Here is a 57,118-nt window from a genome sequence, read left to right as displayed (position 1 = left end):
ATAAGATTTTATATATTGTCCTTTTCCACTCAGAAAACAATTTCGTATAATTTGAAAATTACGAGGAACTGCCTGATTCGTCTGCAATATTTACCATAAGTAGTTCACGTTATTTTAAGACATTTCCGATTCTCTAAATTGTTGAAAATTATTTTCAAACAATAAAACTAATTTCTTTGCCAGCATTGGTTAAAAATGGAGTCAATGTATTAACTGAACTTCGTAATAGGTAAGACCTTAAGACTTTGCAAAATGTAAAACATTGGTTTTAATTCAAATCAGATTGGACTACAGCAACAACATTCTAATTTATTCTTGAGCAACATGCAAGGGGTTTTATTTTTCGAATGACTAACTGTTTCCAACTGTTCAAAAATCCAACATTTTTTAAATTGCTGTACAAAAATGTGGCACATAACGACCCAAAAATAATTTTGTTTTCCAAGCTGAGAAAGCCTTTTAACAAATAGCATCAAGCATCAATGAAATTGTTTCAAAGTCACCTTTATATTCTGAACAATCGTCCATTTTCATGAAGCTCGTGCCTAACATGAGCTTAACACGTACTTGGTTTTCACTATTAACGATTCAGCACGAGGTAGTCTAAACACTGGTCAAGCAAACATATTTAATGGAGCTGAAGGAATGACTGACACTAACTCAGCACGCACAAATTAAAAAAAAAACGACAACAATATCTTATTATGTCCCTGTTTCCGTGGGGAACATTTCAAAACCAAGTGTAGATCAATTGTTTATATAGGAATTTGTTGAGCTCACAAAATAAGGTATTTTCTCACGGACATTCATATCCTTTCTTCCAAACAAAACAACAACAAAATCCTAAATCTAATATTACATAGAACAGATGCCTTTGTTATCAGCCAGTGTAAACGTTTAATTTTTCTTCGAGCATTCCCACGCATAGGAGAAAAACTCATAGGATAGACATACGCTCAACTCAAACCAGACCTGACTATTGTCTACTAGAGCTGGTATTTTTTCAAAGACCTGATTCTTCTTTTACCGTACGATTTTGGCAGAGAGTATAAAAGCCGGAGACTCTCAAGAATTCAACATCATACTCTTTTGAGCATTCAAACACCACAAAAAATTCAAAATGTGCGTAGAAATAAAACAAACTCAACAATACAATAAAATGGATATCACCGTCACTTCCAACAAGAAATCTTACAGCGTGAAGAAGCTGTTGAAACAAATCTTCAAACAACACAAATCCACAAAATTTGCTGCTGACTCTATGGAATCTCTTGATTCATTGGAAAATAATCGCAATGCAAGTGTAGAATCGAATTGTGCATCCATGGAATCCTTTGAAAATGGCATCAACGAAAAACTCTCAGCCAAATTATGCTCTGAAAAAGAGGAACTCGACTACCCTGCAACCAGTTCAGTACCAGTTCAGTACCAGTTCAGTTCATTCGCACCGAACAGGGTACTTTTTTCTGGACTACCAACAGTGTATTTGAACAGTTATCCTGCCAGCAAGATCGGTGGGCCCAAGCCTAGGAAACTTATTGATATTAGCAATCAATGTTTTCCATTAGAAACCAATTTAAAAGCTTTAAAACAAACTGTGATATTTTATATTTTAAACTAAGAACAAAACTATTTTACCAAAAACTAGCAGACTCGCAAACGTTGTTTTGCCTTATCAGAATTGCATCAATATTGGGTTGGTAAAAATTAACGAATTAATGGAAAATATATTTCAGAAACTATTTACAGTCGACTCCGCTTTTCTTAAATTATTGAAATGTGGAACGGTGTTTTTGAGTTCCTTTCGAAGTTTGGACGGGCAAACTTAACGTTCTTCGACGTCAAATTTATATGTAGTTGACACACACGTTCCATATGTCGGTAATAATCAATAATTGCTGAAAAATATCTGTAATGGTGGGCTTTGCAAACTACTCTGTAATTATCTTTCATATTCATGACTTTCAGTAATGCGGAGTGATTTCAAAGTTATCCGATATTTTTAGTTATGCGAAGTTTCACTTATCCTGAGTAAATTGTGGGTGATTAACCTAAAATGAAATGGTGCAGGAAATCTATTTCACTTATCCGATATTTTTTAGTTAAGCGACTTACAGTAAAGCGGAGTCGACTGTACCGAACAATGTACGTCAAATTTCCACAGTTAAAAAAATGCATAATATTTTCCTAACGACGGTAAACCTTTATTTACTGATACTCCAGTATATTAAGTAATATTTTTAAATATTAATTAATATTTTTATATTTATCAATTGATCAAACTTATTCCACCAAACATTTTTCAGGAGAAGGTCAAGTTTTGATCTAACTTTTATCTCAAAATTTAGTATTGATGGCGTAATTACTTTTCCTATTTTGATCACATACGATTAATAAGTCCTTTGAATCATAAAAATTGGTGCAGACGTTCTTGAGTTATAAAAGGTGTATGTAAAACAACACTTGATACTCCAATCTCCGACTTTTTATGTTTTTCTCAACTCTTCCCACTGCAATTTGAAACAACCGTACGAAAATGTGATTCTAATTAAAAATAAATTGAGGAACAATAAAGGCACATATAAATTAGAAACATAGAGCATCTAATGCGCAATCGTCTCCATGTAGAATTCGAATTTATATATATACTTCCCGAATATAAGAAAATTTTCAATAATACCTTCCATAGGTAGCTAAATTGTAGAGGTATTTGTAATCTTATGGAGCCAATTTTTCATGGACATAACAACGTATGTATATGTATTGACATTTTATAACAAATAAGGCTGGTTTAGTTTCCTATTTAGAAGACGTTCAAGTTTCAGACAATGATTCAGATATCGTGTGGATATATGTCATGTGTTGGTTTTATAACGTAGGCAAATTGGCTCACCATTACTTGGCGTTTTAAACCTCTTTATCTTCGGTCTATATTTTGGCATAGTCCGATTTTAGGTATTTTGAAAGTAGTAACAAATACCCTATAAATTGTCTTTAATTCGGCATTTCATGTAGGGTAAAGAACTTCTCTGTAAATTTTCGGTATAGTACCACTTTATTGTCTACCATTGAAAATCGGTCCAGCCGTTCCTTAAAGATAAGTTTTTTTTCTCGAAATTTGCATTCATAAAAACCTTCCCATTTCAATTACAGATAACTGAGAAAAATTGGATTCAAATCGGTCTCATCATATCATATTACATAATTTTTGTAAATAGATTAAGGTTAATTTTACTTACTAACTTATTAATTATACTTTTTTCGTCTGACTCCCACGCGCTTTTCACGAAAACATGTTATGTATGAATCGGTGTAGGAATACTTAACGTCGGCACACGTCGATTAAGCACCCAACCTCTAATCGGGCAAAATACAAAGAAACTAATATCTCGCCATCTGTCGGACGAACTTAAAATTAAACAGAAACACTCATCACGCCCATAGAGCATATATATATATATATAGTTTGGTCAAAATCGGTGCAGTAGTTCCTGAGTGACGGTGAAAAAAAAAACACAAAAATACTAAATATTGCGCCATCTTTCGGATGAACTTCAAACTACACAGAAACACTCCTCACGACCCATAGAGCATGTATATACAATTTGGTCCTAATCGGTGCAGTAGTTTTTGAGTTTAGCGATCACGAACATACACGTAATTTTATATATATAAGAGATAAGAGATATATAATATAGAAAATGTATAAACAAAAAACATTCACTTCTTTATTTATTGGGGTACCATAGATATTGGGAGAAGATAGAACGTAATTTACTATTTTGTAATTAATGGGGGTTTATTGTGTAAAACGGCATGTGCATTAGAACTTTTTACCGGGTTAACATACTTTAGGAGGATTTATTTGGCATATATTCAAAGGAATTGACAATTGAAACCCACTGGGTTAACGAAATCCAGTTAAATGTAAACGTACTATTACACAAAAGTAGAAATTACGCAAGTTAAAACGTATTCAAGTTCACCCAGGCCGAACCAATGCTGCTACTCAATGATAATAGAAAATAAAAAATTATGGCCGATTTTGTTGAAAAAACTTCTCAAAATACCGACATTTGGGAGGTACCGTTATATAAGTAATTTATTTTGTAAGTGGTTTAAGTCCATTTGTTTTCTTATATTGAGATATTTAAAGGATTGGGTTTGATTAGTTTCTAAAATATTGTTAAGTGGTATTAATCAAGATGTAAGTGACAATCAGTCTGTTTTTTTACTTCAAAAAATATTAAAAAAACAAAAAAAAACGTACAAACAAATAAGAGATGAATTATAAAATGGGGCATTTTGTCGGGATAATAGGGGAGAGGGGACACATTTGAACGTGGGGCACCTTTGAACATGCCCAGTAAACTCCAGTAAAAAACGGAGATTTTAACTTTTGGCTTCGATTTCTCAAAATGTCAAATGGGCTAAAGAGACTACGAAATTAACTGTATTTTTCACCATATTAATTTTTGTTTTTATGAAGTTTTGAACACTTTGACTTCGTCCATTAAAACAGTAATAAAATATTTATATAAAGCTTAAAGTATGTAATATGTATATTCATTATAAAGGTAACATACAGTTGCGAAAATTAAAATAGCACCAGCAAGTAACGTATTCACTTTGTTAAAAAAAATACCTTTAAATATTGCAATTTTTTGGAAAATTGCTGATTAGGGTATTAACTACTATGTTTATTTTTTAAAACAATTAATTTTGGTCGTGAAAAAAATAACAGCTGATTTGAAATTATGCTTTTTGTGGCAAAATTAACGGAATGGATCAAAATAAAAAATAGCACCACACATGTTTCTTTTTTGTTTTGGTTATGATATTCCATGATAGCGGTAAACAATTTTACAGCAAACATGATCTATTGTTTTTCTGTATTGTGTTAATCAGTTTATGCAAGCAAATTATAGTAAAAGACACTTCGTTTAAAAAAAATGGGTCGTGGAAAACATTGCAGTGCTGAAAAACGAGAATTGATTCGTAAATTGATATCAGAAGGCAAATCTTGGGTCGTTTACTTGAGTGTTCAAATAAAATGATAAGAAATACCATACAATTTAAAGAAAAACCAGAAACACGCGGTCGAAAAAGAGTTATTTCATATTTGCTTACCAAGCGGTTAGTCCGCCAAGCCAAGAAAGAACCATTTAAGCCAGCAACGGAGCTGAAAAAGGAGTTAAATATACCTGCAACAGTGCAAACAGTTCGCCATTACCTTCAAATAAATGGTTTAAAATCCTGCAGCCCCAGGAAAGTTCCAGTTTTAAGTGCTAAGCATGTTGCCAAGCGTATTACTTTTGCCAAAGAACACTCAAATTGGCCATTGGAAAAATGGAGGAACATTTTATGGACAGATGAAAGTAAGATCGTGCTGAATGGGGGAAAAGGTTCTCGAGCATATGTCAGACGACCACCGAATGCAGAATATGATCCAAAATATACGATCAAAACGGTTAAACATGGCGGTTAAAGTGTAATGATATGGGCATGCTTTTCGTATTACGGGGTAGGGTCTATACATAATATTAAAACTATAATGGATCAACATGTTTATGTTGATATATTGGAAAAAATAATGTTACCGTATGCAGACTACGAAATACCATTGTCATGGGTCTTCCAACAAGACAATGACCCCAAACATACAAGAAAGAAAGCCAAGAAATGGTTTGAGGACAATCATGTACACGTTATGCAGTGGCCAGCGCAGTCGCCAGACCTTAACCCAATCGAGAATTTATGGACTGACATAAAAGGGGAAGTAGCAGCTGCAGCAGCCGTGATTGCCAATAAAGGACATGCTTAATATACTTGAAATTACATCAAGTCATTGTGAGAAACACAAAACAATTGATCTCATATCGTTTTCTTATTTTTAACTGGACATTTACGTTTTGGTGCTATTATTTCTTTCGCTTGAAATTTGAATTTTCTTTTATTTTTGTTTAATAAATAAAAAGGGTGAATTAAAATGAGTATATATTTTTTATTTTTATAGATTATATACATTTTATCTTTTTAATATACATTTCAATGTTCGTCAAACTTAAAAAAAAATTGGATACACCTCTCTATGTGTTGCTTGTAATAGTGGTGCTATTTTATTTTTCGCAGTTAAAATTTATAAGAAGCCAAAAATTATAAAATAAAAAATGTTATGGGGCTTGAAAGAAAAAAGTGTTTAAAGGTACCCCCCTCTCCCCTACAATAGTATATTTAGGGGATTTGCTTGATGTTTTTGTAATAAAATTAGTTGTTGTCAAGGTCTATATATTAAGGTCATCCAGTAAGGCCACCTGATATCTACATTTGTTGTCAAAACATATTGAATTCAAAAAAATAACCATATGATATTTGACAAAGGCATCGATAACATTTTCAATTTGTTTAAGAATTGCAAAATAAATGGAATTTTTCCAAGAAATTTTCGCTACAACAAAAACTTTTGACAGAAAATGTAGATGACCTGATTTTGTGGGCTATGGTTGTTGTAATTCATGTATACACCATATTAAAACACTTCGTGTTTTTTTTTTTTTTTTGAGTTACTCTCGTGTACTGATAGATTAAAGTTGATTCGATTATCGACATTAAGGATTAAACAGACTGAGCTGACAGTCAGACCTTAAAGATTTTTAAAGTCTTAATATGTGATGTACCATCGGATTTCTTTACCTTAGCAATAATCTACCTATTAGAGCTTCCTCTCTACGTTTGGGGAGATGGCGCTCTTTGTATATATTTCATGTAAATGAAATTTTTTGACTTAAGTTTTGTTCAGATATGTTCAACAACAACATGCCTCTATTTGTACCCGATTGATGTGATATGTGCAGATATCTTAAATCCCTTACCTAACTCAATTTTTTCACGCAAGAGAATGGGACAATGAGAGCATATATTTTATACCCAGCTAGTAAATATATATTTCTTGAATTACATACCTCTCATTTGCTGCATGCCAGGCATAACTAAAAAACGATATGTTATACCTAATTAATATGTTGAGACCTAATAATAGACGAAATATATAAAAAGAAAAATTTTCAAAATTTTAAATTTTTTTCAAGTTATGTGCTTTTAAATATATAGTTGTTTACAGTACCAATTTGTAAAAAGCGATTTAAATCGATTTTTATTTGAATTATACGAATTTTGCCATCAGAATTATTTTTGATTCTTGTAAAAAGGAGCCCAAAGTATATTTGAAAGCGATATTCCATTTGGTTTTCTTGATATTGGACTTTTATTTTTCAAAAGAAGGTACTTTCTGTCCCGAATCTAAGGATGTAGCGACGTCAATTTTTTTCATATCCTAGTTAGGATAGTTGCATTAAATTTGTGAACGGGGCCCAAAGGTGCAATATGCAGGTATGAATTGTGCGCTTAAATATTAAATATTTGAGGGGAAATTCGCAAGCGCATGTCTAAATTTTCACCTGACAATCGATGGTGCAAGGGAATAGAGATACACAATGTGCCCATGGTTTGTGCCCATGTTAAATTATAAAATTTGAGTTTTAAATCTCTCTATCCCTCTCAGGTTTCTATACATATTTAATCGGCCTCTATACAGACCAATTGGTATTTATAAAGATCAGTGATCTGAATAGAGACCAATTTATCTTAATAAACCCAAATGTAAGTGTAAGTGTCTTTATAAATCCAATTGAAAGTGCATGGACTATAATATAGAATTCTATCACAGCAAAAAAGTGCAAAATATTAATAAATTCTTATTGGGTAACAAATCTTTCTACCAAAAATTATCCGTCATAGTCCAATTTTTGGAATCGCAAACAGAAACAGGTTACATTTGACCTTTCAAGTGTACACACGTGCGTGGAGTTTAAGCGGATAAAAATATCAAAAATATCAAATAGTATATTTGCGTAGCAGGTAGTAAGATTACTACGATGTGCGACAACGCAAGCAAAGGAGGAGAAGAAATGGACGCGAGCACCAACAACGTATCGCTGCTTACGGACGACGGCGCTACCTCGGATGGCTATCAGACGGTTGATAGCCGCAAAGGACGCAAGAGGAAGAAGAAAAACTGCTGTGACTGCGAGGATGTCACATACCTTAAACTAAAATACGACGCTGCTCTGTCACATAAAACAGAGCAAGTAGATAAATTGACGGCCCAGATGGAAAATCTGATAAAACATATGGAGGAGCTAAGACGTCAGATAAATAGGCTGACGGAGGAAAAATCTGCACTCGAAAAGCAGTGCAACATGGAGATCGAGGTAGTCCAGGAGGTACCACAAGGAAACAAAAATAATGACAGTTTTCCTCCCTTAGGCACAAAAGGGATTAAGAAAAACGCACCTGCATTTGTTTTGGAAAAACCAAAACAAACAACACCTGCAGCCATAAAAGTGTCCGCGGTCATAAAAACACCTGCGGCCATAAAAGTACCTGCGGTCGTAAACACACCTGCGACCATAAAAAAGGGTTCGGAGAAACCCAAAACAACACCTGCAGCAATAAAACCAGTTGCTGCACAAACAAGTCGTAAACCGACTGTGCATAACAAGTCTGCAGGTACGCACCTACCTGCAATTACACTGTTTGACGTCACCCAAAAGGAAATTGGGAACATGCTGAACATGCATGTACGAAGCGGGGACTTCGTCATCAAGATGATGAGGCCTGGCGTCCTTTCCCTTCGCCTTAAGGGACTGGAAAACTTCACCAAAGTCAAAGATATGCTGCGTGAGCGAAACTATAAGTTTCACACCCATACACCGAAACAACTGCTACCATATTCATTGCTAATCAGCAAACTTGGCAATGAATATGAACCTACGGAAGTTAAACAATTTTTGGAGGGCTTGGATTTTGAAATCCAGGTCCTAAAAATTGTAAATATATCCACGGATAAGTGGATACTAAAGGTCAGCCGTACAACTGACATTCAAAAACTGTACCACCTCAAACGGATATTCGACAACGAGGTCAGTATCCAGAAGGACCGTGGAAGGGAATACATCCAATGTTTTAAGTGCCAGAGGCTTGGGCATGTAGCTGCAAACTGCGGCAGGAATTTGCGTTGTGCTTGGTGCACAAACGATCACGCGCCTGGTATGTGCCTAATACCAGCAAAAGGAGCCGAACCCAACCCGGAAATCGACCCGGAAACAATCCCGCCACTGAAGTGTGCCCTATGCGGGAAAGAAGGACACCCCGCTAGTTCACCAGAATGCCCCAAGAAGAAGGCTGAGAAACGCCGTATCAAGGAGCAACGGCAACAGAAATTAGCCGCGGACAAGGCTAAATCGGAACAGATAGCTGGCCTACGTGCCGGCATATCATATGCAGCAGCATTGGGACCCCGCCCGAGGAGCAACACCAGACCAAACCCAACGCCAAAGGTTACAAAAACCAGCGGCACAACAGGTGAGGTCGATGTTGAAAAGGACTGCAAGTCATCCTTTGGCATGGGTGTAGGAGACCTGCTAAAAATATTGGACAGCTACAAAAGCGAGTTCAAGAGACGCGAGTCTACTGAAGGCAGAGCAGACGCCATATTAAACCTGCTCATGCGTATTAAGGAATATTAATGTTAAAATGTATATTCCTTAATATAAACTCCGTCGTTTCTAGGGAGAAACGACACTATCTTCATATATTTATGAAGCAGCACCAGCCAGACATCCTACTACTGGCTGAACACAAGCTGGCGGAGAGGCATCGTTTCATCATCGATGGATATAAGTTCTACAAGCAGTGCAGACAAGGTCGCACTGGCGGTGGTACCGGTATATTAATCAGAAGTTCAATAAAATCGGAAGAGATTTTTGTGAACACTGGCCAAATTGAATCCTGTGGAGCAAGGATATGGATGCGCGATGGCTCAAGTATTGTAATACTGGCAATGTACCAACGACCTCAAGAAGCGCTGAACCCAGCGGATCTCGACCAGGTGGGTCACATGAGCACCACCGAAGAAATTATAATTGGATGTGATCTGAACGCCAAACACACCAACTGGGGAGGAAACGTAACCGACACGAGGGGTCGGTCTCTACAATCTTTCCTCGATAACTCTCCTAGCCTTGACGTCTGCCCGACAGATGTAGCAACAAGGCCAGGCATAATGGGAGGATCATTTATCGATTTCTTCTTGCGAACACCAGGAATTGTCCTTGACAACCTCGGTTTGTTAGCAACACATGAATTCGAATCCGACCATCGAGCAGTTGAGATGTGCCTGCGAACAGGTGGAACCCAAGTAGAAGAACCAGAAGTTTTCTACAACTTCAAAGGAATAAGGATCCGCAGATACCAACACCAAATCAAGGAAGCGTTGGTTCAACACACCCTTCCCACGGACAGAAATGTCACAAAAGCGGAAGTGGACGACTGTGTAAACGGGCTCAGCTCTGTCTTCAGAAGAGCTATAGAGGAAAATGTACCAAGGCAAACTACAAGAAGAAGTTTCCTTGGAGATCTACCGCCAAACGTAATGAGGTTCATCGCCGAACGGAAAAGGCTCCGGGACACCCTAAGGAGAAGTCCAGATCCTGATCGTCATCCCATTCTTAAGGCAGACATCAGGAATCTCAGTGTGATAATAAGGCAACTTATTAACATACATGAGAAAAATCGTTTCACTGGCTATCTTGAAAACATCGAAGTCAACTCTAAGACTTACGGGAAGGTAAAGAGAGCTGCTGGACTCTCCTACAGGCAACCCATCAAAGGGATCCAAGATGACAACGGAGTAATCGTCGCAGACAACTCCCAGAAAGCCGAGATTTTAGCCGACCATATGGATGGTATCCACCAATCCGATGTTGCAGTGGATAACTCTTTCCGCAGTCATGTCAGCACTGCGGTGGAAGATTTGTATAACGATGCACCACTCGTTAATTTCTGCAGCGAATTCAAGGCGGATGCATCTGCAATCAACGATGGACCTAGATGGGAAGAAAAAGGACTCATAGACCCAGACATGGTCGGGTCTGCAATAGCACGCCGTGCTCCGAAGAAGTCGTGTGGGATGGACAAAATCCCAGACATTGCTGTGAAGAAAGCAGGAGAAGCCATATTAATTTTCCTGACGGTACTATTTAATCACTGCCTCAACATTGGCTATTTTCCAATAGCATGGAAGGAGGCACTTGTTGTACCAATCCCGAAGCCTGGTGCAGATGCGTCTTTGCGCGGAAGCTACAGACCAATTTCCCTACTATCGCCCTTTGGGAAATTACTGGAGCATTTTATTCTGCGACGCATCAACCGGGTTATTGAGGAAAGGAAAATCCTTAGAGATTGCCAGTTTGGATTTCGAGCAAAACATTCGACAACCCACGCACTGGCAGCATTCTCTACATATGTCACCGAAGGCTTCAAACTGAAGGAAGGGACCATTGCAATTGGTCTGGACTTTGCCAAAGCTTTTGATACAGTTTGGCAACACGGCATTCTTTATAAGATGCAATCGCTCGGATTCGATCCTCAAACTTGTCGTATGGTGGCAAGTTTTCTGAGGGATCGAGTATTCCGTGTGAGAGTGGAAGATAAGATGTCGGAACAGCGAACGGTCAAAGCAGGGGTACCACAGGGATCACTGCTAGGACCAGTTCTATACAACCTGTTCGTATGCGACATACCGGAGCCGCCTGAAAGAGGACTGCTATTGACGTACGCCGATGATGTGCTACTTGCGCTACGAGGCCGTTTTGGAAGCACTGTGGAAAGGAGATTGAATGTGTACATGGAAACACTTCACAACTACTTCAACAAATGGGGACTCAAACTCAATGTTGGAAAGTGTGTAACTGTGGTTTTCAAGGGCAAACCCAAGTCCACTGCAAAGAGCTTCAGAAAATACATTCCAACTATAAAGGTTGGTAATGAATTCATTGGAGTGTCAGACAGGATGAAATATCTGGGAATCATCCTGCACGAAAGGTTCGACTTCTGTCGCCATGTGGATTATGTGCTTTCAAAGGCCAAAAAGATGAACTTTGCCTATCAAAGACTCTTTCGAATGAGAGGAGGCCTTTCTTCGGAGGTAAAGTTGCTAATATACAAGCAAGTGATTCGTCCCATCATCACCTACTCCTTTGCAGCGTGGGCAGATATATCGTCTGCCCAGATGGAAAGGATTAGAATATGGGAGAGAAATATATTGGCATCATGCGTAGGAATGAGACCAACACTAGATAACAATGGGATATATAGACGTCCGGCTAATAGGAACATCTACAATGCAATCGACTTCAACCGAATCGATGTCTGCATGATGAATTATGCCCTCAACTTCTTGGAAAGGAGTCAGCTTGTGGAAAATGGAATAGTGGAGCGATACCTGGAGTGCAACGAGGAACTCCACTCCATACTTAGAAGGAAACACCTCCCTCCTGCAGCTTTGCTGAAGCTGCGAAACGGAGGAATCCTCTACGACGAAGAAGGTCGTCTGATGTACTATCATCGGAGGTACCATAGATTTGACGCCGATATTGAGCCTGTATATAGCACAGCTCAATAAAAAGAAATTGTACATAAATTTATTTTTAGTTTTAAGATAGTTTTAAGTTAATTTAAGGTTGGCCTATTTTTTAAATTTTTAAGGCACGTAAAGTTTGAAGAGTATGTATAAGTACTAGTTTGTTTAAAAGACTCGCCTAGCATTCCAAATGCGGCGCTAGATATAAAATAGTTCGTAGTCTCCTTCATTGTAAGCCATATGGCATAGGAGAAATAGATTTTAAGTTTAATTTTATACTGTAGCCATTAAGTATACTGTACCATGAAATAATTATCTAAATAAATGGCAATTATCAAAGTCAAAGTCATTTAAAACAAACTGTGATATTTTATTATTTAAATTAAGAACAAATATATTTTAAAAAACAAATATATACATATTTTAAAAAACAACAAACTAGCACTTGTTTCTTTATGCATTGGGGAGTTTTAGAACTACAACAGATGTCTATATGAAGATTTTATTTATCCCTTTATTTTTTCACGTTTTAAAGTAATACGCCGATGTGTGGTTCAACTAAGTTTTTGGAAAACATGAACAACAATGTCAATTATGTTCATAGTTTTCACATACGTCTCATACACTGCGTTGCACAGCTATAGACGCACCTTTGGTATGGTATGTTAGTTGACAAATAAAATAGACCCATAAAGTTATTGTTAACAATAAAACGACCAAAAACACATATTATTCAACAAAAATAATTAATTTACTCCTTATGATTCCGCCTAATTCTGCACTTTGAAATTACTGGTGTTACACATCTATAGATGCACTTTTACAAAATTAGATAACTTTATTTTTAAAAACTTAACTTAAATAAAATAATTTTTACAAATAATGGGTAGGGACTCCCTTATTATGAATAAGTTCAAAAATTTTATTCATCACAGTACTGTTCAAAATTTTTCGCAAGTCTTCATCGATTTACCGCCATTCATCGATAATCACTTCTTGGAGGTAAAATACAATTTGGTATTGGCGGGGTTCTGTTGGCAACGCTGCCATGAACAGCTGAACGTTTTTGTGCTCGTCGGAATTTATAGAATAATTGAAATAATAATGTAAATAAAAATAACAAGGAGTTAAGAAGTTATTTGTTACTATCGTTGTGGTACTCTTCCCAGTTAATCGTAATGTTATTAGACCATATTCGTGTATGCTGATATTATCCTTCTGGTTGTCATATGTGCCATAGCTGCTGGTTTTTTGCCGCCATTTGTGAAGCTTGTATTAAATATTTTTGTGGATATATTATTGTTGTGAATATCATTATGCCACAAAACAATAATTCTTATAAATGTGGTTTGTGCAATTTAAATTGCACAACAACACAGTATAGAGTGTGTTGCAGAAAGTGCTCCCTATACTTCCTTGTCATCAAATGTTTGAAACTTGACCCGTCTGGTCTCAAGAAAAAAATTGTACAATTTGTATGCCCAAGATGTAGCATTAATAATGCTGAATGCAGTGATGAAAGTCTTACTGGTGAGTCAACTGTTGATGCAGAAAATATGGACAGCAGTTTTGTTAAATTTGGCGAGTCTCTTAAAAAGCAGATAGAATTGCAAAAGCATGAACTCGATGAGCAATGGCGAAAGACTGCTGAAATCTTTGAAAAAACGATTAATGAGTGGGTGGAGAAGTTAAGAATGGAGTTTAAGGAACACATTGAATCTGTAAGAGAAGACATCAATAAATGTAACACTGTTGTTTCCAATCTTAAAACTGATATGCATAATGAAAAGGAGGAATTGACTCAGATTAGAAACGACATTATGTCACGTTCTGGCAGCACTTTTAATCGTGAGGGTGATATCCTTAATCAGCTGAAGGAAATAAACCGGGAAAATAATGTTTTAAGGAGGCGTCTTAATCGTTCCAATATTATCATTAATGGTATTCCAAGAGGAATTGTGGATATAAGCGAGTCAGTGATTAAAATTGGTCATTTGTGTGGAGTTACTTTACAGCCAGTTGACTTACAACATTGTTGTTATTTTGCCAATGGAAGATCCATCCTTGTAAAATTCAATTCCGTCCGTGTAAGGGACCTAATTATGGCGAATTATCATCGCAGACCGCCTATTCTACTCCAAAGCGTTTTTGGTGGCAACGGCGAGTGGAGAATATTTCTTAATGACCATCTTCCCCAGAAGCTTCAAAACTTGTTTATGAATGCCGAAAGATGCGAGACAATGGAACAATTCAGAAATATACTCTAATAAATGATGATATTCCAAAGGTTAAAATTGTATACAGTGAGAGTCAAAAGAAAGTGTACACGAATGTTTATTATGTTCCACGTATTATATAAACCATATCAAGTAATATTGTATACAACAAATTATGTTTTTTGAAAATGGTATTTACCCCTCTCTTATTTTCTAAAAGAAAAGTTAACAAAATCCCACAAATAGAAAAATTGCATAGCAAAAACAAAAAATAGTCCATATGTGACGCGTCAAAAGAAAGTGTACAATGCAAACTTAATATATAAATTCATATATTAATATATATATTAGTATTTTGTTTGCTTCCCATTTGCTTGAATTACAGCCTGTAATCTTCTCGGCATCGAACTGACTAAATTTTCGGTTACTTCGCGTGAAATTTTTTGCCATTCCTCCAATATAGCCGATTTGAGCGAGTCCTTGCTACGAATTTCTTTCTTTCTTATTTCGCGATCGAGATGTTCCCACAAATGTTCGATTGGGTTGAGGTCCGGAGATTGGGGAGGGTGATCCAATTGCTTAGGAGTGTGATAAAGCAGCCATTCCTTAACTATTTTTGAAGTATGCTTTGGATCATTGTCTTGTTGAAAGATCCAACCTCGATCCAAGCGCAACTTTTCAACACTAGGCTTTTAAAATGTTAAGGTATTCCATTTTATTCATTGTGGTTTCTATGAAAACCAAGTTACCAACTCCACCAGCTGCCATGCATCCCCAGACCATCACTGAACCTCCGCCGTGCTTTACAGTGGATACTAAATTCTGTTCCGCAAATTCACTGTTTTTGGTCCTCCAAATTTTAGCAGGTTTCTTTTGCCAAAAATTTCAAATTTGCTTTCGTCGCTAAATATTATATTATTCCAGAAAGAAATATCTTTATTTTTATATTTATTAGCAAAATCGAGTCGACGTTTTTGGTTGGTTTTGTGATATTAAGGGTTTTCTTCTTGGAACCCTTCCATGAATCCCGTTAGCGTGTAGTGCTCTACGTATTGTACTGGCACTAACAGTAGTTCCAGACGATTCTGAAATTTCTTTGGATATTTTAACGGCACTTTCTACAGGGTTTTTCTTTACATTTCGTACAATCGATCGTATTTGAACCTCATTCAGTTTTTTTGGCCTGCCACATTTAGGACGATTTTCCAATTTGTGGAACTTTTTGTACTTATCAATTATTTTTTTCACCGTATTGTGGCACCTGCCGATAGTTAAACCAATTTCACGCAGTGTTTTTCCCTCATTGTGAAATTTTATGATAAGCTCACGTGTATCGAGTGAAGTTTGTTTACCCATTATGGAAAATTTTTTAGAATGTCTTCAAACTTCAATTGTTGCTGACCAATTCACTACTAAATCATTGACAGTATTAGAACCAATAAAAGAAAAACAAGCAGAAAGGAAAAAAGAAAAAATAACGGTAAAATCTAACTGTGTCCAATCTCTCAAGTATTGGAATAACATGTTGTACACTTTCTTTTGACGCGTCACATATGGACTATTTTTTGTTTTCGCTATGCAATTTTTCTATTTGTAAAATTTTGTTAATTTTTCTTTTAGAAAATAAGAGAGGGGTAAATACCATTTTCAAAAAATATAATTTGTTGTATAAAATATTACATGATAGGGTTTATATGAAACAGGGAACATAATAATCATTCGTGTACACTTTCTTTTGACTCTCACTGTATGCTAATGGTGAATCTCAGATCTTATGCCTTCAGCAATGTTTGCAGATATTTCGGGATCATGATAATAATAATAACACTTGATTAGGTTCATGGAATTTGAATTTTTTTACCTGCAGTTTCTTTAATTTTGTTCTTTATATAATTTGGTATATTATTTCTTTGTTATTTCAAGATACTTTTTTTCATATTAATGAACAATTTAGGTGATAATATTGCTTGTTTGCACTCCCAACTCAATAATGTAAGTGGTACATTGAATATTGGTCATTTTAATTGCCAGAGTCTATGCATTAATCCCAGATCGGTAAAATTTTCTGAAATTAAAAATATTATAAATGGCAGCAAACTTGATATTGTTGGTATAAGTGAAACGTGGCAAAAACCGCATATTTCAACGAAGTGTGTTGACATTGTGGGTTACAACTGTATACGAAATGATCGTCCTGTGCAAAGAGGAGAAGTTGCAATTTATTTGGCAAAGTCGTTGAAATACAAAGTGGTACATAGTGGTAATAACTACGGCGTTTGTGAGTGTGTCTTTATTGATATCTCTTGGGAATGAGCATATTCTTGTTGGAGTGACATATTTACCTCATGGGGACTTTGAAGCCTTTGAGGAAGAATTGTCGGAATTGTTGCTTCGTTATGAGAATGTTGTAATAATGGGGGATTACAACAATAACTTATTTAATATTCCAACAGCTTCTGCTATCAGATCGGCATGTCTGCGACTGAATTTGTCCGTTTATCATAATACGTTACCAACTCATTATGATTTAGCACATCAATCTTCGCCCCTCATCGATTTCTTTTTATTGTCTGTCCCTGAAAACGTGGTTTTTTCGAACCAATATGTTTGTCCGTCTATTTCCAAACACGTCCTTTTTATATCTGGTCTAGTTTATATTCATACAGTTTGTCCATTAAAGAAACGGAAAGTTCGACAAAGGATTGAGGATTGGTTTCAATCGCCAACTATACAATATCACATTTCGTTGAGAGATTTAGCTTACAGAGATTATCTGGCAAATAAGTCTGACAGCAAATGGAAAATTTTTTTGCAAGGCAAGAAACAAAGCAAAATCAATTATGAGAAAAGAAAAGAGACAAGCTCATGCCAAATATCTTTAAAACGATTTTTCTGCAAAAACGTTGTGGAATCGAATAAGAAATAATGGACTATTAGTGAGCACTCCTAATAGTTGTGAGGATTTGAACATAGGTGTTGACGAATTGAATTTAAATTTTGTAAGCAATCAATTGGATACAACCACCTCTTTGCCACACTTCCCTTAAATTACGAGGGACAGTTTAACTTTAGGTCTATTGATATGGATGATCTGAAAGAGGCTTTTTCCTGCATTAAATCTAATGCACCGGGTATAGATGGATTTCCTTTGAAATTTCTTAAATTGGTTTTACCTTATTTAGGTAATTTTTTTCTTCATTTAGTTAATTCAATCATTATGACTTCCGTTTTTCCTTACCAATGGAAAACTAGTAAAATATTTCCTATTAAGAAAAAATCTAACATTGTCTCGATTGAAAACTTAAGACCTATTTCCATTCTTCCCATTTTATCTAAAGTGGTTGAACATGTATTGAAACGTCAGTTGCTGGTGTATATAAACTCAAACCAGTTGTTAAGTGATACTCAGTGTGGTTTTCGTGAGAATATAAGTACTGCTGATTTGTTGGTGGGAGTAACGGATACTATTAGGAGGAATTTTAATGATCACAAACTCTCAGTCCTACTCTCTATGGATCTAGAGAAAGCGTTTGACAGGGTGGACCACTTTATTTTAATTAACAAACTTAGAACTGTATATGGCTTTCAATCCTCTGCTTGTCGTCTTATTTCCTCCTACTTATTGGATAGGAAACGGTTAAAAGTGGGGTTCCTCAGGGGTCTGTGATTGGACCATTGCTTTTCTTATTATTTATTAATGATATTACTTTCCACATAGAAAATTATTGCTCAGTATATCTTTTCGCAGACGATATACAGCTTCTTTTTACTGGGGATACTTCAGACAGGGCTGCTTTGCAATTCAAACACACTCACACCATGTCATTAGTTAGTAGTTGGATGAGATATAACAAACTCAGCGTAAATGTTAGTAAAACCAAGGCATTATTGTTCTCTTTATATGCTACTGTATTGGATTTAAAGTATAATGAAATTCCTATACATTGAGGTTTTGGAGATTCTAGGAGTACTTATAGACAATAAATTAAATTTTGCAAGACATATTGGTAGAGTAGTCTCTCGAGTGAACATGGCACTAAGAAGGCTTTACAATTGTGACCTTTTTGTACCTCACCATTTTAAGGTGAAAATGGCCCATGCTATTGTAATGCCGAACATCCTCTACTGTCTTGAGGTATACTCTGGTGCTAACATGCATAATATGGAGCGAGTTCAAAAGGCTTTTAATAGCGTCGTCAGATATGTTTATGGTATTAACCGTTACTATCACATTTCTTCGTTCGTTCTCCGTTTTATAGGATCTTCATTTACTAATTTTGTTAATATCCGATGTCTTTCCTTATTCTATAAAATATGCAAATCTCAATGTCCCTCTTTTTTGGCGAGTTCCTTTAATTTTTCAAGATCCACTAGAAACACCAATCTAACGATTCGAAGATTAGACGTTCACATGGAGAGATCATTTCTTGTTAGAGTGTCACGTTTATTCAATACACTACCTTTAATTGGTTTAATGTAACCATTTCATCATACCGAAATAAGCTTCTTGTCTTATTTCAAGGAGCAGCAGAATAATATTCTATGCTATCTTTATCTACCTTAAAAAATACTTATATTTAGAGGCAGTAATTGCCGCTGATATTATAGTTGGGAGCGTTTTTAGTTTTTAATTTTTTTTCTTTGACCTCGCAAGCGAGGTATTAATAGGAGTAGTTCTTCCCTTGTGAAGTGTCATAAGTGTATTTTTTCCTAATTAGATATTATTTACTTTTAAGTTCTAATAATTTAAATGTTAATTTACAAATTATTATTCGAAGCATATTGTAATAATTTATTGGATTTAATAATATAATAAATTTAATAATAATAATAAACAAACGATTTTATTTCGCACGCTGTAACAGTGCGTGACATGGAATTCGTGATATATTAATAGGTTTATATTTTGACATAACGACATCTCGACGACGACATAGTACGCCAACCCAATTTACTGACTTACTTTACTTTGCTATTATCGCAATTTACTGTGCTATAATCGCAAATTTATTCAATTATGGTCTTTTTAATATTTAGTACCTTTCAACTAAAAAGTCTCTTCAACTCTTGAATTTATAATAATTTTTAATTGACTTTCTGAAGGAACTTTTACATGCCGTTTCCCTCATATACACTGGTGGCCAAAACTAAATCAACTGAAATTGCAAACTGGATAAATTACCTGTTATTTATTTTATTTATTTATTATTATTATTTTTAATAATGTTATAGTGGAAGTTTTTCCAGAAATAAATAGGTAATTTATTCAATTTAAAAAAACAAAAAATATAAACGCAAAATTTATTTTTGAAATAAAAAATATTCTATGGGAAACTAAATTGACGCAATTTGTTCATGGTAAAAACTAAATCAACTTTTTACATGTTTCGTATAAAATGTTGCTATTAACTAAAAACTATTACGGAAGCACACCCAATCAATCAATAAAATGCTCTTTTTTATTTAATTCATTTCGTAATATAAGGTCATTTTTGACCTGAGTTCAAACATTTAAAGTTAATTATTAATATAATTATTTCATTAATTTAAATATATATATTTAGAAATTATATTGCAATATGTCCACGTTAGCAATAAATGTGCTTAAATTAGCACTGAACTTAATTTACACAAACAAACGTTAAAAACACTTGCTACAATAATGCAAAATGTCGTATAAGTTTCAGTCGAAAAACATTATTTGTATGAGAAAATATTCTTAGTTCGTAATGTATATATATAAAGGATGATCACAATGGACATAGTCTCCGAGTGGACGGTTGTTACAACATCCGTACATCCCTAACCTAACCTAGTTCGTAATGTAGTGCATTCCAACAGCGTGCTATTCGAACCAGAAACGATCTTGCGTAAAAAATTTTGTAGATTCTAGGAATAACTATCTGAGGGTTTCTGGTTGAATGTGAAAATCTAAAGCATCTACTTAAAGCTTCAGGCTTACCATTTTTGATAATGTTATAAAAACAAATCTGGTTTCGGTAGGAAATAAATTCATTAAACGAGCATCCAATAAAACGTTTAACATACTGGGAAATGTTGTCTCTTCTTCGGACATTATAAATAAAACGTACAACAGAATTCACAATTCTGCGCAAACGAACAAGGTGAACACCACTAGTTCCGGACACCACCTCCAGGCCATACAAAATTGTGGACATAAGCAGTCCATGTGGCAACCGTTGTCTGATAAAAAGAGGAATATACATATTTGATGCATATATTCTCCGTAGTGTAGACCAAATCTTTCCAGATACAATATCAAGATGGGACTTAAAGGATAGTTCATTATCAATTTCCACACCCAAACATCTGTGGTGAGTAACAAATTCTTATGAGTCATTCTGCAAGGTGTGTGTTCCTGAAATTTTGATCCTTGGGTTATGTATGCTTGAAATTCTTTTGATTATGCTATTTCTCGTACTCCAAAGATTTTTCTATGGGGTAAAGGTCTGATGATTGTACTGGTCGTTATAAAACCCTGATTTTTGACTCCCGCAACCAATCCTTGGCGTGTTTGGTTGTAATTGTCAAGCTGAAACACCCAAACAAGAGGTATATTTAGTGTAGCGTTTTCCAACACATTTGTATAGAAAATTCGATTCATTACTTCATTAATCTCGTAAATATATCGAACTCCATGGCCCTCCTCCATGCTTACCAGTACGCTTGCAATACTGTGGCATGAAATTTTAATTTTTGGACTTTCTCGCAGTAATTTTGTTCATGTCTGAAGGTTTAATATTTAACTGTAATTCATATTTCTGTACTGAGTCGAATTTCAATTAATATGAGCCTTTGCGAAAGGCAATCTGGCTTTCCGAAATTAAAGAACTTTCTTGATAGTTTCCGGGCATGTAGGCCTGCTACCATAGATCGTCCACGCTCTGAGTTTATATCCAACAATAACCGTCTCACAAATTCCGTGGATCTCTTAAATATGTTTTTTTTTTTTTTTTGCAAAATAGTCAGGCTGAATCCCAGTTTGTTGTTTTATAAAAAAACAACTATTTATTAGTGGGGAATGTATGGCATTGTTTGCCGTGGTATTTTTTACCAAAAATAGAAAACCAGACATGTGTTATTGTAATAAAATCCATTTAAAAATGGTCTTTAAGAATCAAAAAAGTGTAGAAATATATGCAATAACGAAACTACTTCTAATTAAAACCCTGAACGTTTTGAAATATATGATAAGATATTTAGTTTTTAGTATCGATTGCTCTTAATTTTATATATTTAAAATATTACAATTTAATTAAGGCTTTTTAAGTGTGTTATAGCTGTAATATATTCCAAATATTTTACAAAGTTATTCCTTTGGACGACTGTGGTTGATGAGGTCACGTTCTAAAGAAATTTGTTTCTTACACTTGACCCCAACGACGGGGATTTGTGTTGTTTGAAGATTTGTTTTAAAATTGTAAGATTTCTGTGAACAATCTTTTATACTCTGTTACGCGGAACGCGGGTATAATCTTGGAAATTTTAAATTTCAAACATTTCCTAACAAAATGCGCATTTTCTTTGAAATTTTAGATTTAATATGTTATTGTTGTTTCCTTATGATACAATTATATTTTCGGACAGACAAATTCCTTTGTAAATATAAAAATGTAACTTGGTTTCGAAAGGTTTCCCAAGCATGTAGAGTGACCAATGGTTTTTTATATTCTTTTTTTTCTATGTGGATAGTTTATTTTAACCGCTGATGTTGATTCTTACGATGTGAACTACCATTTTTTTATATATTGTCTAAATATATTCCAGGTCAATCATTATATGGACCAGTAAGTTAAAAAAAAGGTGTGAATTGCATGTGGTAACTTTTTATTTATTTTAATCTTGAGTATCTGTGAAAGCAAAAATATATGGGTTCATGTTTTGGATAGCACTAGCATTTAAGGGTACCACCCCATTTGCGGAATATCGATAGTCCCAGCTTGATTATCCAACCTAAGTTACTGTAATTCGGCATACCAATTTTTAAGCATGGAAATGATTTATTATGGGCCCATGTTTCGATATATTTATAGTGGTCTACATTACCTGACTTCGATTTTTTACTTAAAATTAATTTTTGGCTTGAAAAATATGTAAAAATTAAAACTCACCTTTTGTAATTACAGCAAAACGTATATTTTTAAACCCTCAGCCTTATGGCTAATGACAGTATAACACATTAATACGGCAAGAATGTGCCTCATCCAAATATTGGTTTTAGACCCCATTTTTCTTTGGACAAAATTCGTTTCAGACAATTTGAAGTCGATTTACAAATGTCCGTCCGTCTGGCCGGCTTTTGCGCACAATAAATCTCGAAGGGAGTGACGATTTCATTCAAACTTTGCACATCGTAATATTTCTTCCAAACATGGTACAAGTTCTGGCATCTCCCCCACAAATGGTCAAAATTGTGCTAAAAATTAATTATATTCACCCCTATTCTGTATGTCGTCGTCGACACGAATCGACGTCGAAGAGAGTCGTCTTTTGCAAATTGGTATTCCCTATGTCGTTGTCGACATTTATCGATAACTATTGAAAGATTTTTGGTATTCCGTAACAATGTGTGACGACGACGATGTCGAAGATTTCTTCGTCATAGTTTTTGTTAACGACTGAAGCGTTTGAACATTTTTTTTTTAAATTAAAAAAAACAACATGACCGGACAAGAACAGCATACATCATTCTAGAATCTATTCAATACTTAATGCAAAATAACGTGTAAATAAAGAAAAATATATGGATCTATATATAAATCTAAACCGATTTTGACCAATGTCAATAGGACTCGTCTATGTGGAAATAAAATTTCATCCCAATTGGATGGATTTTTTCCAAATTTCATCCCGTTCGGATCATAATGGTGGCATGTAACTTGTTTAAGATAATACATGAATGGAGGGACATGCTTAAATCGACTGAAAAATAATTCTATGTACATACTATATACTAAAAAGTAACTATGGGTCTATCTCGTTTCTTTTTGGTCGTTGCAAACACATTTACCAAGACATAATGCCCTGTGCCACAGTGCGGTGAAGGATACAAACACATTTTTGCCCAAAAATATGCAACAAAATTTTTGTTTTTATTGATATTATCGATTAGTCGACATCGTCGCATGAGTGTTACAGAATACCAAATCAGTGTCGAAGTGATGTCGATGTCGATGCGAAGTGATGTCGAAAGAAAAACGTCGTCGACAACGACGACGACATACGGAATAGGGGTGATTATCATTCGAACGGACTACCCGATTGGAATCAAACTTTGTACAACGTATTATCTTTACCAAGCCTAGATCAAGTCCGATCACTTTGCAATATTTAAAAATCCAATATTAGGCGAATGGAATTTCCGATTTGAGCCAATCTAGGCACGATCTACGAGTATTATCATACCCATATCCGAATATGGGACTAATTGCTCTGGTACCTCCCCTACAAATGCGCACTGTTTTATAAACTTGTAATTTAATTTGAAGCGAATTGAATAACTGTTTTAATATTAAATCCGAAACCTATTTGATAAATACATTAACCTAATATACAGAGAATAGTGAATCCTGTGTGTAATTCCAAAGACCTCCGCAAACCATAGGCTGTGGGTATGTATATATCTGTCGGCAACACCGACTGACACTTTATTACTTGTTGTTGTAGAAAAAAGGACCAAATAAATTATTTATATTTGAGAAAAACGATGTGTTCGATCCTTTTGCTAAAAATTGTAAAAATCACACTTTTATAATCAGAACTTAAGAAAATATTATCATATCATCATATCATATAATCATATTTGATGTTTTCACTAATTAGGAAAACATACATCAAAGCGACCTTGTTATATTTCAAGCATTTTGGAAAATATGGTGTTCGTCCACATTATTTTAAAATTTGTAAGTATATATTAATGTAAATATCTTTGAATCCAAAAATATGATTTTTTGATCGTGTATTGGCAATAGAAGTAAAAAAAATAATTTATCAGATAAGCTAATTTTTATTTATGTTTGTATTATTAAGAAGAATTAATATTGCAAAAATTATTGAATAAGGAAAACTTAAAGTAATAATAAAATATTTGTAATATTTTGCTCTAGAATAGGTAAATTGAGAAAACCAATTATATCATGATGTTTGGTATACACTGTGACTTATTTGTAAATAACTATTTGTTTTATAAATATGAACAAATTTATATTTCCTTAACTACCCCCAAATCCATTAACATCATTGGAATTTTGGAATATGGGTCATCAGGAAGATCAACAACAAATTCATCATTTCCTTGCCGGAATATTTGATTTACAATTTTCACATTTATAGTTTGATTTAATAAAATAACTACAACTGCCTCCAGAGCTTTATTTAATCTTTGGTTTGGGTACCCATCAGTACAAACAAAATATTGTTCTGCTGTATGTACCAAATTAATACCAGCCAAACGGAAAAGCTTTGCTTGAGGAGGAGCTTTCTTCTGTTGTAAATTACATGTGGCAATATATGCGGCTGATATAACTTCGGTATTGCCAAAGTCAATGTACTGAACTTTATAAAGGTCTTCTTCTTCTTCATCTGATCTCGTGATTTGGATAATTTTCGCTCGATACCAATGACTGTCTTTGGTGTATCGTGCCAAAATAATGTCATTTATTTGTAATTGTTCCGTCTTATTTCTCTGATCTGGTGTTATTTCCAAGTCATTCCAGAAGAAAACGTCGTTATTTTCATTCGAAGTATCGTCAACGACACCATAAAATTGCACTGGACTCAAGACGTGTGTTATAGTCACTTTCATAACGTCTTTATTTTCCAAACTATTGAGTTTTTCCGACGGACTTTTGATTTCACCATAAACAACAGATCTAGGCCATGACATGGTGCCCATTTCATCAGCCTCATCTGCATAATCCTCAAACAACTGAGAATCAAGAAAGGGATTACTACCACACTTATTCTTCTTGGGTGTTGAATATTCTTTGGAAATGTTACTATTTTTGTCCCCCTTTTCTTTGTCTTCAATGTCTTTATCAGTTATTAAAATTACTTGCAGTGTAGTTGAATCGTGAGACACTACTTTTAGGTTTGCCATTTTGTATTCCGCAGCAATTAATGCTTTCTTGCACTTTACATGATCATTTATAATCAAATCTTCCGTCGATTCCGATATTCCTCTTAGAATACATCGTATTGCCAAAGGTGGAATATTTGCAAATTTATGCGGGATGGCAAATAACTGATATTCATCAGTTAATGTAATAACTTCTCCAAAATCTATCAGTAAAACGGAATCAAGATCTTTGCGAAACTCCGACGGCAAGCGCACAGCTCGCCACACACATTTCTTGTTAATCTCCGCACATTTGATTTTTTGTGATACAAGAAATAATTTATTTGCGTCATAAAGACTGTAAATAGGCTCCAAATTGTCACTGCAACTTATTTCAAATAAAGTCTTGCAGTCCTTCAACTCGCAAACGTAAAAAATTAAATCATTGCGTTCCTTGACATGGGTAACAGATGCCGAGAAAATATACCCTCTTTCGAAATGCCCAATATTCTTTTTGGGTAAAAATGATTCCAAATATTCATGAATATCTAAAAATGTACGAGGATCTCCTGTTTGAATTATCTTATTTTCCGGCAAAACTCCAACAAAATCTTGTTTTGCCTTATTACGCTCCGGAGATGATTCTATAGCTTTTTGTCCTGAAATAACAAAGGTCGTATCGGCATCATCCTCCGCCACATGGTTCCGCCCCAGTTTTGACCATTGAAGAAAGTCTTGGATTAATCGGGTTTTCGTGCAACAGCCAATTTGGGTTGCCTCGAAATCTCCTAAGAGTGCTGATTCCGGTAATTCGTTAAATTCGAAATGGATATTAAATTTGCGTGCCAAATTGAGGACCGTGGTTAATTGCGCCATATATCTATCGAAGGCTATATATGTGAACATATTGCCCTTGATGTCTGTGCCGCTGTTTACTCCATTGCTGAGTAACTTTTGTGTATGCTCACTGGTTGCCAGGAATCGTTCCATATTTGCCAGCAATTTCTGTAGTTCTTTTTCGCACATATCGTGCATAATGCTCATTTGTTCGGCACCCGCCTGGCTCATTTTAAGAAATCCAGTAATATGTTTATGCTTTATTAATCTATGATCCGAAAATTTTATTCCACTTGAATTAAATTCAGAGGTACCGTTATTTTACGCACGCATAGGGATATGTACGTCGATTTTAGCCAGAATGAAAAATGACCGACCTAATCTAAAAACGTTTCAAATGTTGTGAATAGGGCAGACGGAAGAGAATTGGTCTGTTCCCGTACTGCAATTTTCTACGAATAAAAATAGTAAATCCTTGTACGCCGGGAACAAAGCAAAGGACAGATATATAGACGCTAGTTAGAATCAAAGGGAAAAAGGCAAATTGCATTATGTAGATAACAAAATTTACACACGTGTTCAGTGGCAATAAGTAGGGGAGAGGGGGCACCTTTGAACACTTTTTTCTTTCAAGCCTTATAAATTTTTTTATTTTTTGGTTCGTTATAAATTTTAACTAATAGGTACATATGTAACCTTTAAAATGAATATACATATGACATACATTAAGATTGATAAATATATTTTATTATTGTTTTATTGGACGAAGTCAATAAAGTTTTCAAAACATACAAAGTCCATTTGAAATTTTGAGAAATCGAAACCAAAAGTTAAAAACTCCGTTTTTTGCTGGAGTTTTTGGGCATGTTCAAAGGTGCCCCACCTGTGGCATTTGAAGGAAATTTATAAAATTTTTTTTTGTAGGAAATATATATGAAAAAAAATACATTAGTTATGTTTGAAATTATTGTTGGGATGCCAAAAAAAAAAAAAACGATCACCGAATTCTCTCTGCGCCCTTAAACCTAAAACTTAAAAGTTTACAATAGCACTGCGAAAATATGGTCACCCATGTACATTTTGTCGACAACTCAAAAAGATAGTAAAAGTGGTTTACGCAGATAAAGAACAAGATTGTCATATACAAAAATGTGGTTACGGGTCGGAAAAATGTTAAACCGAGATTTAAAGAGCGCTGTTCAAAGGTGCTCAACGTTCAAAGGTGCCCCTCTCCCCAACAACATTTTTAATATCTTGAAGATCCCAGCCTCTATAATCTATAAATATAATTTGTAACATATATAGTTATATCTTAAAAATAATATTAATTACAAAATTTAGATATTTATTTACGTCCCAATTTAGATTACGCGAGTTTACTTGCGGCAAGCCTTTGTTTGCGGGAGAGAGGGGCAAGGGGAACAGAAATGGAAAAACTTGCTCGTACCGAAAATTTTAAAATAAATAAAATTTTATGGAACTTATTTTTCAAACAATTTGAAATTGATAGATGAGTTTCAAATTAAAAAGGGTTGCCATTATTAAGACTACCTTCTGTAATTATGCCATGAGGTCAGATATTACAAATGAGGGCATAGACGAAATGACTTAATGACGCTAATTAGAATCAAATGGAAAGAAAAGCATATTGCATTATGTATATAAAAAAATGTACATCCTTCTGCATATATTAAAAAGACAATTTTTTTTTAATTTTCATCATTTTCGAATTTCCTAAAAATTTTTGGTTATTCAGAGAATGATTCGAATTTAACAAAATATAAAAGTCTGTGTTTGAAAGGGGAACTAAAAATACATTTACATATACGATTTTAAATCGACTCGATTAACGAAATCCAGAAATACACCCTAGGTGTTTACACATCCCTTTAATAATGATCTAAATGTCAATCAGCTGATGTTTGTTAGTATACATACAAAATTATTAATTTGCGCCAAAAATATTTGTTTGCAATTTGAAAATAGAAAGAAAAATTACAAAAATGGAGATGTTTTTGCAATACTGTGATCATTTGGAAAGTAAAAAAATTAACTAAAATCACAAAAATTCTATAAATAATTTTTATTTTCTTTTGATCTTTCATTTTTGTGTTTGGCAACCGTTAAATTTAAAAACAAACAACATATGAAAACAATTGCAAATTTTGGTACATTGTGAGAGAGTTGTATTTTTTTCGTACGAAAACCGCGTTGCATCTTAGTAGTATCATGATTTCGATCATGATTTAAAATAAACCCTGCCGCACAATGATTTAATTTTGTATGGTAAATCATGGTAAATTCAGCCTGATTAAGAAAATATACCCTGATTCAGTCTTTAATCATGATTAGATGTTATATGTAAATCCGCTTTAAGTAACTACTTCATAATTAATGGCCGAATCATGGTACAATTAGCAATTTACAAATTACATTTTTTTTCATATTGTGGGTTGTTATGCCAAAGTCATTCACAAAATGTGTGACTCTGTATGTAATGTTTCGAAAAATATATTCTAAAAACCGTTTGTTTAAAAATGAATTTTACAACATTAGTAAGAAGAAATTTTTGTATTGTAAATGAGTATATAACTCCAAAAAAAATCTGATTTTCATTATTCGTTTTTTCGTAAATGTTAAAAATTATTTGTTCCAAAATCATTTTTTAGAAGAGGTGAGTAAAAAAATTCTCGAAAAATGTTATGTATTTTTGATTTAATGGTGAGAAATTTATTGTGCTTGCCCGATGAATGACAAAATTAGGGCAAGGGTGTCATTCAAAAGTGCTAGTGTGTACACCACATAAAAATACATTTATTTATCGAAATAAAAAAAATATATTTTATTATCCCATCGGCATGGTATAAGAATAGAATGTAACAGCAAGTGTTGTTGTACAACAAACGATACAACAACCACATGGAAATTTGTTTTTGTAAGTAATACTAGTGTCAACGTCATTTGACTGAAAAATGTAAACAAACATACAAATTATCAAAAAAAAAAAACTTATTTATTTGAAAAATGTAATATTTTCGAATTTTTCAAATAAAATTGAAAAACATGAATGAAAATCTATCAAATTTATATTTCTCTCGCTCACACATCTTTCCTCTAATTGAGCCATTGCAACTTATATGAGTTTCACATATGAAAATGCTGGGAATTGTGAGTTATTCAAAGAAGAAAGATTTGCTTCCTCAAACTTTCCCAGCAGGCAGATTGAGTAATTTGAGTACCGGAGGGCATTAATAAAGAACAATTTCGAATTTTATGCTACCCAATTTTCCTGTTGGGTAATTTTTAAAAAAATAATTTGTCAAATTCATATTGACACTAGTATAACGTTGGAATCAAATCAGCTGGGATTTGCTGTTACCTTTTATAATTGTACCATGTCCAATCGGTCACAAAAAAACTTATCGATTAGCCAATTTGACGATTTATAGATCCCTACATTCACCCCATCTTCACCACACCAAAGTTTTTTTCAGTCGTTCTCGTTCTAGTCAAAGAAAATCTAAAACTATTAATAATCTGGAGGAAATTGTTAATTAAAAAAGTGCGGATAACCAAATTAACACAAACAACTTGTGAATGAATGTGTGAAGTGGAGCTGCAATAACCTAATAACACACAGAGCAACAACAACAGCACAAGTGGAACAAATTCTTAAATAAAGATGACACTGAAAAAGGAATTACGTCTACTGGCTAAACCCTATTATTGGGTAAACATAATAATATCGCTATCATATTTAATATCCAAAAAGACAATACCCATCTGTTCAAGGATTTTCCGACATCGAGATGAAGAGATGTGCGAATTGGATAGCCGAGAAACGGAAATTCTTTTCTTTCTGCTCATCATCATAATGATTCGATCGAGGAAAACGGGCAGTGTGACAATGGTCAATTACTTGTCCTCGTCGTTTTTGTACACCAAAGTAGCAAATGGCATTTTGTGGGCCTACAGTGATTTCCGCTATGGCCTTGGGTTCTTATTGATATGTGTGTTGGTTGGCATGCTGTTGCCAGAACCCACATACAAGGGACCCGAACACATTACCTACTTCCGTACAGCCCAAGCTTTCGAGGATGAGTTGGCTCGCGATAAACGCATCAACTGGCTTATTTGTTTCTACACCGTATGGAATCCAAGCTGTGTCAATTTTGCCCCAGTGTTTGCTGAATTATCGGCTGAATATAATCTGGATAACTTGAAATTCGGTAAAATCGATATTGGACGTTTCCCCGAAACTGCACAAAAGTATCACATATCCGACAGCAGCTTCTCCCGTCAATTGCCAACAGTTATTCTCTTCCAAAATGGCAAGGAGGTGGAGAGACGTCCTATGGCCGATGTCAAGGGCAAATTACAGAAGTTCTTCTTTTCATCGGACAATGTTCGAGCTGCTTTCGGTCTAAATAATCTGTATAAACAGTGTGTGGAGAATCCACTCAAACCTTCCAAGCAACAACAACAAATCTCTGCCAATGCTAAAAAGACTAACTAGATACAACTAGGACAACAAAAAACATACAACATAAATATGAAAATCAGAATATCTGAGTGTGAACAGCGATTTAACACGTCAATACTGTCGTCATAAAATTATTACTGTTGTTGTATACTTGATAAGAAGTTTTTAACAGATTTCTGATTTCAAGTGTAGTATCTAAAAAGAGATACCACCACAAACCCATACCACGATCACCACCATTATAGTCACTTGTTAAGTTAATATATTATTTGTATTAACACTATCGAATAGAACGTGCTTTTCTTTCCGTGTCATTGAGTTGTGTTTTGTTTTTGATTTTGTTTATTTTTAATTTATTTGTATTATGTATTTGTACAAATGGATATTTTTTTAGTAATTTATTTTCAAAAAAATATGCTATTAATAAGAAAAAGAATATGGCTTGCATTTTTAAATTGATGATTTTCTAATGAGATAGCATTTATTTTTTTATAAATATGAATTTATTTATATCATCATTCATTGTTTTTGTTTCTCCACTCTAATCAATAATAAGAATTTAGTCAATTTGTATTTAAAGCAATTTGTTCCTCCGCTGCTGCATTTGTCATTTTTATCTTGCTTTGAATACATTTTTTAGTTTCATTCATAATGTTATTAGGCGCAAATTACTATTTTAATAAAGACAAGAGTTAATAAATTTTATTAAAAAAATAGGAGTTTTTATGTATTTCAGGGGGGAAAAATAGAAAACATTATGGCGAAAATGCCTTTCTGGGATCTTATTGTAGTCGCAAAGGGGTTTCATAGCCTAAAGGCATTTTCCACCCCCAGACAGTGAGTTCCATTTTGTCGCATAGTGTAATTGGAAAACTATTCCGGACTTTAATTATCCGTGCATTTTCTCACTGAACAATTTTTTTATATGTGTATGAAAAATATTTCCAAAATAGTTATTCTGTGACTATTTTGAATTGATATCTAGCTGGTCTCCCTAAAGGCCTTATTTTTAGGCCTTGGTTTGAAGCAAAAATTTAATATATAATTTTATGTATCTTTTGAGATGAGCTACATGATCGAATATGCAATATATAATTATGCGTATATAATTTATTCTGTTAAATTGAATAAAGCAGCATAACACTTAAATGGATCCGGTGCTAGAAAATAGAAGCGTTTTGTCGAACCATTTTTTATGATTTTTAAAGATGAACAGTTCTAGAAACAGATCCAGTTCATACCACGTAATTAATAACGTTGCATTAAATTTAATTAAAAATATGCATACACGTTTATTCGGGATCCCGAATTGTTTCTGCTATACTGAGATCTATTTATGATAAATATTTCAGACAAATTCAAAGCTTCTTCATAATCTCCAATGTATACCATTTTTATCAGTAAACATATGTGGTCTGTTCCCGTACTGCAAGAATCTACTAGATTTTACTATTTTCTTCGATAACATAAAGGAAAATTTGTTATTGGTCTGTTCCCGTACTGCAAGAATCTACTAATGTTTACTATTTTTTCCGATATCATAAAGGAAAATCTGTTATAGTAATAAAAAAATTGTACACTCTTGCTGGTTTTGGAATAGACCAATCGTTTGTTTGAACATAGACCTACGATTATTGATTTTTATTCTTTAAGAACTCTATCTGCGCTATTATGAGGGCAATTTGTAGAATATTTTCATGTGATATTTAATTTACGGTTAAGAAAATAGAAACGAAAAAGACTCATAATAGAAGAAACATACGTTTAAAAATTTTGTTTGGATTTGACAGAAAGCTTGACAAACAAAGACATGATGATTTTATTTCATGCATTGATCATGAACATGATCTATGGCTAATCAGCCCTTCCCCAAAAAGAATTGTCCATCCCCTAAAATATTGATGCTCAATGTTATAAATATGTTTTTAACACAAAACGAAACCAATTTTTCAGTAAGACAACGTTTAATAAATATAATTACAAGCTTTTTTAACCTCAATGTTCTGGTTTTTACAAATCGGAATCTGGCAACCCTAACTGAGGTGGTAGGTTATAGCACGTTTACATTGTACCGGATTTCGTTAACCCAGTGGGTTAAAATTGTCAATTCCATTGTATATATGTCAAATAAATCCTCATAGAGGATGTTAACCTCGCATAAAGTTGTAATGTAAATGCCGTTTAACCCGGTAAAAAGGCTCAATTGTAAATGTCGTTTTACATTCTATTTCTGAAATCATTTGATGCAAATGGTTAATGAATTCATACATGGATCATACAAAATATTATAATAATTAGTAAGGCTAAAACATGTCACAAAACTACAATTTATTTTTTTCTCGGTTTGGTCCGCGCCATCTAGTGCTAACTAGTAAATTATCGATAAATCGATAAAATAACTGCAGCCAACTTCACATCGTGCTGTCAAATTTGCCATCTCAACTTCCTTTGCTCGCGTGCGTTCTTTCCTTTTACATCAATATGGCTGATCAGGTAAGACGCGAAGATAATGTTACGTTTTTTAAGTTTTAAACTATTAAATCGTGGAAAAAATGTGAAAAATACCATGCGAATGAAAAGAACAAAAGAAGAGCTTTAAAATTAGCCAAGATTTGTGATAGAAACCCTATGGAAAACATGAAAAAATGTGAAAAATAAGTTCACTTGTGTGTGTACACGAACGACGACAGCTACCGACCAGCAAACCATGCGGAAGAAATCTGAAATTGAGAAAATTAAAATATCAATGTATGAATTATGATATCGGGACTATGAAAAATATAAGTGAAATTAAAAATGTTTTCTTTATTTAACAAAGTGTTTATATGAATTTCCAAACCATTGAATAAGGAAACATTTAAAGATAACCTTACTTTTTATAATGAAGTTTTAATTCACATTTTTCTGTTGTGTTGGTATAGCAAACAGAACGTGCCTACCGTAAACAGTTCACGGTTCCTGTGATCCGTCGTAAACCGAATAACTTTAAGAAGAAGCCACGTTTCTTTCGTAGCATTGGTCTGGGGTACCGTACTCCAGCTGAGGTGAGAATGCCGAGCAAACTTTACTAATTTCTTGTTTTTTGTTTGTTCTCTTTGCACGTTTTCCCCCAAAACTCTATCCAATCTCCCGTTTGTTGAACACAAAAATACACATCAAACACAACACCCACAAAACACTATGAATGGCCTGGCCTGCTGTTTTGAAAAATAAAAAAATGAATGTGAATGCCAAATTTGAAAATACCTGTGTACACCTGCCCCCGCCCTCCCTCATAATAACAACAACACGATTTCCAATACTTAACATGGAATGAATGAGTAGCAAACCGAGAAAGCCTTCCAAAAACAAGACGGCATTAACCTAAACAGAAAGGTTAAGCCCGGCATCGCCAAGAAGAAGACTTTGCGCCGTTACCGTGATATCGGTTTGGGTTTCAAGACTCCCCGTGATGTAAGTAAACTGTGTGTTTTATTTTTCCTTTTGGATACAGATGTTTGCATTGTTGAATTTAACATTTGAATTTAAATGCTTCTGTTGAAAACCCAAGATCCTATTATTAATTCTTTTGTTTTTGTTCATTTGTTTAGGCTATTGATGGCAACTACATTGACAAGAAATGTCCCTTCACTGGCGATGTAAGAATCCGTGGTCGCATCTTAACCGGTGCTGTACGTAAAACCAAGATGCAACGTACCATTGTCATCCGTCGTGATTACTTGCACTTTGTCCGCAAATACAGCCGTTTTGAAAAACGTCACAGAAACATGAGCGTTCATTGCTCTCCCGCTTTCAGGTTAGTTGTTGTTTATATGATACATATTTTCTATTTCAAAATGATGATAAAATCATGACGGTCTTCATAAACATAATTGCTGAAAAGACTTGATAATTAAACCTAAATCAACTGACAGTAACACCATACCATTTTTATACTCAATGTTTGGAAATATAATTACTAATTGCTTCTTTATTGTTTTTGTTTTACATTTACAGAGATGTTGAGATCGGCGATATTGTTACCATTGGTGAATGTCGTCCCTTGTCCAAGACTGTCCGTTTCAACGTATTGAAGGTCTCCAAGGGTCAAGGCTCCAAGAAGAATTTCAAGAAATTCTAAATTTCTCCAAAGTAGTTTCACATTATTTAGTTTGATGTTCAAACTAAGCTTTGCTTTTACACAAGGATAAAAAATAAAAAAATATTCGTAAATTCAACACCTACTATTTCTTGTTTATTGATGATTGTATTTATAATTTCAACGTGGGATGCTTATCGAACCTCAATGAAAAAGGTAATTATCAATATAATATCGATTGTATTTATTTTATTATCTGATGATAAAATCATGACGGTCTTCATAAACATAATTGCTGAAAAGACTTGATAATTAAACCTAAATCTACTGACAATAAGTTTTAACATAGTTTTTTTATGGATTTCTTTGGAAGTGTTCTTTTCTAATTATTTGCATTTTCTTTTTCTTTCAGATTATTTCAACATTTTTTATCGAGGTTTACAATTGTGAAAGTGGTTATTAGGATTTAGTGGGAATAATATTAAAATTATGAGCGTGGAACTGGACTTAATTAAATTTCTTTCCGCAAAAATATTTTATTATATAGTCGGAAAAGTGCATATTTTACAATTTTCATGCTATTGAAATCGAAGTTCTTATAGGTTTCTATTTTAAAAATGTAGAAAGTTACAGTAAATATCGGATAATCATATTATTCCAATTTTGAATTGGAAAATAATTGCCCTAATTGTAATTCAGAAAATACTACCACATTAATACTTGATAGATTTTGTTTTATATATGTTGTGATTCTTTATGCATTTATAAGATGAAATGGTATAATATAGCTGTCAAACATTATTTGATAGTGATTTTTTCTAGTTTTAGTGGATTTATTTCATTTTCAGCTTAGGAATAAATAATGGCCTCGAAAATACATCTGAGTCTGAAGAAACCTCGAAAAATGGAATATATATACAAAAGGTAATTATTATTTATTTAATGTGCGGACATTATATTTTCATTATGATGATAAAATCATGACGGTCTTCATAAACACAATTGCTGAAAAGACTTGATAACTAAACCTTAATCTACTGACAGAGTTTTCATTAAGACAAAATTTCAGTTTCAAACTTTTCGTATACTCATAACATGTTTTTTTTTCTTGTATTTAAGGTTTTCTAGTTGTGTAAATGTTGGATATTGAATGGAATACTAAGGACGGTGAATTTTATAAACTTTGCGGAAATATTAAAAACAAATGTATTAATCATGATCAATATTTACACAATAAATTAATATGATCCATTAATTACCTTGCTTTTTTTTGGGGCAATTATAATGTAGTAACTACATTAGGACGGAGGATATATTACTACACACTTGAGGCAATGCATTTTGATACGATTATGTCTCATGGAAATACCAGTTTTACATTCCATTTTTTTTTTTTTTTTTGAATAAATGCGTTGCAGACAGACAGCAGAGTTGGTTTGAAATGCGGCATAGTCGTCTGTACTTGATTGCTGTGCTCGATAGTTTAATGTTAAAAATTAGTTCATTATTATATTATAACGGATCATGCCTTTGGTTACCATCAATCGTGTCGTTTTTATATGACAAATCGGTATATGAATACCGTAACAATTTCGTTAGAATTTCCGTTGACAGCGAAGATCAATAAAATTAAAAATTGTTTACGTTATGTTAGAATACGAACTAATTTAAGAATTTGGTTCAATACAATATAAAAAATAGTAAACATATCATTTGTTGTAATTTTGTAACAATGGGCCGAGTCTCAGGTCGTTTCGGATCGTAGATCCATCTGTCATCGTCATCGGAGGACATCCTAGAGCTGAGTAAAGATTATCTGAATGGGTCTACGGGTTGCTGATACCACCACATATTGGAAATTACACAAATCTTTTAAATTCCTTGAAACTGGGGTTTGCAAACTTATAACTCGCGAAATATGAACATATTGCATATAATTTAAATTGATTTCTTTAATATGAAGTGTTCTTGTGAAAATCTTAGAGTATTGGTAATGGGTGGTAATGTAAAAAATGGGTGAAAATGTGTTGAAGCCAACCAGTTTTTTGTATTCTTTCCTGATTTGTGCCTAAACTACACAACGCACGCACATGTGATCAGTGACTAAGTAGAAGAATACCCCTTGGACAATATGGTTCTAATGTATGATTTTTTGATATTATCACTGCATCCACCTAAAACGGAGGCTGACATTTTGAAGCCGGATTTTCGATGTTTTTGAATTTTTCTTATAATCAGGACGCGCAACCAGATAATGTTTTTTTTACGTACTGAATGTACACCTTTTTCAAATGTTATTCCAAACATTTCAATTGCAATTCGAGAATTTTATTTGTAATTCAATTTGCAATTCATAACATTTCAGTTGTAATTCGAGTATTTAATCGGCAATTCACAACAATTCATCTGTAATTTTAAAATTTTCATATGTAATTCAAAAAATTCCATTTGAATTTTTAAGAATTTCATTTGTAATTTGTATATTTTTATTAGAAATTCAATGAATTCAATTTTACTTGTAAATCATAATATTTCAGTTGTAATTCGTAAAAATTCATTTCAAATTCTTAACATTTTATTTCAAATTCGAATAAAATAAATAAATTGAACAATAAGTGGGGTTGATTTTTTTATGTAGTGAAAAATAGTATTAAAAAACAAACTAACATATATATATATATATACATATATACATGACAAATTCATAAAAGATATATATATGCGGGTTTTAAAAGAATGAATAAAAATCAACATTAAGGTCTGTCAATAATCTATATAAATTAAATTTAAATACATACATTAAAGTTCATGATGCAAAAAAGTATAAAGTATATAAAAATATAAAGTATATTACATTAATATGTACATACATTATTACCCACCTTAATGTGTTACACATATTTTGGGTGTTTCTCATAACATTTTTCCAATTTAAAATGAAATGTTATTAATTTTAAATCAAATATTACGAATTTCAATTGAATTTATTTGAAAGTTGGATGGAATTTTATGAATTTCAAATGGAATTTTAGTAATTTCCAATGGAATTTTACGAATTTCAAATGGAATTCTGTGAATTTCAAATGGAATTCTGCGAATTTCGAAAGGTGTTCTATGAATTACAAATGAAATTCTCGAATTACAACTGAAATGTTATGAATTGCAAATGGAATTCTCGAATTGCAAATTGTATGTTATGAATAACAAATGGAATTCTCGAATTACATTTGAAATGTTTTGAATAACATGTGAAAAAGGTGTAGACAAAAACTGTATTCCCTTAACCATACTAAAGAATCAAAAATTAAAAAAAATATTTTGTGGGAATTCAAAAATTAATTTATTTTATTTTCAGACATTTTCATGCTTTTATTTGTCTTTTGCGACTATTAAACCGTATTTCAATGTGATATGACTAGTAAGCAAAGAAAACAAATGTGTTTAACCATTTGTGAAGAAATTCGCGAATTACAAGAAATAGGAATTAATTTAATTTATATTTGAAATACAAAATTTAAAACCGACATAACTTTTGTGCGCAGCATCCGAATTTTTTAATACTAACATATTTTGAATCAGCACATTTTCCTTAACCTATGTACGCAAAAAAAAAATTAATTTTTTTTATGGAATTTTAAAAGAATTTTGTAATTTCCCATATATAGGATATGAATAGAGCGCATTGAAGTCTTTCATTCTTCAAATTGCAATTCCATAGCGTATACGTCACGTTAATCCGGTTCACAAATGCAGTGGATTATTTTTGACGTATCCGCTATGGAATTGACCGAGTGGATTTCGTAAATCTAAACGTACTTTTAGTCGAAATTAAATACGAATTTTGTATTCGATGCAATCAACTAATTTTCATGGATTATATCCAATTTTCGAAATGGAAGGCAACGAGATAATTGGTATGTTCTACTACTTTTTGCTACGATAACGAATTTTCCTTTGTGATATCGAAGAAAATAGTAAAATTTTGTAGATTCTTGCATTACGGTAACAAACCAAAGGTGTAGCATTGAATTTTCTTATATTTTGTGTTTGTTGGGGCCTGAAATCATTAAATGTCATCCCAATTGTACAGTTGTAAATAAAATGGATTTTTTTTTAAATGGGGTTATATAATGTAAAAAAATTGTTAATCTTATCTTGTTTTACTCGATTAATGGCTGAACACATTAACATGCCATGATATTTATGTCGAAGCATGAATTAAAATAACTAAGTCCTAATTTAGATTAGGCGAGTTTACTTGCCGCAAGTCTTTGTTTGCTGGAGAGAGGGGCAAGGGGAATAGAAATGGAAAAAATTGCTCGTACCGACAATTTTCTGGCAATTCGTTTTGTGTATTTGGTTTGTACTGTCATTTCAGAAAAAATAATTCAATTCAGAAAATATATGTTTGCAACCGAATTGCCTTGTATAGACGCATGAAGCAAGTTCAAAAGAGAACGATAAGAATTGCCGCAAGTATACTCGACTAATATAAATCAGGACTAATTGTAATACAAAAACAACATTATTGTTATAGAAAATAAATTTTCAATGCCTAAAATTGAATATTAGGGTTGGTCATAGAACTTTTTCGAAATATATTTCTATATATAGGGGAGAGGGGGGCACTTTTGAACACTCTTTGCTTTCAAGCCTTATAAAATTTTTTATTTATAATTTTTGGTTTCTTAAAAATTTTAACTAATAGGTACATATGTAACATTTAAAAAAATGAATATACATATGACATACTATAAGCTTTATAAATATATATTATTACTGCCCCCCCAGGGGGGCAGCTTTGAACAGGGGTTTTTGAACGACATGGTTTTTTACAGTGTTTATGTTCAAATATGTATGCATTTTATTCATGAAATGCATGAATTCATTAAAAAATATATAAAAAATGTTCAAAAATTTAGATCAAAAGTTATTAAAACATAAAATGACTTAAAAACAAAAATTAATATGGTGAAAAATACAGTTAATTTCGTAACCTTATTAGCCCATTTGAAATTTTGTGAAATCGAAGCCAAAAGTTAAAAACTCCCTTTTTTACTCGAGTTTAATGGGCATGTTCAAAGGTGCCCCACCAATGGCATTTTACGGAAATTTAAAATAACTTTTTATACCCTACACAACTATGTTGTCAGGGTATTATAGCTTTGTGCAGCCCCAAAAGTTTGTAACGCCGCGAAATATTGGTCCTAGACCCACCTTTATGTCCTAGACCCACCTTTATGTATACCGATCGTCATATCTCGACTAGCTGAGTCGATCTAGACATGTGTGTCCGTCCGTCCGTCTGTCCATTATAATTTGTAAACACGATACAGGCCACAGTTATGGATCAATCTTCACGAAATTTTGCATGTAGGATGGGTTCTGGCCAATGAAGACTCCTATTGTTTTTGGAAAAGATTGGTTATTATTTAGGCGATGAAATGGACCAAAAACTTTATTTTTGTCGGTTTTTCTGGTCGCTCCAGAGGCCGCAATTATGACCCAAACACCGCGAATTTTTGCACGGAGAAGGGGATCGAGCCAAAGAATAAGTATGGCTGTTTTGATAAAGATCGGTCAATATTTAGCGGGTCAAAATGGACCCTGACTTTTGTGTGAAAAATTACAAAATTTGTATTCTATGGGGTATATATTTGCACCTGAAGGTCCTAGACTCGAGAAGTTGATAGTATGTTCTAGAGGAGTGGTTGACCTTTAAATTGATACCAATTACATTGTCGTATGTACTCGGATGCGGGACTTACACATAAATATTTACAGGTTCATATATTATTTAGTAACCCATTACCACACTAGAGGGCGGAAATATAGCGCTGATCGCTTTGAAATTTTCCATGAGGTTCAAGTTATGGGCACCGACAACGCCTGTAATTTTCGGTGATGATCAGATAATAATTTTGGGATGAAGTGGACCGAAAACTTATTTTTTGGTGCTTTTTTCGAGTCGATCTATAGGCCAAAATTGAAAGCCGAACATCACAACACAACCTACGATGAAGATAATCTGGACAAGTGATTAGAAGGGCTGTACTGAATATTTGTAATATTTGTTGACCTCTAGTCGGTCAAGAGGGTTCAAATATCGCGAAATATTGCCCAAGCTCAGAATAAAGAACCACAGAAAGTTATAGTTTCGTGGAAGTTGTGTAGGGTATCATATGGTCGGTCCCGTCCTACTATACTGCTCCACTCACTGGTTTTGTAATAAATATATATGAAAGAAATTACATTAGTTATGTTTGAAATGATTGTTGGAATGCAAAAAATTTGTTTGACGAAAGAAAACTATCACAGAATTCTTCCTGCGCCCTTACAACCAAATGAATAAAAGTTTACAATGACACTGAGAAAACATGGTCACCCATGCACAATTTTTCGACAACTGAAAAAGCAAGCCAAATTGGTTTACGCATATAGAGAACAAGATTGTCATATACAAAAATGTGGTTGGGGGTCGGAAAAATATTAAACCAAGATTTTATGGGCGCTGTTCAAAGATGCCCCACGTTCAAAGGTGCCCCATCTCCCCTATATATATAAATCATTAATTCCCTAAATAAAAATATTGTTGTATTAACGCACTAAAATAGCACACTTTAAAATTCATCTCTTACTTTTTCTGGTATGTTTTGGGACCAATTCAGAATGATCACATTTAGAATATTATTTGAAGTTAAGGCTCTAATATATTCTGACAATTAATTAAAAAAAATAATAAAAAACAGGAAGTCGTTTAAGCCATTTTTTTTTCATATATTGCGATATTTAAGGCTTTGTGTTTGATTTGTTTCAAAAATATTGTTAAGTGGTATTCATTTTGTTTGTGACTTTTTAAAATGTATACGTTTTTATTTCTAGATTACTTCTCATGTAAATTCCCTGGATTTCTAGATGTTATTTTCCAGGAAAACGGGAAATAACATTTCTAAATATATACACATGTTACCAAAATTGTGTGACGCAATTTTATGTTAAATACGTATATGAGTCGTTTATTTTGAAAGTGGTTTAAGTGCATTATTTCTTATATTGAGATATGCAAGTATTTGTGTTTGATTTGTTTCAAAAATATTGTTAAGTGATAGGGAATATTAGAAGCAAGCTAATATAATTTTAGCGTAAATTACCGCAAATATAATAAAAATTAAATAAGGAATACCCTATTTGCCTGTATTAAAATGAAAATTCAAAATAATAGGTTTTTTACACAGCTAATTCATAACTACTGTATATATGAATGTAATTGTACGATTGTATGTAAGCATGTAATTAATTATTAAAGTTTTAATTGAGATACGATTTGTTTACACCATATTACATATTTGTCGTTTACCATTCAATTCCAACCCCCATTGTCAGGTGGAATACTGATGATGGGACACATCAAGTGGGTTGGACAAAAGTGAATTTTGTGCTGAGGTGTAAAACTTCCAATAAGTGATTAGACAATAATCACCAAGGTTACGATGCCCATACACCGGCAACATATTGCTCCCCTTTGCGACTAATAAAATCAAATGCATTGAAACAGACCAAATGTGTTGTTCGTTGTAATTACTAACATGTCTAGAATGAAACTGAATCGAATCAAACAAAAAATAACACTACAATTCAATGGTGGGCGAGAGAAGGCGAAAGTATTGTAATCCCCAACTCCTGTGCATATGTGACACAATGTAAACACAATTAAAGTCGTGAAATGCAATCGAAAAGTTACAGTATTTTCAAGGAATACAAATATTCAGCACTATTATAAAAATGTTGGGAATTTGGAAATTTGAATTCCCACATCCAAAAATAATAGTAAATTTATATTGTACCGGATTAAGTTAACCGAGTGGGTTTTAATGGTCAATTCCATTACATATTTGTCAAATAAACCCTCATATAGAAGGTTAACTCCCGTAAAAGATTAAATTTATATTTTCCAAATCTAAAAATATTTATAATGAGAGTGATTGGGAAATAAAAAAATTCACAATATTTTTGAAAACGTACTTTTGACATTTTTTATAAAAATCGATTATTTCAAATGACTAAAAAGATTGACGCCTCGTTTAACGTATTTTTAAATTCTTAGCTGTATTTTTAACTGAATTGACTATAATGTAACATGTTCTACCTTGGTAGGTAATATTTTAATACAGATTTAGTGGACTTTTTATATTTTAAAAATCGTAGACAAACGATGTAGTTGTAATTCATATATATACATACAGATAACATATCAAAACACTGTGCATTGGCGTGCGTGTGAGTTGTGGCTAACCACCCACGTGTAAACACAATTATCCTTTCATTAGCCACATCAGGTTGGTGGTCAGTCTATCTATCAGTGCAACTATCTAAAAGGGAAACAGTCAACACATACTCATTAACAATATCTGTTTTCGTGGTTATTGCCATTTTCGAATTGAAGTTAGTTATATTTTGGAATTTGTCGGAGTATTAACCATTTCCGGAAAGTTAAAAAGACGTTCGTTTTTATTTGAAAATTTAAGTCAAGGATACATATTGTATTTTATATGTTCAAGGATAACTATTTGAAATGATTGTTCCACGCTTGAAATTCATTCATATACTTCTATTATTTTTAAAAATACTATCACGGAGATATTTGCTGGTTTCATCACAAACAAGTCAAAATATTAATGTTTGTAAGTATTATGTATTATGTATATCTAATAGATTCAGCTATATATTATACAATTTGTGGAAATAATGCAAATATATACTGTATAATTATTTTAATGTATAGATTATCGATTTTTTAAAGCTAAATTTATAACATTATTTATTAATATGTATACACATGTATCAAGTTTTTACAATTGCGCAGTTTAATTGCGTCTTTGAGTAAAATCTACAATATTTCAAAGGTTGCAGGACTTGGATATAAGAGCTATTATTATATAATTTAGTATTTTCAACATAATTCTCAAAACTGATATTTTGAAGTTTTTTTGGATTCAATACCTTACAACATTAAAACAAAACATGTAAATCTTTTTCTGCATTATGCAATACCAACAATATCTGTGATTTGTTATATTTAAAATTTTTGCCATAAATGATGCATTTCTTGGTTTAAACTTCACTGTATGTATTTTAATTTGCTGAAGTTAAGGAAATCTTTATGGTTTAAGGCACGTTAAAACTATAATTTGTATCTCGATTTAGTTGCTAAATCGAGCTACAAATCGAGTAAATTGAAGTTACTGTGCAAAATTAATTCCACTAATTATCTCGATTTGTTCGAAATCCTATTTTAAATTGAGATAACATTTAAATAGAAGAATACTATAATTTAAAAAATGGAGCAGATAAATTCTTTTTAGTATTATGAGAACCACAGAAAAGTATTTCCGGTCAAAGTTAAAGATTTTTTTCTTTAATTACTAAACGTACAAAGAACGCATCAATTCTAATATAATGACTATAAATGTAGATACTGCATAAATACAAATGCAATACAATGATATTGACTGCTTTAAAAAGGACTGTTTCTCTAGTATGAAGGCAAATGTCGAACCTTGACAAATTTGAATTTAATTCGCATATGCAAGTTCGCATCAGTGCGAAATAAATACATGTTATCAACATATCAACGACCTTTGTAAAGCCACATAGTCCAATATGCCTGAAGAACCGCTTAACCAACGGCGAAACGTGTCGCATAATGGTGGGTACGTAGGTCCTTCTCCTGGCTTTCGTTTTAATTGCAAAACTTAGATCATTAAGTTCGACTCGAGTATAAATAACTCAATTAAAAAGAGAATAAACAAGTTAAAAAAGCGTTAAGTTCGGCCTGGCCGAACTTTGGATACCCTCCACCATAGATATACTAACAGGTACTTGAAATGAAAATATAGGGAAAATACCAAAAAGTGGACCTATACCGACATTTCTACAAACCGATTATGTAAACCATAATATAAATTTCAAAAATTTTTAATGAATAATTATACCCTCAGCCTTATGGCTAATGAGGGTGTATACACTTTGAAACGGTGAAAATGTGCCTCGTCGAAATATATTTGTTTTAGACCCCATCTTTCTTTGGACAAAATCCGTTTCAGAAAATTATATTTTCACCCATCTTACTATTTCTTCCAAACTTAGTTCAATTTCGAAGATTGTGAAAATCGGTGCACTCCTTCTGGTACCTCCCGCACAGGGGCTAGGTCTAAATGCGGTTATAGTTCATATATATAGTTCTTTATCGAACCTTACGTTCTAGTTTGTTATCTCGATATCCTACGCAGGTGAAAAGATTACAACAGAGTCTTAGAACAAAACCCAAAACACGGAACAAATCACATAACGATTTTAATATAAAAAATGGGGTTATATGGGGACTCCCTCAAAAAGTGGGCGAATACTAATAATTTTTGGTGGAGAGATTTGTTACCATATACGACTACAAAATACCAAATTGCAGCGAATTCGGTTGAAAAATGCGCTCAAGACCCCCAAAATACTGAAAATTAGGAGGTACCGTTATATGGGGGCTACCAGAAAAAGTGGAAATATATTTATAATTTTTTGTGGGAACATTTAGTACCCAATAGGAACCCAATATACCCAATTTCAGTGAATTCGGTTGAAAAACGCGCTCAAGAACCCAAAAATACCGAAAATTGGGGGTACCCATATATGGTGGCTATCGGAAAAAATTGACCTATATTTATAATTTTTGTGGAGAGATTTGGTACCTATTAACAACTCAAAATACTTAATTACAGCCAATGCGGTGGAAAAGTACGATCAAAACCGTCAAAATACTGAAAATTATGAGGTACCGTTATATGGGGGCTATCAGAAAAAGTTGACCTACATTTATAATTTTTAGTGGAGACATTAAGTATCCAATAAGAACCCAATGCACAACATTTCAGCGTATTCGGATGAAAAACGCGCTCAAGAATCCCAAAATACCGAAAATTGGGTGTTACTGTTATATGGGAGGTAGGCCTAAACGTGGACCGATATATCCCATCTTCGAACTTGACCTGCCTGCAGACAAAAGACAAACCTGTGCAAAATTTCAGCACCCTATCTCAATTCCTTCGGAAGATAGCGTGATTACAACAGACGGACGGACATGGCTAGATCGTCTTATAATTTTACCCTGATCAAGAATATACACACTTTATAGGGTCGGAAATGAATATTTCTGTTTACTTTCCTCCATGTGTTACAAACGGAATGACAAAATTAATATACCCTCCATACTATGGTGGAGGGTATAAAAATAATGTCGATTAAAAGAAGATTTTTGCTGGTTCTGGAATAAAGCATTTGTTGGTCATCAGTTACTGAGTAATTTTTACGGCCAATTTATGCAAAGTACCTATTGCTAGGTGCATATTTTACATGTTAACTCACTTTCATTTACTTGACTTTTAGTTATTGTAAATTAGTTAGTAAGAGTTTGTAATTTGTAGATACAAACTTTATTGCAATAAAACAGAGCCGAAAAGAAAAAAAAAATCAAATAAATAAAATTATCATAAAAATCATATTCGCTCATTTATAAAGCATTGTACTAAACAAAGTACGTACAATAACAGTACGAATTGTCACATTGATTATTTTATTATACAACAACAGTGTACCAATACCAATTGTTCCAATTCTGATTCGAATGGTCATTCCGCACATCCCTGCACTGCATCTGTGGGGCAAATATAGATGTCAGCATTTCAATACTTTTCGTATCCTTCTAGTATACACTTCCAAAACGTCAGTTTCTATCGGACATTGATTATTGTTAGTATACCACATATTCTCCAAGTCGTATTATTCAACAGCAAGCAAAAAAGTCGGTTATCATATGAGCATAACGCTGCGCATTGGTAAATGTCCTTCCATAGTCGTTTTCAAAGAAGTAAAGTTCAATCAGAATCTCAAGAGCGCACAAAACGGTGACTTTTTCTGGATTTATCATTTGAGGATTCTCAACATTTTTATGTGTTGTGAGATAGTTAAACGATCCACTAAAGTCAATGCCAAACTTTGAACTGAAAAGAATTACTGCCCCATACTTTTGAAACCACGAAATGGATAACCTTTTATATTATTAACCTTACTTTTCCCCGAATATCATCAATGTTCAGACGTAAAGCTTTAAAGAAAAATGCAAATTATGGTTTGTCGGTGCAAATCGATAAAATTGAAGCGAATAAAACGGATGCTAAAGCTTTGTTGGAATCAAGTAAGATGCAAACAACTTAAACGCCTAAGCAACTATTAAAAACTATTTATGTAATTTATTTTTGTTTAGTTTGTGTAAAATATGCTGAAAGTATTGATAACAAACAGCCACCACATGTGGTATTCGACACAACAAAGTCTGGTATAGCATCCGAAACGGTTAAATCTTTTACACAGGCTTTGGGATTGCCCACGGTAAGCGCATCCTATGGCCAGGAAGGTGATCTGCGACAATGGCGTGACATGGAGGAAAGTAAACAAAAATATTTGCTGCAAGTAATGCCACCAGCTGATATAATACCAGAAGTTGTACGCAGTATTGTCCGAAAGATGAATATAACCAATGCTGCCATCCTGTACGATAACACCTTTGTCATGGATCACAAATACAAATCGCTTCTGCAAAATATTCAAACACGTCATGTTATAACGGCTGTGGCGGAGGGTGAAAGTGCCAGAGCAGATCAAATTGAACGTTTGCGTAATTTGGATATAAATAACTTTTTTATATTGGGTAGTTTGAAAACAATTGGACAAGTACTTGGTGGGTTTTTGGAAATTATGAAGAATTTGAAATGTTTGCAACTCTTCAATGATGTTTTATTTCCCTTTTATAGAGTCGGTTAAGCCGGCATTTTTTGAGCGTAATTTTGCCTGGCATGCGATTACACAAAATGAGGGCGAGGTAAGCAGTAAACGTGACAATGCTACCATTATGTTCCTGAAACCTATTGTATATTCCCAAAATCGTGAACGTTTGGGACAATTAAGAACCACATATAATCTAAATGAAGAACCACAAATAATGTCGGTGTTCTATTTCGATTTAGCTCTAAGGACTTTCTTGGCAGTAAAGTGAGTTGTGATTATTGATATTTGTAAAATATATTTTAAATTATTAACTATTTTATTCAGAGATATGCTGCAATCAGGTGCTTGGCCTGCTAATATGGAATATTTGGGTTGTGACGATTTTCAAGGAGGTAATACTCCAGAAAGAAATATTGATTTGAGGCAGGCATTTGTTCAGGTAAGAACACGGTTAACGGAAATTGTAATTAGACATATCGATTTTTATGTTCGAATGGGCATCGTTGAACCACTCAAACCTAAAGGTATAAATGTGTTCATTCGATGGTAACAATGGCATCGGCTTCGATACTCATGACTCTCAGCTTTGGGAATTAAGGTCGCATTTTTTCGCTCCATAAATTGGGCAAAAATTTAGCAGATCGCCTTGCCGATGTTATTACTAGGGATTTTGGTATAATATCACCTTGTGATCCGAAAAGGGACCTACCCAAGATACATTGCAATTCCTACTATCGGAGTCATAAATATTTGTGGGAGTAATGTCAAGAGCATGGCATAATTACAGGAGGTAGTCTCATTTGAGAACGTGATGATGGCAACCCTTTTTAATTTGGAACTAAACTATGAATTTTAAATAATATGAAAAATAAATTTCATACAATTTTATAAATGTCGATTGGCATCTTTTCAATAAATTGAACAAAATATATTTTCTAAATCTGAGCATTGCTCTCAAGATTTAACCATGGTTGTTACCCCTTATTTTTCTAAGTTTTAGAGGCAGGGATTTTCAAATTATTTATAAATATACCTTATTTATCAATTGTTGCCACTGAACACATTTTTTATTTAAATTTTGAAAGCTGACAGTATTCAAAGGCAAATTTTTGAAAAAATTGGAAACATATGACTGCATGAGACTACCTTGTATAATTATGCCATGGTCAAGAGCTTACCGCATAAACTTAATCCGAAAAACACTTTATCATCAAATTAAATTATTATCTAAATCATTTTATTGATACATTAGCATTGTCATTTTATTTCAATTAATTATAAACTCTTGTATTATCGAAATCACTACATGTTAATTACATTTAATTTGGTAATTATTCGTATCGTGTTGACACATTCGGGTGTTAATCGATTGTCGTTATTATCGTTTGTGAATAAATCAAAGATTTTCGTTTTGATTTTAGGTTACCGAACCGACATCATACGGTGATTTTGAATTGGTCACGCAACCAGGAAAACCATTCAATGGTTACAGTTATTTCAAATTTGAAATGGATGTAAATGTTGTACAAATTCGAGGTGGTAATTCGGTCAATAGTAAATCAATTGGCAGTTGGACAGCTGGTTTAGATTCCCCACTTGTTGCTAATGATGAGGAAGCAATGAAGAACCTAACTGCTGATACTGTATATCGAATCTTTACGGTTGTGGTAAGTATAATATGTATAATGAAGCTCACAAATTTCCATTAATTATACATTCTTACATTCTCATAAATCCCCTTCTTTCAGCAAGCACCATTTATTATGAGAGATGAAACGGCGCCCAAGGGATACAAGGGCTATTGTATTGATCTTATCAATGAAATTGCCGATATTGTACATTTCGATTATACCATCGAAGAGGTAGAAGATGGCAAATTCGGCAACATGGACGAAAAAGGTGAATGGAATGGCATCGTAAAGAAACTGATAGACAAAAAAGCCGATATTGGTCTGGGATCAATGTCTGTGATGGCGGAACGTGAAATAGTCATCGATTTTACGGTACCTTATTATGATTTAGTTGGTATAACTATAATGATGCAGAGACCAAGTACACCTAGCTCGTTGTTCAAATTCTTAACTGTGTTGGAGACAAATGTCTGGCTATGTATCCTGGCCGCATACTTCTTTACCAGTTTTCTTATGTGGGTCTTTGATCGCTGGAGCCCGTACAGCTATCAGAATAATCGAGAGAAATACAAAGACGACGATGAAAAAAGGGAATTTAATCTGAAGGAATGCCTGTGGTTCTGTATGACTTCTTTGACACCTCAAGGTGGTGGCGAAGCACCGAAAAATCTTTCTGGACGTTTAGTGGCCGCCACATGGTGGTTGTTTGGGTAAGTTGCCAATGCTATAATTATCAAACGAACTAACTGACATTTTTTCATTGTTCCTGCAGCTTCATTATCATTGCTTCATACACTGCCAATTTGGCTGCTTTTCTGACAGTGTCACGTTTGGATACACCCGTGGAATCATTGGATGATCTTGCCAAACAATATAAAATATTGTATGCCCCACTAAATGGTTCATCGGCAATGGTCTATTTTGAGCGAATGGCAAATATTGAACAAATGTTCTATGAAATTTGGAAAGATCTGTCACTCAATGATTCGCTATCGCCCTTGGAAAGATCACGCCTAGCTGTATGGGATTATCCGGTTAGTGACAAATATACGAAAATGTGGCAAGCCATGCAAGAGGCACAATTACCGGCCACACTAGATGAGGCGGTTCGAAGAGTTCGTAATTCAACCACAGCAACTGGATTTGCATTCTTGGGAGATGCTACAGACATACGTTATCTTGTAATGACTAATTGTGACCTTCAAGTGGTGGGAGAAGAATTTTCACGTAAGCCCTATGCCATAGCAGTGCAGCAGGGTTCCCATCTAAAGGATCAGTTTAATAATGCGTAAGTATTTCAATTTCACTGCTATTCTAACATATATAGACTCATAAAATGTTTAATTTTCAGAATATTGACTCTACTCAACAAACGACAATTGGAAAAGCTCAAAGAAAAATGGTGGAAAAATGATGAAGCTCAAGCCAAGTGTGACAAACCGGAAGACCAATCCGATGGTATTTCAATTGAGAATATTGGTGGTGTATTTATTGTGATTTTCGTTGGCATTGGAATGGCTTGTATTACACTGGTCTTTGAATACTGGTGGTACAAGTATCGTAAAAATCCCCGTATTATTGATGTTGCTGAGGCGGCATCGACACCGCCTGGAAAAGATGTGAAATTAGCCGAAGGCATTATACTGGGTCAAACCGGCAAGGAATATGAAAAGGCAAATGCCGCTTTGCGTCCCCGTTTTAATCAATATCCCCATAATTTTAAACCTAGATTCTAAATGTGTAAAATGACATTCTAAAAAAAATTATACCATTTTGAGTGTTTATTGTTTATAATGATAATCGTGCACATTTGACGTTGCTTTTAATAAATTGCACCGTTTAAAGTTTCATTTTTTTAGAATCATTATGTATTTTATCATGCGGTATGTATGGAGTGGATATACTCATGGTACTGTGGTTTGTTATGCCAAATCCATATACAAAATGTGTGAGTGTGTGTAATGTTTTGAAAAAATATAACAAAATAATCAGCCTTATTCTGAACTATGACTTATTCTGAACTATGACTTATTCTGAACTATGACTTATTCTGAACAACATTTCATAGTGATTTTTTTAGCATTCTCGCTTTTGCCTCATTCTGAATGAAGTTCAAAAGCGAAAAAATCCGCTATGGGGAAAAATTAATTATTCTGGATTACAGGAAGTGGGAGAATGGGATGACATTTTTTGCGAAATTTTTCACTAATAAAAACATAAGTAATACACATTTTTATGAAAAATATCTACACAATACATATTCTATAATTTGAAACTCGAAAACAACTCAACCAAACATTGACATGGAATGTATAAAGGTAATAAGGAATATTTAAGCCGAGTTTGATGCATTTTGGATGCGAAATAAAGACATTTTGGGCAAAAATCTGTCCCTTCAAAAAAAAAAAAAAAAAAAAATAAAATAAAATAAAAAAAAAATAATAATAATAATAAAAATTATGGAAAAAGCACATTGCCTAATTTGCCTGGCGAGCGCTGAATACGATTTGTAGGACAAAATAAAGGAGAAGGAGCATATCATAAAATAATATGGAGAGATAAAATAATATGCCATGCATTTACCATTAAGTTCAATTTCAGGCCCGTGCCTATATTCTGTGTGTTGTGTACCAAAATACCCACCCACCTTTATAGGGTTGTTGAACGTCCGTATTAACCAAATACGCAAGAACCTTATTTACTTGTGTGCCAATTGAAAACGGCGAAAATGGAAGAAAACATTTTCTTAATTACCTGAAAAATATTTATTAAACCACCATCGTAAAAATAACATCGTACGAATACGAATGAATTTAGGTACGACCCTTAGAGACTAGCACCCTGTTTTTGTAAAATTCGAAAATCATATTAAAAAAAGGTTTTTTGATATACACCGAAAATAATAATATTTTAAAACCAATGAGTTTGGTCGTACGTCACTCGAATTCGTTCAGAGAAAAGTAAGATTTTGAAAAATATATCGTAATTTAATTTAAAATGTTTTGGTTTTGACTTGGTCAAAATTTAAAATCAATGGCTGATCGAATTGTGCTGGATAAATCTTACTGGAACAAATTTATCCAGTAACATTCAGTAAGTTCTCAGCGTAGAACTATCAAACTAGCTCTCTCTTTTACTAAAATTGTGAGTAAACAGACAATATTTAGCAACATTTGGTAACAATTGTTACCAAATATTGAGTCACCATGCACCGCGAATGTTTCTTTGAAACGTGACACATGAATTCAGTTCAGAATTCATTTCATTAAAGCAATTTTAGAAACAACATATATAATCGGATTTCTCTACATTTCATTTTAAGGAGATAACCCATATTTGCAGATGATTTTCATTTAAGAGAAAATTCAAATATCAAATTCTAATAAAAATTTGACTTTAAATCATATTTTTTTATTTAAAATTGATGGTATTTTTTTTCTTTCTGTAAATAAGTGTGAGTGTGTATATGTATATGTAAACAAATACCAGCTGACAGTCATTTGAAATGATCTCAAAGCTAGTGTAAAAAACCTTAATTTATTTTCCGGATTTCGTAAATCCACATCATAAAAAGTGCGTAAATGCGCTATTAATAAAACAACAAGAGTGTAAAAGTGTACTCCTTCAGGTTTTCAACCGATATGGTATGTCTTGTTTTATTAACAAATGCGACTGTTGTTTTTGTTGCCATTGTCGACTTACATAACCCTTTTACAAGTGTGTGATTGGTCTGTAGAACCCTGGTTTTGTCGGTCATTAATTTTGTTTTGATTCCGGATATTTATCCATCATTTCGTTATACCTCTTATTTCTTTTTTTCTACGCCGTCATTTCTAACGCGTTAGCTTTGAATTCTGGAAACTGAAACTTCTTCGCATTTCGAACAATTCGTCTTAGAGTCTAAACGCAACCATAGAGTCTAGAGTCAGCGACAGTCGTTTGCCGTGTGTTTCTTGTAGGCAACGGGAAATCGCGACGGCTGACGTTCGCGTCTAGCGGCATGACGCTAGAATAGATTTTATTCATTTTTGCTCAGCGTCATACTCAAAATTTCTCACTTGCTCTCAATTGAGTTGCCATATTTTAGGTAAAAATCAACAGTGCTGCCAAATTTTAATGATAATTTATATCAAAACATATGGCAGTACTGTTAAAAAAACAAATATTTTCAAAGATTGTGGATGTTTTTTAATGAATTATTAATAAAATGGAAGAAAAATATTTTTTTCAATAATTTTATCCAAATTCCTTGACATTATTGTTTATTAAATAATAAATTGATTTTGGTTTGCACAACGTAAAATTTTCTGTCAGAAAATGAAAACAAATAATTGACATTTTGTGCCGCTAACGCTAACTCTTTCGTTTGGTTTTCACGCCGGCGAAAAAGTATGACGCTGACTCGTGACTCTCTGGTTGCGTTTAGACTCTTAGTCATTGGTTAAGGAGACGGACCCTGAAGTAGTTGAATATATTTTTGTGTATATAGTTGTTTGGCATTTTAACAAATCAAAATGAGCGATAGTTCAGATGAAGAGTGGAGCGAGTCCTTTATACCATACAGTCAACGTAACGAATGGAAAGATGTAACACCATTGCCACAGGATGATGGCGAGAATCCAGTTGTCGCAATTGCCTACAGTGCAAAATGTAAGCTATTGATGGTGCTATGTTATGGAGTATATAATTTATGCTTATCTTGACTTTGTAGTTCGCGAAATCTTTGATTATTTCCGCGCTATATTAGCTCGCAAAGAGAAATCGGCTAGAGCCTTGGAGTTGACAACAGATGCTTTGCGCCTTAATCCGGCTAATTACACGGTGTGGCAGTATAGACGTGATATTTTGCGTGAATTGGGTAGCGACCTGAACGAGGAGTTGAACTACATCGAGGAAGTTATTACCGAGAATGCTAAAAACTATCAGGTTTGGCACCATCGCCGTGTCATTGTGGAAATGTTGAATGATCCATCCAAGGAGTTGGAGTTGACGGAAATGGCTTTACGAACTGATGCGAAAAATTACCATGCCTGGCAACATAGACAATGGGCCATTAGAACATACAAGTAAGTCTTGCATTGAATGTGATGCAGTTATTCACGCAGCAAAGAGGAAAAAATCTAGTTTAGGGCCCCTCGCGGGGCTTTTTAAAAATTTTGCCACATGTAGTCCTTTTGGCCCTGATTACAATGGTATACTTTTTTTCTTGCGGAAATCGGTATTTCCGGAAATATGGGCCTCCAATGTTGTTAGCACATGTGGCCCTACGGGGCTTATTTAAATCATTTTCAACAAATTGATGTCATGATTATAAAATGTTTTTCCAAACCTGAGCATTTAAATAAAATGGTAGTCTTGGGTGGACGACCTTCGATCTGGGATTAAAGTCTTTCTACTAGGGAATAGCTACAATCCAGAATTTCCATTTAAATTCAAGTCTACCGAACTTTGGAAATCTATTTACTTCTACTTCTTCGTAATCAGGATCTCAATCGCTTCAAAATAATACCCATGTTGTCACAGTTATCGAATGGGAAATATGTATTATATTTTTTTTTTTTTTTAATTTTTGCTGTATGATCATTTTGAATGAGTTTTTAAGTAAGCAATTAAAATTTAACTTTCCTTCTTTACATTCAAGAATGTAGAATTAGTGCACTTAAAACATTCCTTACATCATAATTAATTCTATAAAAAGGCTATAAAATATTGATGTTTTTTTTTTCAGTCTCTACGATAACGAATTGGCTTTTACAGATCGTTTAATATCCGAGGATATGCGTAACAATTCCGCTTGGAATCAACGTTTCTTTGTACTTAAACATTTCGGTTTCACACCAGAAACAATACAACGTGAACTGCAATATTGCGATGATATGTCCAAGAAACACGATATAATACGTCGCAAATACTGGCAATATGTTGCGGATCAGTTGAAATCTAAACTCGATTCGAAACAATTGTAAATGTCTAGCATCGAAAAGTGCCAAAAACAGCACATTTCATGGAACTGCAAAAAGAAGTTAACTCTAGATTTAGGTTGCCACCAACATATTCACTTTCCAGGATTGCATAGAAGTCAGATGTTTTTTTTAATGTTTGTGTTTTAATTTCATTGTCTATTTTTAATAAAAAAGGAAATCACTATTTACATAATAAATACTGCTTTTGTTGTTATTTATGAATATTTTAACAGTAGCTGTTGTCTAGTCAGGTATGTATGTTCTATAAACAGAGGGATTTGTTATCTGCAACGATATAGTTGCGTATGCTGTGAACGTGAATACTAAAATGTCAACAGAAATAGTGTTATCTAGAAAACAAATTCCAGATGTGGAGATAGGTAGGGTATAACATTGAATTGTATATCACAAACAATTGTTATCATTTTATTAAACAATTTGCATTTACTAAGCTGTTGGTGAGTTCTTGGGAAATACAATGCACAATTTTTAGTGCAGCAACCATACACTAAATATATAAAGTTGTTGTGTAGACCTTTGGACGGTTGAATGTGCTAAATCCAAAATTATATCAGTAATTTCAATTTGCAGCGAATAGCATCGTTTCTCACCACTGGCGGTTGGAATATAAATCTCGTTGAAACCATCCTATTATAGGTCTGCCTAATGGATACAAAATGGAAAAATGCCCAGCTATTGTAAATAATTTAAACTGATTCTTTAAAAAAATCAACAATATTTATAGTAGAAATCGTTGTGATAAAGAAGACGTTAGAACCTATTAATAAACTGATCAAATCTAATGATGTCCTCAATTGCAGAACACTTCAAACTGACCTTATGGTCATAGACATACAAATTGGTCATCAGTGTTGCCAAAACTTTGTCCATAAAAAATGCAAGAAAGTGCTAAAAAAATTAAAAAGTGCACTTATAGCTAATAATGAAATCTATATTTCTTAAAATTTGCCTTTTTGGGGAAGCCCCAACCGAATTAGCTATAATTTGAATTTGGAAACAAGTAAAAAAGGTTCTGAAACGGATTTGGTGCAAAGAAACATGGGGTCTAGAACCAATATTTTGATGAGGCACATTTTCACCGTATCAAGGTGTATATACCTCATAGCCATAAGATGTTTTAAGAAAATTTTAATAAACACCACGTGGTGCAGGGTGGTGTTAAACATGGTGTTTATAACAAGTTCGACCGGGTCGGGTTTTTACTTGTTAAAAGATATTCTGACACTTCTTTAGTATTAAAAATAAAGGTCATAGCGTGAAACATAAAAAAAATCAATAGGTCTATGTGGAATCGAAAAACGGAAAATTTTTTAGCATAAAACCAAATAGGCGGACAATTTTGAAAATATCCAGAAAAAAATGCTAAAAAAGATGATATTTGCTAGATCAATTTTTTTTTGGTGCTAAACGAGTTAAAAAGTGCTAAATCTATCACTAAAATTGCTAAATTGGCAACACTGTTGGTCATAGACATACGATGTACCAAATCGCAATTTTTAA

At 33.5% G+C, this 57,118-nt stretch overlaps 4 protein-coding genes across 4 annotated transcripts; all 4 read left to right on the top strand.

Moving 5' to 3' along the window:
• The first annotated feature begins 30,289 nt into the window (after positions 1–30,289).
• Positions 30,290–31,134, top strand: LOC133324691 (thioredoxin-related transmembrane protein 2 homolog). The gene has a single exon (XM_061533531.1). The coding sequence runs from the start codon at positions 30,294–30,296 to the stop codon at positions 31,125–31,127; it is 834 nt and encodes a 277-aa protein (XP_061389515.1). The 5' UTR covers positions 30,290–30,293; the 3' UTR covers positions 31,128–31,134.
• Positions 31,135–33,493: 2,359 nt separating this feature from the next.
• LOC133324692 (small ribosomal subunit protein uS17) lies at positions 33,494–35,237 on the top strand. Its single transcript, XM_061533533.1, has 4 exons — positions 33,494–33,587; positions 34,419–34,547; positions 34,685–34,890; positions 35,091–35,237. Exons 1-4 carry the CDS (start codon positions 33,576–33,578, stop codon positions 35,212–35,214), a joined length of 471 nt encoding a protein of 156 aa, XP_061389517.1. The 5' UTR covers positions 33,494–33,575; the 3' UTR covers positions 35,215–35,237.
• A 12,101-nt stretch (positions 35,238–47,338) lies between these two features.
• Positions 47,339–51,371, top strand: LOC133324694 (ionotropic receptor 25a). Its single transcript, XM_061533535.1, has 8 exons — positions 47,339–47,413; positions 47,483–47,956; positions 48,030–48,267; positions 48,328–48,442; positions 49,425–49,670; positions 49,752–50,344; positions 50,407–50,922; positions 50,986–51,371. Exons 2-8 carry the CDS (start codon positions 47,656–47,658, stop codon positions 51,368–51,370), a joined length of 2,394 nt encoding a protein of 797 aa, XP_061389519.1. The 5' UTR covers positions 47,339–47,413; positions 47,483–47,655; the 3' UTR covers position 51,371.
• Positions 51,372–54,138: 2,767 nt separating this feature from the next.
• Positions 54,139–55,600, top strand: LOC133324695 (protein farnesyltransferase/geranylgeranyltransferase type-1 subunit alpha-like). The gene is made up of 3 exons (XM_061533536.1): positions 54,139–54,284; positions 54,346–54,700; positions 55,363–55,600. The coding sequence occupies exons 1-3, from the start codon at positions 54,149–54,151 to the stop codon at positions 55,598–55,600; spliced, it is 729 nt and encodes a 242-aa protein (XP_061389520.1). The 5' UTR covers positions 54,139–54,148.
• Positions 55,601–57,118: the final 1,518 nt, after the last annotated feature.

The sequence above is a fragment of the Musca vetustissima genome, unplaced genomic scaffold (assembly GCF_032173495.1).
Source record: "Musca vetustissima isolate MV318-11 ecotype Yass unplaced genomic scaffold, APGP_CSIRO_Mvet_v1 utg36638, whole genome shotgun sequence".
NCBI classification, from domain to species: Eukaryota; Metazoa; Arthropoda; class Insecta; order Diptera; family Muscidae; genus Musca; species Musca vetustissima.
This window is presented reverse-complemented; position numbering and strand designations above follow the sequence as displayed.

What these genes read in the sequence shown, in the direction of transcription:
- LOC133324691 (XM_061533531.1), top strand. Translation starts at nt 30,294, where the DNA reads ATGACACTGAAAAAGGAATTACGTCTACTGGCTAAACCCTATTATTGG.
- LOC133324692 (XM_061533533.1), top strand. An exon ending in GTTTCAAGACTCCCCGTGAT is followed by an intron (nt 34,548 to 34,684) that starts GTAAGTAAACTG and finishes TCATTTGTTTAG; the next exon opens with GCTATTGATGGCAACTACAT. An exon ending in CATTGCTCTCCCGCTTTCAG is followed by an intron (nt 34,891 to 35,090) that starts GTTAGTTGTTGT and finishes TTACATTTACAG; the next exon opens with AGATGTTGAGATCGGCGATA.
- LOC133324694 (XM_061533535.1), top strand. Translation starts at nt 47,656, where the DNA reads ATGGAGGAAAGTAAACAAAAATATTTGCTGCAAGTAATGCCACCAGCT. An exon ending in AGGACTTTCTTGGCAGTAAA is followed by an intron (nt 48,268 to 48,327) that starts GTGAGTTGTGAT and finishes TATTTTATTCAG; the next exon opens with AGATATGCTGCAATCAGGTG. An exon ending in ATCGAATCTTTACGGTTGTG is followed by an intron (nt 49,671 to 49,751) that starts GTAAGTATAATA and finishes CCCTTCTTTCAG; the next exon opens with CAAGCACCATTTATTATGAG.
- LOC133324695 (XM_061533536.1), top strand. Translation starts at nt 54,149, where the DNA reads ATGAGCGATAGTTCAGATGAAGAGTGGAGCGAGTCCTTTATACCATAC. An exon ending in AATTGCCTACAGTGCAAAAT is followed by an intron (nt 54,285 to 54,345) that starts GTAAGCTATTGA and finishes TTGACTTTGTAG; the next exon opens with TTCGCGAAATCTTTGATTAT. An exon ending in TGGGCCATTAGAACATACAA is followed by an intron (nt 54,701 to 55,362) that starts GTAAGTCTTGCA and finishes TTTTTTTTTCAG; the next exon opens with TCTCTACGATAACGAATTGG.